Source organism: Oryza glaberrima, chromosome 1, assembly GCF_000147395.1.
Source record: "Oryza glaberrima chromosome 1, OglaRS2, whole genome shotgun sequence".
In the NCBI taxonomy this organism is placed as follows: Eukaryota; Viridiplantae; Streptophyta; class Magnoliopsida; order Poales; family Poaceae; genus Oryza; species Oryza glaberrima.
Genome location: NC_068326.1, coordinates 9,062,248 through 9,125,834, shown reverse-complemented (window position 1 = coordinate 9,125,834; position 63,587 = coordinate 9,062,248). Strand labels below are relative to the sequence as shown.

The following is a 63,587-nucleotide window of genomic DNA, read 5'->3' as shown; positions in this document are numbered from 1 at the left end:
TACTTCAATACACATCAACCAATACAATTTTGGCAAACTTTGCTACATGACATAAAAAAAAGTGTAATTAGCTAGGAGACACCGTAAGAACGCGTATTTGTTGTAGGGCATCGAAAAAAAGATAATTAGCTGCTGGCCCCGTGATATTACTTTATTATTTTCGAAGGAATAGGAGAGAGAAATAATCATTTAAAACCAGTTTTCCCTTGGCTTAAATTAGTCCAACGTGGGCCCCACACTGAGCAGGTCCTCATCTTGCTCTAGCAGTGGCACGCCATCGTGGTCGCGGATGCGCGGGCGAGCTTAGGAGGAGCGGTGGCAGCGGGCGAGCCTGGGAGGAGCGACAAGCGATGGGCGAACGAAGCGGCAGCTACACTGCCCTAGCAGCCGCCGCCACCTTCTCACCTGCGATGCAGCACTGCCTCGTTGAGCTCGTGCAGGGACTTTGTCCTAGTGGTCGGATCGCGCACCGAACGATGCGCGCACCACGGAGACGGAGCAGAAGGAGAGCATACCTTGCAGAGTCCTCCTGCTCTGGCGCTACCTCCGCCGCGTAGCACCGTACTGACCCGCACGCCGTTGCCGGCGCTCTCCCTCTCCCTCGGGCTTGGTTGAAGAAAGAGAAGAAAAGAAAGAGAGAAAGAATGAAAGAGGGAGAAAAGAATAAGGAAGAATAAAGAAAAAGGAAAAAAATAAAGGGTAGAACCATACTTACACATCTGTTTCTCTCTCCAATTCGTCCGGATTTAATAAAATAATCCCGCGGGTATTCAACAGCTAATTACTAGTTTTTTGCAATGCCCTACAGCAAATACGCGTTCTTACGGTGTCCCCTAACTAATTACACTTTTTTTCGATGTCCTGAAGTAAATTTTGCCTACAATTTTTGCATTAGTTAAGGGTAATTTGATCTTTTGTTTCTTTCCGCTTCTTGGATGCTAAGGTTTGATTTTATTAGGGACAGAGGGAGTATAGATCTAGATGCCCCGCTCATTCTGATCCCTTCTGCGACGTGACAACGTAACAGATATATGACGATTTCGACCAACGTCTTTTACCATATGATAGACAACTTCCGACTATCTACCGTCTGCACAGGGCTTACCATTTTTTTCAATTTCATATGAATTTCAAAAAAGATATGATCCAATCCCAAATTTCAATGCCCTTATGAGTTTTTTCTATAGCAATACGATCATTTAATTTTTTTCTATGTTTTTCTTGTGAATCAAATGGGCTAAAATATTGGGGTCGTAAGTTGCACACGTTTGCTTCTCTTCAAATACGTATTTTTCAAGTGCAACTGTACAAGTACGTTGTTGAGTTTTGGATTTTTGGTTGATTAATCTCTACTACTTAAAAAATTCGTAGTAGTGGTCTTAGATTCTTGACATAGCATACGCATCTTACAGACACGTAATCTCAACCATCCGATTGCCTTATCCAACGGCGTCAATCTCCTCCCCATGACGCGCTCGCTCATCTCTTGAATCGATCTCCTCCCCACGCCCACTCCTCCTCCCACGCCGCGTCCTTCGCCCTCCTCCCTGGGCGACGCTCGCCCCTCCGCCGCATCGCCTCCTCACAAGCCACGCCCGCCGGCCTCCTCCGCGATCGCCGCCGCCCTCTCCAACGCGCCTCCACCTCGCATCGGATCGATCATCCACCTTCGCCCTCCTCCCTGCGTCGCCTCCTCGCCTCCTCACCTCGCCGCCGCATCGCCTCCTCAACAGCCCCGTGCCCCGCGCCCCGCGTCCCGCGTCCCGCGCCGCCCTCGACCGCCGACGCTGCGACCCGCGCCGTCTCCTCGCTGCCGTCGCCGCGCCCCGAGTCCCGCGTCCCGCGCCGCCCTCGACCGCCGACGCGGGAGCAGGAGGTCACGCCGCGTCAACACCGCCGAGGAGCCGCTTCCTCGCCGCCGTCGCGACGACCCACGCTGCCCTCGACTGCCGCCACCTCCGCCGGTCACGATCGCCGTCATCTGAAGGTATGTCTCCCCTCCTGCCCCACCACTTCTGTCAACTGCCGCCGCCGCAATAGCCGCACGCCACACCATCCCCGACCTGCAAACCGGCCATTGCCGCCTGCACGCCACACCACGCTGCTGCGAATCCCCGGTTGCTAGGTCTAGGTTACCATCTCCGTCGCCGCTGCCCAATCCCCAACCAGCCATCGCAGCCTGCACAACTCACAACATCGCCGCCGAATCCCCGCTGCTAGGTCACCGTCACCGCTGCCCGATCCCCAACTGGCCATTGCTGCCTCATCCCTAGCCTAGGTCACCGGGACTACTGCTCCCCCGTCCCCAGTTCAAAGCCCCCAACTAGGTACTGTATATTGTTGATCACGAGATGTAAATGCCACTTTTCAATCCCAGGAAACCTAGATCCAGGAGGAATCAAGCGGGAGTTCAGGGACATGCACTTGGCATCTGCTGAATTTTTTTTGGCATTGATACGGTGAGTCCTCTTTCTCTAAACATTAGAAAAAATGGAGAAAGAAATGGTTTATGTATGCCTTTCATGCTTTTACCATGTTTCGATTTCAGTCTTGATGTTCTGCCCCTGTCCGTTTGTTTGCTCCTGACTCCTGCTCAGAGATTGATAAAGGGTTCTTCCATTTGCATATTTCAGAGTAATTTTGAAAACTGAATTGAAATGTTGTGATTTTGTGTGAGACAGCAAACAACTCTTCTGATTGGCACATTGTAATTTAAGTGCACAGTTGTTATAAGTAAGTCGATAGTGTATTTTCATTCAATGTTCTGCAGTTTACTAGCAAATCAAACTCAGATTTTTCTGCTGAGCTGATTGCTGGGGAGATATTTTCTGTCAAATGGCATCCCATTAGATGAATTTGTGTACTATGTTCAGCAGGATTTGGCAGGAGACTAATGTGCATGCATGTTTAAACCACTGGGAATTATCATGTGATGGCATAAAGTATTTTTCTTCTGCCTGTTTAAACCACTGGGAAAGAATTATAATGCTTTTCACAAGTATTACTATTTCTCGTAGTCATAACCTTGCTATTTTGTGCTGAGCTATTCATTTAGCATTTGCGCTAAGTGTCTAATTTTATGTGTGTCTAGGCCGCCGACACCTCCGCTGGTCACGACCGCCACGGAGGTCGATCCGTCGCCTCTGCCTCCACCTCCGTCCTCGACGCCACCGTCTCCCTCTATAGGTACAGCCGTACAGGTCCCTTCCTGCATCACCCCAACCTCCCCCTTCTCTCTCTACCCAACCCTAATTACTCAGCTGCTTCGTTGATCTGCTCTGCGCCGCCAGAACAACCACGACTGCGCCGTCGGGTGACCGATGCTCGCCGTTGGCTACTTCGCCGATCTCCTCCATTTCGCCAGGAGACCGATGCTTGCTGCTTTTGCCTCTTGGCTCACTCTCCTCAATCCGTGCCGCTAGATCACCATCGCCCAGAGTCGCCTGGGTCTGCGTCGCCCACCAAGCTGATCTCCTCAGCGCCGTCCCAATATCTTCCTCATCCGCCTCCTTCTCCGCCGCCACCAATCTCTGCCGCCGGAATAGCATCAGCACGAAACGCCTCGTCCCTTGCCTTGCTGATCTCCTTAGCGCTGCCAGAACAATGTCGCCCCGCCTCGATCTGATTCACCGAAAGGTACAAGATCATTCCCTTTTTTTTATCCACCATCAGTACTATGCTTCATCTCTCCCCTATCAGCCGCCGTTGATTTGATCAGACGAGATTCAACCAAAAGAAAATAACCAAAAACAACATTTTGGTAATGCATTCTGTGTTAGTGGTATGTTATGTGGTAGTATCACTGAAGAATTCATTTAGTTAGATAATAGGAGTAATAACTAAAGTATTCATGTCTATGAACAACGCATAACTGCCTGCACGTGTCTAAACATCTCCAAAGGACAATAGTATCTGGTTAATCAGGATTATTCTGGATGGTTTTTCTCTTACTGTAGAACCGACATGTATATTCTCATATAATTTTCTAACTGATGATAGAACTGACAGGCTAATAATTGTTTTTGTATGGTCACATTATGAACTAATAATTGTTCTGACTTCTGAACTGATAATTAATCAACTATACAGCTTCATAAACACCATTTGTGATGTCTCCTGCGATGTCTGTTTCGGCCTTTCAGGCTGATGTTTCTTGATCATTTGGCAGGATGTGAAGTTGTCTTCCACACGTCTAAAAGAATGAACCTTAGTGGTCATGTATAATCCTGGACACTGTCTTTAGTTAATCTAAACTCTTGATACATGTACAGGGTTCAGATGCTTTTCTAGCTTCTCAATGAAATTATAACACCAGGTATAATCATCTATTTCCCTTGGTTTTGAATTAAATGAAAACCAGATAGGTATCAACCTTTGCATAGTAAACTCTATTTTCTAATTGTCATATGCCATAATTCACACCTATATTATGCACACATCGAATATCGAATAGTACTGACTATATTTTTTGGAACATAGTAATCGTTTAGCAGTTAAGAAATAGTTATTGATAGTCCACATTCTATAGAACTGGACGGGGGATGGGGCTCCTTTTGGCATTATTAGTCAGAGGATGTTCTGCTCTGCATTTTCCTTTTCACTGTACTGAACTTATACCATCTGTTGCTATTCCTTCGCATAGTGACAATTTCAATGGCTTTTTTTTGCCATGAAATTTCAAAGGCCTTTACAAGGATAATATGACCTGACCTTCTATTAACATTGCATTTGGGACTGCTGCTTGTTGACCACTTTACTGTACTGGGCCATCTGATATCAATATGGAATTTAAATTTGATAAGGCAAAATTCATTCTCTTCGGAGATCAATATGGAGAGTCAAGAATCAAGATAGCTACATCATATTTTTGATAATTCATACTATTTCAATTGGATATGAAATTTACTTCTTGTGGATTTCTTTTATTCATAAAATATGCTAATTTTGTTTTTGCAGTTTGAGTAACCTTTATTTTGGTGACTACACGTCAAAAAAAAATCACTTACATGGGCTCATCAATATGTTAAATCTTTTCACGATCAACATTAGCTTTATCATCTTAGCTAGCCAAGCCCTGAAGGTACAGAGTAATCACTATCCCCTAACTCTGATGAAAATGCCATGTCTTCACTCTCCATCTTTATCCCCTGCAAATCAGCAATGGCTGGCCCTTCTATTCATTTTTGTATCTAAGTTTAGAAATTACTCCAGGGTAAATCCATATGTTGAATTTCTTTACTGGGAGAGCTAATTAGTTGATGCGGGAAATATTTTTCACTCCTGGACTCACTTTTGAACTCTCTGCAGGCAATGTACGTATTATTTAGGGATGATGGAACTCTAAAGTTACCATTCTTGTTCCTTGTGCTACTTGACAGTCAACTGACCATTTGGAATATGATACTGTAATTTATATATGTATATACATAAATATCATGTTTATTTTGTTTCCATACAAGATATTGGAAATTTCCCTACAAGACATTGGAAAAGATTGAGGGAGCTAAATTGCAAAGAGCTGATTTGTGCTAATCTGTAGTTATTTCAGTGCACTAGGTCTTGGCTTGCTTAGTACATGCCACATTTTATGAGGAACATGATCTTTTCAGGCTCTACCGGAGTTCAACCGATAACAACGCAAAAAGAAAGAAAACATAATAATCATATATTACTTGCTTTTGCTAAGGCGTTATAGAATCGAGTGTTTATCAACGATAAATCATAAAATTTCTTAAAAAGTTATTTTTCCCGTTGCAACGCACGGGCACGTGACTAGTTAGGGAAAATAAAACTAACTACGGTCCGTAGGTGGTGTTGGGGACGCGATGCACATAGCACGAGAGGTATGCAACACCGGCCGGTGAAGGGGGCTTTTTGTGTTGCACGGCGGCACGGCGCCGCGTTGTCTTGACTGATCTCAGAGCTATATATCACAAGCTAGCTTATTATACATTTTATATATCTCATGTTTGCGAGAAAATCAACGATTTGCCAATTGATTCACTGAAACCCTCTATATTGCAATTGATTACCATCTATTTGACTATTTCTTTGTCACCTCGATGATTCATCACCTTTATAGACTGTTTTGCAGTTGTTGAAACCCTCTATTATATTGCAATTGACCATTTTGCCTCTGTCCGCGGATCTCTCTCTCTCTCTCTCCCCTGTACGAGATCGTTGAGAGTGCGTGACACGCGCCACTAATGGTCAATTGGATTAAAACACTGCGATTACGTACGTCCGAATCCAATATAATGGCGTAGTTAGCACGATTAGGAAGGCATGAGCCATGAGGTTCACGATGTATCACCGGGCGCATTACATTCATCAAGATAAGATTTTCCCTCGTTTTCAATATCACGTTTTTTTAAACTACTAAACAATGTATTTTATACGAAAACTTTCTATACGGTAGTTGCTTTAAAACATCATATTAATCTATTTTTCAAATTTGTAATAATTAAAATTTAGGGTCTGTTTGGCACAGCTCCAGCTCCAGCTCCACCCCTCCTGGAGCTGGAGCTCAGCCAAACAGTTTTAGCTCCACAAAAAATGGGAGTGGAGCTGGATGGAGCTCTATCACAAAATGAACTAGAGTTGTGGAGCTGGGTTTAGGCAGCTCCACAACTCCACTCCAGACTCAACTCCTGGAGCTAAATTTAGGAGTTGGAGCTGTACCAAACAGGCCCTTAATTAATCAAGTATTAATGACTTTTTTGTTTGACATGTCTGCTTTTAATCTTCATCCTTAGCAGATTCGAATGGGGCTAGGCGTGGTCAGATATAATCACTCAGACTCAGTTGTTTAAAGGTAAGTTTTATAATAGAGATGGTGGTCACCTTCAATTTTATCCACATCATCCATCCATAAAATTAAAACTAACTTATATAAATGAATTGCATTTAATACACTAGTCCTAATGCACTTGCCACCAATCAACCCCTTTCATTTTCTCTTAGTTTTTAAAGTTTGTGTGGAGGTTACCCTTTGCATAAGAGGTGGATCTTCCTCTATCTTCTCTTCTCTCCTCCACATCATTATTTAAACATACACATAACATTTTGGAGTTTATACTTATAACCTTAGAGCAGGTACAATAGATGACTATAAATCAGCTATAAACACATGTTGAGAAGATAAAAGAAGAGAAAAAAAGAGCAGCTTCAGTATGGACTTCAAGACACAATGTGTGCATTGACAGACGGGACTAGATATTAATAGTATACTATATGTTTATAGGTAACTATTGTATGAATTAGTTATTAAATTGACTATAAATAATTTGAAGCTAATAATTAGCTATACAGTATATTAAACTTGGTCTTATAGTAAAAAGACAGTAATGATAGCTAGCCCTGGCATTGCAAAGCTCGGAGACTGTGTGAGTACGTTATACGTACTGTACATCTCACGGGATCATCGGAACGTGCAAACTAATCGAACGTGCCACACACCTAATAAGCACGCGGCCCCAGCAGGTCCATCCTCCCAGCACGTGCGACCTACCAATTTCCTCACGGACCTCACCGCTCCGTACGTTTGTGTTTGACGACGTCTAGGTCTGTAAAAGAAAAAAAAAAGCTGGGCACTCAGTAGCCACTCACAAGCTGCTCGATCTCCACGAGAGGTGCAGTAGTAAGTGGCTAATCCATAAACTCACTTATATATTAAAATAAAACAAGTTTACAAATAAGTTTTACTAGTTAATCAATTACACCTTTAACCGACTCATCGTAGGCTTAATAGTTCTAGCTTGGCTCGAGCTTCTGACAAGTCAAGTCCGAGCCTATACCAAAATCTCGTGAGCTTTATCGAGCTGAGCTTAAGCTATTATCGAGCCTAACAATATATGTATTTTATTGTTTACTTTACAAATTAGTAGATCAAAGTATATATTATATTATTTATATATAAGTATTCAACACAACGAAGTAGATTGTATCGGTGCCACATATTTATATTGTTTTGTTTTCTCCTTATTTATGTATATGATTAAATAGAAATTAGTTGCTTTTATTTATTGAGAGATTCGATCCTTAAAATATATGTATAGTGGTACTCCCTCCATTCCAGAATATAAAGATTTTTAGGGTTGAATGTGAGTACTAAGAAAATATTTAGAATTAAATGGAAGAAAATGATGATTGGTCGAGAAATAGAGTTAGGTGAGAAAATTGAATGGTGAAGTGTTGTGATTTTGGCTGAGAAAAGAATGTTGATGAAGAAGTTATCATATTTTGGATAAAATACAACAACATCTTACTCTCTCAGGGTTACTCCATCTGTCTCAAAATACAACAGAGGTGACTTCTTCATAAGTTATGAACCAGCTCGGCTGAAGCTTATATCGAGCTCGAACCTGCACAGGTGAGCTCGGCTCGTTGACAGCCATAGCGACAGTCCCCGTGAGCGCCATCGCCAATAAAACGCGCGCGCGCCATATATAGCCAAGCTCCTGTACTCCGTGTAGCTGCTCCTGTACAGTACACCTCTTTCCTCCTCTCTGCTCGCCGGAGACAGACTAGCTAAGCTAGCTAGTAGGAGATCGAGGAGGGATTGACCGATTGAGCTAGTAATAATGGCCGCCGGAGACAAGGCCGGCGGCGACGACGCTGCGGCGGCGGCGCCATTGCTGGTACCGGCGGCGGCGGGGAGGCGGCGGCGGTGCCCCGGGTGCCGGACGAAGGAGAGGTGCGAGGCCCACCCCGGCATCCCTTACCTCAACTTCTTCTACATCTGGATCGTCTGCTTATGCGCCTGTAAGAGCTACAGCTATAGCTAATTAATTAAGCTACCTCTTCTTTCCTTTTTGGTTTCCTTTTATTAATTTTGTTTTTCATCCATTTTGCCATGCGTACGATCAGATACGCTCTTAATTATTTACTCCTTAATCTTCTGTTGTTATATTTCAATAACCTTTTTAGTCTACTCTTGCGTTTTCTTATTTTTTTCTCTATTATTAGTTCTTAGAGAGCACGTACGTTCAAAGTGGTACCTTATAGGTGCACGCGCCTTCTCCCGAGGTTTCCCATAGCTAAGGGCATGTTTAGTTGGTGAAATGAAAATTTTTGGGTGTCATATCGGACGTTTGACCGAATGTCAGAAGGGGTTTTTGGACACGAATAAAAAAAATAATTTCACAACTCGCCTGGAAACCGCGAGACGAATCTTTTGAGCCTAATTAATTCGTCATTAGCACATATGGGTTACTGTAGCACTTAATTATGACTAATCATGGCCTAATTAGACTCAAAAGATTCGTCTCGCGATTTACATCCAAACTGTGCAATTAGTTTTTCTTTTTATCCATATTTAATGCTTCATATATATGTCCAAAGATTCGATGTGATGTTTTTGGGAAAAGTTTTTGGGAACTAAACATGGCCTAAGCTGATATTATCTCCATTTAAAAATAAGTAAAAAATAAATTAAAATACTTTAATTTTATCAAATATCGATATAATTATTTTTCTACTTTATCTACATTCAACACATTTATCTTTTACTTTCATAATCGATCTTCAATATAATTTTGTAAAAGTAAATTTATTTTGTGATAAACAACAGAAGACAATTAAATAAATTTATTCAGAGGCGGAGGGAGTAATACACCCCTTGCTATCTTCATTTGGGAAATATCAAGTACTAGTACTTTCCATTAGTATAACTTCCTGATGTTCCCCTCACATTGGGTTTTTAACTATTTGCCACTCTTACGGAGTGGCACTATTGAGATGTCACTTTTCTAAAATTTTTTACACAAACACCGTATGAGACTGAGAGAGATATTTTTTACTGAGAAATTTGAAATGACATTTTTACCCCTATTTTAAAAAATATGAGAGATTATATATAAACATATTTTTTGAAATGACATTTTTACGAATCCCCGCCACCGCCACTCACTGTTCACGCATCCGGGTGAGCGGGGCCCGCCGGGTCCCCTACGGGGGCGGGGCGGGTGACATTTTTCACCTGGTTGTGTCTGCGGGGCCGAGGGAGAGGCCGGGGGGAGAATGTAGTGAGCGGGGCCGGGGACATTTCTATCCAACCCGGCCCCGCCCCGCCCTGTTGCCATCCCTAATCAAAACTCTTATGAACGCAAACTCTTATGACCAGTTTGCAGTTGACCGCTACTACGTACCTCCTGCAGCCGCTGTGAACCGCGTCGAAGCCACGGAGGTCATGCCAACGAGCACATCCGTTAGTTGAAGTTTACTACTGTAGATGTTGGTATATTATTTTAATATAAACGCGACCAAAATGTGAGAAGTTTATATACAGAAGATTTTTCCCGGCGAGGACTCATGTAGATTGCAGACGGACCGTAAAGGCAGGCCTCTTAACATGTCCGCTTGTGAAAATAAGACTATTTTCACATGCGGGCCTCTTAAATGACCCGCATACGAAAATATTCATCTGTTCCCACTCTTTTTTTATTTCTCACCTCCTTTCTCCGTTCACTAAGGCCCGTTCGATCCCTACCAATGTTGTCAGGACACCCGAAAATCATATTGTCCAGTGTTTATTGTGATCACCACATAATTTCGGGAGAGTGGGATCCATACATGTATAATAGCCACTCAAGCCTCAATGTGCCCGATGATCACAATTAAACACCATTCAATATAATCTGCAGAGTGTCGAATATTGAACAAAAGAGAGACTGCTGGGACTTAGCGTGCCAGTCAACTTCAGCATGAGATATGTCCGTCAAACCACACGAAGGCGGCGGCCGGATGTTTACACATCCCAGAAGACTTGACAAATTGCTAAGCTCTACAGCATCTCGTTTGTTCAACACTCATACTCATGTCTAGCTAGTCCTCAACAAAAGACTAACTAAACACTTTCATTAAAGCATTGGCATAGAGTAATAAGGCACTCAAAAGATTAACTTTAGATTACAACTAAAATTGGATATACGTAGGCCAACCGGCTAAATAAATAGTGGTTTGCACGGAAGCTTATCTACCCAAAACCCTTAAACAATCCGACTAAGGGTAGACTCTTATTGAACCATCCTGAGAAGAACAACGGAACTCGTGGCACACAACTAATCCTGCAAAACAACACGCGAAACAAGAAAACTCATTAGTACATGATTAATTAAGGATTAACTAGTATAAAATTGAAAAATAGAATTATTTTATTCTTTAAACAACTTTTACATAAAAACTTTTTACCAAAAATATATCATTTAGCAGTTTAAAAAGCGTGCTAACGGAAAACGAGGAAGTTGAAGTTTGAAGTTGAGAAAAGGAACTAGGCCTAAGTCCTCATCTCCCCTCTCCTCCCTCGCTCTCCCGGTCCCCACTGCTCTCCCATCTCCTCTACTCCTCTGCCCTCTCCTCCGACGGCGGGTTTTGGCGACGGGGGTGGCGGCGAAGGGTGGAAGCGTTAGGCGAGGGCTCGGGCGACGGTGGTGGAGCGTGAGGTCAGCGGGCGTGGACTCTGGCAATGGCGGACGAGTGGGACGGCGACGACGGTGAGGGCCACGGCGGGGCGAGCGTGGGCGACAGCAGCGACGATGGCCCTCCCCCGCACGGGATCTGTCAGTCGCCGCCCTCCTTCATCCCCATCCGGCGGAAGCCGCCCTCCCCACCCCTATCCGGTGGCGGCAGCACCTCCCGCGTGGACCCATCGGCGGTGGCAATGGCGATGGTAGGACGACACTGACGGCGACGGCGGCGGCGGCTGGAGAACGAGGAGGATGGCAGCGGTGACTAGAGGACGAGGATGACAGTGGCGGCGGCGACAAGATGATTCTAGGGATAGGGTTTCAGTTATTCAATTTTTGAAATTTTTATTTTTTTCGTGATATTTTCTTCACATGCGGTTGCGCTAGCTAAATATAAAAATCTGATTTTCGTATACCTTTGGATGCATGTGAGCCACCCGTCCGTATGTAAAATTCGCTTTTAACCATATGGAAAAATTGAATCTGTATATATATGTGCTAGGTAGTACTCTCTACATTCCAAATTAATCTACATATAGTTTTTTTAATGTTATTTCTAATTGATCTACATATCTGTGTTCATCATTAAGTCTATTCATTATTTGTGCATTGGAGTAAATGGATATTGATGCATGCATCCATGCACACAAGTATTTATACCCATATGCAATATCTTGATTTGCTATTGCCTACTCACTCCGGTTTCATTTTAATTGACGCTTTGGACAATGACACGCTTTACTAGATATACCTTTGACCTTATTTCTCTATTATAATATATACAATAAATAAATGTATGTTTACTTTTATTATAGTGTTTTAAAAGACAAATCTATACATGTTTTTATAGTTTCTTTAAACTAAATACTTTTAAAGTTATCGTTGGTCAAAGTTATAAAAGTTTAACCTCAACCTTGTCCAAAACGTCAATTAATATAGGCCCAGAGGGAGTAGGAAATAGTAGGGATGGTGCATGTATCGAGTTTATTGCTAGAGTAAATATAGTACAAAAGAGTTATTAGTTTTTTTTAGTCTTGGTGTACATATGAAATATGTAAATTAATTTGGAAAGGAGGGAGTAGTACTGTACCCGTTCGTCTCGTAGAAATTCAATCCTAACCATGAAACTTCACGATACATCTACGGGATCATCGGAAGGCAGCCATGGGCATAGTGACACGTGGAGCACATCCAGTGGCATATATGGCACATCCAGTACGTACTTCGCGTCAGAAAACTAAGAGGATAATAGTATAGCTCACTTTCTACTATTAGCTTATTTTAAAGCCAATATATATAATAGATTAGCTATATGGTTGGCTATAATTTTCATCTCCTCTCTCTATCTCTCACTTATACATTTAATGAGAGCCAACACTCTTGATTTTTCACTACCTCTCTCCTCCACCTAAGCTTATAGTAGGCTTATAGCTCACTATTAGAGCAAGGATAATAGTAGAGTTCACTTCTTACTATTAGCCCATCTTAAAGCCAACATATATGATGGATTAGCTATAAGGTTGGCTATAATTTTCTCCTCCTCTCTCTATCTCTCACCTATACAATTAATGTATTTACCTAGGAGCTTGTGTTAAGCTAGCTCTTGCATGAGAACCAATATCCTTGATTTTTTTGTTATCTCTCTCCTCCATATAAGCTTATAGTAAGCTTATAGCTCACTATTATACTTGCTCTAATCGAACGTGGGGCCCACCACCATGCCACACACCTAACACACGGCCTAGTAGGCCCATACTCCCAGCACGTATAACCGGCCAATCTCCTCACGGACCTCACCGTTGCACTTTCTCCGGACAAAAAAAACCTAACAAGAGATATGATATCTCCAAATACAACAAATCCAAATAATTCTTTATTTTTTACGACCTTCCTAAGTTAAGTTTTTTTTAACGGAATGAGTATGTTTGTGTTGGACGATGTCTAGGGTTGTAAAGAAAAATATGAATAAATAAGCTCGAGACTCGCAATCTGCTCGAGCTCAACTCGTCGTAGGCTTAATTCGAACTCAGCTCGAGCCTATATCAAAACTCACGAGTTTTTATTAAGGTGAGCTCCTATCAAACCTAATAGTATATATTTTTTATTACTTATTTTATAAATTAGTAGATCAAATATACTATTTATATGTATCATGCAATAAAATAGCTCGCATTAGGGTCATATAATCTTACTAGAAAAAATACCCGTGCGTTGCAACAGGTGAAGGCTATTTTAGTCTTATTATTGTTATACGTACGGTTTAGCTAGGGTGAAATTTACTCTGGAAATTCTCTTTAATTTTTTTTAGAAAACCATGGGCTGTAATTAGGAGTCCGATTTTCGTCTCAAGTTAGCATGAGAGTTTTTTAAAAGATATTTCTTATATGACTCCTTTTCTATTTCCAAAAACAAACAGACAAACGAACAAACATAAAAACTGACTCAAACACGAATCTATATTTCCAAAAGTGAACGAAATTAAAATCTGACTCAAACAGGGATGACGTACTAAAGTACCGGCAAAAACATCTTCGATTTTTATAATAGTAGAGATATAGAAAAAATGCCTATGCGTTGCAACGGATGATTATTATTATTATTATTATTATTATTATTATTATTATTATTATTATTATTATTATTATTATTATTAGGTTTAGTTAAGGTGGAATTCATTGTGGGAATTCGCTTGGATTTTTTTTTTCATAAAATCATGAGTTGTATTTAGGAATCTGATCATTTCAAGTTAGCATGCAAGTTTTTTTAAAGAGATTTCTTATATAATTTCTTCTATATTTTTAAAAGCGAACGAACTTAAAACCCGACTCAAATACATATACATATTTCCAAAAGCGAACGAAACTTAAAAACCGACTCATATACGAATGACATACCAAAATACCAGAAAATTAAAACACCTTCAATTTTTATAGTAGTTGATATTTTATTTTCTCATTTATTAATATGATTAAATAGAAATTAGTTACTCCCTTCGTCCCAAAATATATGAATCTAGGATAGAATGGAATATTTTTTTTACGAATCTGGATAGTCAGCTCGTCCAGATTCGTGGTAGTAGAAAATGTTCCATCTGATTATAGATTATTATATTTTGGGACGGATGGAGTATTTTAATTGGGAGATTATATCCTTAAAATGTTAGTATACTATTTATGAGTCAGCTCGAGCACGTGTCAACCTCGTCGGCACACCCTAACAAACGTCCCTGGTGCATGCGCGCCATCGCTCTATATAGCCAAGCTCCTGTACTAGTTCATCAGTGTAGTTCAGTCAGTTCCACACCTCTCCTTCCTTTAATTTCTCTCTGCTCGCCGGAGACAGACTAGCTTAGCTAGTAGGAGAGGGAGGAACTAATGGCCGCCGGAGACAAGGCCGGCGGCGACGACGCTGTGGCGGCGGCGGCGGCGCCATTGCTGGTGTCGGCGGCGGGGAGGCGGCGGCGGTGCCCCGGGTGCCTGACGGAGGAGAGGTGCAAGGCCGACGCCGGCATCCCCTACCTCAACTTCTTCTACATCTGGGTCGTCTGCCTCTGCTCCTGTAAGAGCTCAAGCTTGAGCTAGCTACTATGCCTCTTCTTTCTTTCTTTATTTTTTTTGTCATGGTTTCATCCATTTTGCCATGCATACGATCAGACACAACTCTTAATTACTCCTTAATCCGCTGTTATTATCTTTTGAAAAAAACATTTTGATTAATTTACTTGCGTTTTGTTTTAGATCTATTAGTTGTTGGAGAGTACATACGTTCAAAGTGGCACCTTCTAGGCGCACGCTCACTTGGCTTTCGATAGGGTTCAATTTTTACCCACATCTCATATGTAATCAATACAAAATCAAAATCTAAAATACTTAGACTTTATCAATCCTAAATTTCCTTTTTTTACATTTTCAATATATTTATCTTATATTTTTATAAACTTCAATGTAATGGTTGTTTAAAGTAAATTTACTTTAAGGTAAATAGGATGAGTCAAAGTTAAACTTACTTGGAGACTCCACGTGCTATCTTCACTTGGACTAAAATATCAAGTATACTAGTACTTTCCACTAGTATAACTACCTGATCTTATTCCCTTCACTTTGCCTGGCTAAAGCATCTGTTTATTAATCTCTTGTTCTTCTTCTTTCATGCTGATGCACCATGCATCCAGAACGAGCAGTTGAAAAGTCATTTAACTGGAGGACTGATTTCTTAAGTTAATCGCCCAATTTACTGTGCAGTAAAAACGTGCCATTGCTTTAACCATGGGGGTTCAAAGAATTTAAAGCAGACGTAACTACCCAGACGCTCAGTGAATAAATTAAGTAATTAACCGTGGTTAATCAGGTCACAAGAAAACGTACTACTAGTAGTAGTGCCACTGGCCGGAAAGGAATCATTTTCACTTGTCACGGTTCCAGACAACGGGGCTCATTTTTTCGCTTATGTTACTACTTATTAGCCAAAATTTAAAATTTTAACCTTAAATTAGAATTGATTTTAGGGTTTTTTTAATCTAATTTTATTTTTCAACCTTTATTTTTAGATCGCTAAGAACACGTATATAAAGTTTTATTCACAAATTATTTTTTATTTGCAAATATACCGAAATGATGGGTCTATCTAATGGGGCCCCATGGTCAGTACAGTATACAGTACTCCCTCCGTAAAAAAAAAACCAATCTAAAGTTGTGATCTAAATCTAGATAAATGCTAGCTTATCTAGATTTATTATTCTAAAATATATCTTTAATTTTTTTTTCTGGATGAAGAGAATAGTCCTAAAGGACATGAGAAGAGTATTGCACGGAGATGTTTCAGCAGATGTAGAATGTCAGCATGTGAGGGCAGCAGGTGCGGTGTTGAGAGTCCATTCAAACTTAAGCCACCAAAGCGTATGCATCCAATTCCCGCTCCAAATTAAGGCAAAGTTCTTTCCAGACGATAAGAGAGAGAATATCGGCTTTTGTGAAAATATTTGAAGAGTACAGACGAATGATAAATTAGTTATTCTAAATTTAAAAGGTAATTTAAACTATTAAAAACGTTAATTGAATATATATGAAAAAAATATAGAAAATTGCATGGTTTAGAATCTTGTGAGATGCATATATACGTGATAATCTATAATCTGTAAGAGAAAAAATACAGAGATTTGGCTTGTTCGTTTCATAGGAAATATGGAAGAAAAACCATTCCTACAGGAAAAATCACTGTTTATCCATTTGTTTTGTAGGATTATAGCAAAGGAAAAGCATAGGAAGAATTCCTTTGTATGTGATTCCTATGGAATTTTGTAGGAAAATTAACATCCACTTGGACCTCTTTTTTCTATTCCTACGCATAGGATCGAAGCAAATCACTCGTTTCATTATGTATTTGAATCTAAGTTACACAAATTAGAGTATTCAAATCTTGGTTGTGGTAACTTAATACAAAGATTCCTGTATTTTTCTATCTAAGAGTCATTCCTATGATTTTCTTATCCTAAGTTTTACACATGCATTACTATGTTATTTCTACGTTTTTTCTTTTCCTGTGATTTGAAAATTCTATGAACCGAATAGGCCCTTAATAAGTCCACCATGGGAATGGAACAGTTCCACTTGGTCGCTCATTCTCCCACCCTTTTCCTTGGACCATGGTTGCGATGCTAGCATAAAGGTTGAAAGAAACACATTTATATCAATATCAGATTGACGTGACATTTTGATATGATCAGTTTGCTCTACTACTCTGTCGAAACTCTCTTATGACCGTAAATCCAGTGTTAAATTTTTAGTGATATTGCATCTACTTATTTTGCATCGGTCATATAATAAACACTACGGAGTATATGCTAGATACAAACACATCTTTTCCATTTGTAAAAATGGAAAAAAAAATTGAGTGCCAAAACTCAGGCATTGTACGGAAATTTGCTAGAGCAATAGAGCATCACTAAAAAAAACAGAAATATGCTGCTCTTGGGAAGGGGGAAAAACAGAATTTTACACAGTGCTGTATATGTGCTGCACAACACAAATACGCAAATTCTATGCAAGTTGAGATAAGGTGATTCCAGTCGAGGGAAATGCAAAGCATTGCACCTCATCCACACGTGAATACGTACGTTTTCTGGGAGCTATATCTGGCACACAGCAGGGCTAAGCTTTCCCTACCGTGCGAAGCTTCCTGGAAGTTTACCTGCCTGTGGCCCTGGCAGTCCCTCGTCGCTACCGCCCTGCAAAAAAGATCTGCGATTTTTCAGTGAAAGCGATGGCTCATGGCCATCGACGGTAGTACTATTTGGTTGCATACTCAACCCCCCTCTCTCTCTCTCTCTCAAAAAAAAACTAACCTATAACCTATAACCTAAAACCAGATATGACACATTCTAGTACTACGAATCTAGACATATCTCTATCCAGATTCATCATCCTAGAATATGTCATATTCGGTTCTAGATTTATTTTTTCGGGATGGAGGGAGTTTGCATGACATTCTCGTACCAGATAACTTGACTACTTGAGGTCTATTCCCTCCCTTAAAAAAAACATATTCTGATATTTCTAACAATACATCTGAAAGCATAATACACCTGTCACATCGAACGTTTGAATAATTACATGAAGTATTAAATATAGTTTTAAAAAATAACTATTTGCACATATTGCAACTAAGTTACGAGACGAATCTTTTGAACCTAATTGCTCCATGATTTAAAAATGTGGTGCTACAATAAACATGTGCTAATGATGAATTAATTAGGCTTCGTCACGCGGTTTACTGACGGATTCTGTAATTAGTTTTCTTATTATTGCTCGAACACTCTATGCGATACCTTATATAATATTCGATGTGATACGCCAAAACTTTACACCCCTGAATCTAAACACCCCCTAATTTAGAATGGAATATGATGTTTTCTAATATAATAAATTGTTAGAAAACGTCACGTCTCATTTTATGGGATGGATGGAGTGTGTTCAGATTAATCGCCAGGATTGTATTTTTTTTATGACAGAATGTGTAGATATCTACTTTCAAAACACGGTATTTTCATTTTATTTGCATGGGGAATTAATTAAACCATTGGATACCGTTTGTAAAAGCCTTGTGAAATTTCCCTGTTTTTTTAACTGAGTTTTCTGTGATGAACCATATAATTTCTCACGTTTTAGGATAAATTTTAAATACAATATATAGGTTGTTCCATCCTCCAGATTGATAACACTTGTTTTTTTAGAAGGATACGATCTCTAAAAATAATTTTGATCACTATTTTTTTATTATAATACGTATACAAATATCAATAAATATATGATTTTATTGAAGTACTTTTAGACTAATCTATATATACACATGGCCTCCATATTTCTAAGACAAATATTTTAAACATTATTCTTAATCAAATATTTCAAAACTTAACATTAGCGTTGCACAAAATCACAAGTAATATTAAACTGGATGAAGTATATTTAGTACGGAGCGTGCCTCGGATTTAACCTAGACCCACGTAGTTGCTAACTCCGTCGGTAAAGGTCCATTACCAGTCTATTAGGCAAGAGAAGGCAAGGGAATTGAGAGTTTGGACAAGGGAATTGATGGAAGAATTGGTCACCCAAGTTTTTTTTTTTTTTACTCTGTCTCTTGTTTGATAGTAAAGATGATAGTTATGTGAGTATGGATGGGAATTGAATTTTAACTAATAATGTACAGCTTAGATTTATCTGTCGTGCCTAGAAGAAAATTCCCCTTCCGATTATCACTTATCCTTATTCAGATACTAGTAATCGTGCACGTGCTATGCATGTTTCCAACATATAAAAACACTCAAAATTTATTGCATTTTCCTGCAATATATGTCACCCAAAACACACAAACATACTAAAAGTTTAAAAACTATTTCTACTATAATGTAATTTGACATACTACGTTAAACATCCATTTAAACACAAAAAATGCAAAGCAGCTAACAATACAAAATATATAATTTGTCATACCTTAATAAACACTTGAAAATACCAAAGCAAGATATTTATCTTTATGGCATTGAAATGAACTCCACCATCTACAATATGGCTATATGGGATATTGTCTGACCATTTTTTTTTTTACACTTTGCCTCTTGTTTGGTAGTAAAGATGACAGTTATGTGAGTATTGATGGGAATTGAATTTTAAGCAATAATGTACATCTTAGATTTATCTGTCATACCTAGAAGAAAATTGCCCTTTCCGATTATCACTTATCCTTATTTAGATATTGAAAATGTAAAAGTTTGCTCCTAAACTCCTCTTTCCGAATTCTGATCCTTTCTAAAACTTTCACGTCTACCAACTAAACAATATATTTTAACAGCCCTATCTCTCTTTAACAATTTCCCCAATTAAACGTGCCTTTGATTCAAAATACGTTTTACATAAACGGACACGTATTCAGCAAGTACGGTTTTTAATTAGCGAGATCACGGGACCAGAAGTACGGTTTTTAATTAGCAAGATCACGGGATCGGGTGCTTGCAGAAAGTCCCACAAGTAGACGTGGCTGTCAGTGTGTCACCCATGCGGAGGTCCATGGGGTCCCTACTCCCCAAGGATGGCCCACTGGGCTTTAATTAAGAGTGCTCCTAGTCCTATAGCACATTCGACACATTATATGGAAAAAGAAATTCACTCTAACTACAATGCTTGTAATGTAAATACAATTACAGTATAAGTATGGTGTAAATTTGTTTTGATATCAAAACTTGTGCTACCTCAGTGGTCCAAAAATTGATTTTTTTTTTCTTCCAAAGGCTATATTGTAAGTTTTCTAGCAATTCCATTAATTAATAGTAGAATGAAATAATATAGCTATTAGAAAATGTATTATGTCCCAAAAACCATTATAAGTTTTCTAGCAATTCCATTAATCAACGGTACTATATACTATATAATTAGAAAATATATTGTGGATGACATATGGTATGTTGAGGGGTGCGTCTCACAATATGATGGAGACTTGACTTCAGAGTTTACAATACGTACCGTTCTGTTGTTGTGGTAACCACCTGAGGTAATCTTCTTAGTTTTTTAAAACATCAGTTTTTAAACTGTTGTAACCATAATATTAGGGCCTATTTGATTTGGATGAAAAATATAGAAATTTTAGAGGATTTTAATCCTACAGGAAAAATTCCTATGAATGCCTTTAAATCAAAGGATTGAATCCTATCCAATCCTTTTAAAACTTCTATCGAATGGACAATCCTATAGAGATTTTAGAGGAAACTTAGTAAAAGCTCAAAGCTCTTGGAAAATTTCCTTTGAGTCTATCTCTCTCATCTTTTTTTCTACGGTCCAATCAAATGGTCATTCATGTGTTTTTGCAGTCCTCTATTTTACACTTCCATCCCTTATTAGAATCTGGTGTTTTTCATATTTCTTTATTTTTTCTTCATTCATGCGATTCAAAAGAGCCTTATTGGGTAACGATAACCTCACCGAAACGGTAAGAAAAACCACGCATGCTATGAGCGGAGGAAGTAATTGTCTACAGACATCTATGGCTCTAGGCCCACATGCACATTACTGTCTGTGCAGTACAGCTGCAGGTGACAGTCCCGTCCATCAACAGGTCCTGAACTTCTAAGGTGTCTGCATCCAGCATCCTGTGTGATCTTATTTCTTTCTCATTATGCTCTCATGAAATGACATTCATTACGAAGCGTGATATTTGACCTTAGTGCCCCTTTAAATCACAAGACTAAGAAAACATAGAAATAGAAAAAAAAGCGTAAAATTTTGATATAAATGTAAGTGTAAAACAGAGGATTGCAAAACACAGGAAAAATACAGGAATAACCGTCTGATTAGACCGCAGGAAAAATACAGGCATTAAAGGAGAGATAAAGACTTAGCAGAAAGTTTCCATGAGGTAGATCATCATGGTTAACCTCCAAACCTTGCATGGCATTAGACATTTCATAGTAATTTCATAGGATTCCATAGAATTCATTCATTTGATTCAAAGGGCTATATTGGAAAAATTTGTATATGAATGAAATCCTCTAAAATTCCTATGAATCAAAGGGGCCCTAAAAATCTTAAAGTATTGACACATACACCCTCCGTGTCAAGCGATGTGATATTTTCTAATACTACGAATTTACTAGATTCATAATACTAAAAAAATATCACATATCATAGTAGATTAATTTATTTTGAGACGAAGGGAGTAAAACAAAAATTGATTGGGGAAAATGACATGTGAAAAGAAGGGATACTCCCTCCGTTCCAAAATACAGGAACCTAGGATCGGATGAGACGTTTTCTAATACTACGAATTTGGACATGCTGCCTGTCTAGATTCGTAGTACTGGGAAACGTCTCATCCAGTTCTAGATTCTTATATATTGAGATGGAGGGAGTAATAAATTAGGCCGAAAAAAATACCGCAATGACCGGCTATTTTCTTTCTTTTTTTAGTCCAAAGTCGAAAACAAATCATAGTTGAATTGGCAGTCGTTTAAATAGCCTAACGGTTCGTACATAATTTCACAAACTACAACTATATTGATCAAACTACCTTAAAACTACATATTTAAGGTGATGTATCACAAAACTACAAATTTAACACTAAATTTTTTTAGTGTTCCTCAGCCAATTGTTGGTGTTTTTTATTTTTAATATCATTATTACCATGTATGCCACAAGCTAGAATAATCAAGAATAATATTTTTCTCTCTTTACGTTCTTAATATAACTATAATTGTGTGTGAGAGAGAGAGAGAGAGAGGAGCAGTATGCACACTTGTACTTGGCAGAGAAGCCGTTTCAAAGGAGAGATTTAAGCCGACCCTCTAATGCCACTGCCTAAACTTAGCCGGACAAAATTAATTAAGACACCCAAAAAAAGTGATCTCAACGCTTTAGCAGATCAATGCTTGCAATTAAACCCCCATTGCTTACTTCTTGGCGAAAGAGAGGAGAATGCCCGGACATTCTCACAAACCAAGCATCATCTTGATGTGGATTCAGACAACTAAACCTGCAAGGAGAAGAGGAGCAAACGTCCTTGCCCGCCATTGCGGCGATGACCGTAGGCGGCGATGCCGATCGCAATGCGCCGTTGCTCGCCGGCGGCAGGAAGGTGTACCATGAAGGCTGCCCCGGGTGCAGGCAGCAGAGGAAGGTGCAGGCCAATGACAGGCTTCCCTACCTGGGTTTCCTCTACACTTGGATCGCTTGCTTGTGTGCCGGTATGGTATGCACCATCTTTGAGAGGATAGATGTTTGGTTAGGATGCAGGTGTTGATCTGATTTTCATCTTGTGGATCAGCTATTTGGTTGTCACTTGTCACAAGTTGTGGAATGTAGAAATGGCCTTTGCAATTGTTAAGATTGTGATAGTGGTGTTTTGATGATTTATATAATATTTAGGAGTAGACGATGAATCGATGATCTTCATGATATTGTGTGTTTCGACAAACTGGTAGATCTTATCAGATTCAGTAGTCTCATTCTTTTGTCAAAAATAGACATACTTTTATTTGTTTCGGTTCAGTTGTATCAAATATTATTTTATCTCTATTCCTGAAAAAAGAAATCCCATTTTAGCTATAGTTGACTAATACCATGGTCTTTTGCCTTTCCAGCGTTGCCAATTCAGTCGTTGTTTCCGTATCTGTACTTCATGGTAAGAAGATATGCTTTGAAGTTGAACTATTATCATGATAAACATATAGAGAGATCAAATATGTGAATTTCCATGTAGTACATGGTGATTGACATGTATTCAATTTTGTTATGATGCCACAGATCAGGGACTTGAAAGTCGCAAAGGAAGAGCAAGATATTGGGTTCTATGCCGGTTTTGTCGGTGAGCACTGTCTCCTCTCATGGTTTTGACAACACCACTGAGAACATTATATGGGCAAGAGTTGAACCAGATGTCTTGTGTTGATTAATCTACCATTATCATAGAATACTTAATAGTTTTGGTGTTCATTTTTAGTCCACTATGATTATTGTGGATTACTTGTTACCGACTAACCAGTAATTTCTCTGTTTAAGGGGCTACTTATTTCCTTGGAAGAACTATCAGTGCAGTGCCATGGGGCATTTTTGCTGACAAATATGGGAGGAAGCCCTGCATTGTGATCAGTATCCTCTCAGTGTATGAAACACTCAGTTAGACTATTTAAATCATACTTGATCCCATTCAACTGGACTGAAGTAAATCTTGTTTTACCATTTCCAGGATTGTGTTTAACACACTCTTTGGCCTCAGCACGACTTACTGGATGGCAATTGTTACCAGGGGATTACTTGGATTACTCTGTGGTATACTAGGACCAATCAAGGTAAATTTACAGTTTGATGGCTGATGCTAAGAACATGACACTGGATTGTTGCGTACTCATGTTCAGCATCATGTATTGTCCAGGCCTATGCTTCAGAGGTCTGCAGGAAGGAGCACCAAGCTCTTGGAATTTCCCTTGTAAGAAGAGTTATACTCTTGTTTTGCATTTCAAGCTTCTTGTTTATCTCTATAGGATGAGGATTTAAAATTTTTACTGATTATATTTTAGTACTGGCTACTTATTGGTCGTATTATATGTTATAGGTCACATCCTCGCGAGCAATAGCTCTGGTTGTTGGACCAGCTATTGGAGGATTTCTTTCGCAGGTGAGCTTAAGTACACTTTGATGATGAAACCAAGTTAAACTTTGTATAGTTACTAAAATGCCGTTCGCCATGCCTTACTTCATTAGAGCTGACTTCTTGTGCGAGTGGAAGAGAAAAAGAAACATAAATCTGACAATTTTTTTCCTAAAAACTATTTAGTTTCATCCTTTTAATGAAAACAGTGCTAATGGAATCAAGTTTAACTAAATTCACAACCTATGAAGATTGCTCTGAATCTGTTGGCTAATATTGTGCATTTTCTATCTTGTATCAGCCTGCAAAGAAATACCCAAATCTTTTCTCTGAAGAATCGGTATTTGGGAGGTAAATTATTAATCATCATTCATTCTGTTCCTCAGAAATAAATCTTTGTTTATATACTTGAAGAACAGAAGATAAGCCTATCCAATGTACTTCTAATTTCAGGTTTCCCTACTTTCTCCCTTGCTTCGTCATATCGGTACTAGCAGCAGGAGCATGTGTTGCGTGTATTTGGCTTCCGGTACGCCACTCTCTCCCCCTACCATTCTTTCTTTGAAATGCTGAAATGCATGTAAAAAAATATACTACCTCCTTTCTCAAAAGGACGACATCCTAGAAAGTGTGCAATAAAATCTCAAACTCTTAAATCACTAATATATTAAAAAAATATTAAGATTTGATCCGTGAAAATGGCATTAAGATTTGGCATTAAAAATATGGTTATATTTTTTAATAATTTTTATAAGTTTATAATTAGAAAAAACAATAATGAGGCATGTGTATTGGAGATTATGTTGATGACCAAAACGACAAGTAAAAACAATAGAGGTAGTATTAATAAAGTATCTACTGTAATATGTGGAGAAAAGTTACTTAACATTAGCCCCTTGTTCTTAGGAAACCCTGCACATGCACCATGATGACAAAGAAGTCATTGATGCACTAGAGGCACAAGATGCGACTTCAGACTTAGGAGAAACAACTAAAGACTCAGGATCAGGGAGAATGGGCCATACAAAGAGTTTGCTGAAGAACTGGCAGCTGATGTCAGCAATTACCCTCTACTGTGTCTTCTCTCTCCATGATACAGCTTATCTTGAGGTAATCCCTATATTCTGAATTATAGATTATCGCAGTAATAAGAAGGGCGAAGGTAGGAAGTAAAATGAGTGGAGGTCAGGGTGCTAGGCAAGGCCCCAACTCAATAATACTCTAGATTCACCCCTGGCTTAATACATTGAGAAACAGTCTAGTTTGTTAAGATGTTGATATGCCATTGTATTCCTCCTATAGAGAAGTTACATTAGCACAAACAGCGAACTTAGGATGTTAATGTACTATGTAACTTATATTTTCAGATATTTTCACTCTGGGCTGTGAGCAGCAGAAAATACCGGGGCCTGAGTTTTACATCCCAGGATGTTGGTATCGTGCTAGCTATTTCCGGTATGTGATGTTTTTTCAAGTTTTTATGCATGATCAATACATACAAGAAACCATATCTCAAAAACATTTTTTTTAAAGTAATCTTCAAAATAAATTAAATCAGCAGCATACTTAGTATACCTGTTTACCACTAATGTGTAGCTATCATTGCCTTCAAAATTCCTTTAGCTAATGACAATTTCGTCTGAATTTGCAGGTTTTGGTGTTTTGGTGTACCAACTTGCGATTTATCCACTTCTTGCTAAATATGTTGGGCCAATCAAGCCATTCCGTTATGCAGCGGTAGGGAGATGCATGTTTTGTCTTAAGATGATTCTTCTGAAAATTGAATCTTTTTTTTAGTACCAATGCATGTTTGATTTGCAGGTCTTGTCTATACTTCTCCTTTCAACATATCCATTCATGGCTAACCTGTATGGTCTGGAGCTCAAAGTACTCATCAACATTGCTTCGCTTTTGAAAAATATGTTCGCTGTAAGCAATTCCTCTTTGCGATATATATCCTGCCCTATAATAGGGAAAATTGCATTTTTATTTGTACCAACATAAAAATCCATGTTTTTGATTCAAGCTTCCCAAATTCAGTGATGTTGGGCTTGTTTAGTTTGCAACTATACCAAAATATTGGTAACGCCAAATCATGGGCGAGTTTTTGCTAATGCCAACATTTTAACATTGCCAAAATTACTATTCAAAATGTCAATATTTTGGTATGGCAAGTTTTGGCTTCAAACCAAACCAGCATGTTGTTCCTTTTTTTTTTTTGCCTCCTACAGAGAAAAGGATTACAAATTAAAAAGTTAATTGTATTCTTAGATAAAACGATCTTAATCGTTTTACAGGAATTTATCGTTTAAAGATTTGTAATGCTTGTTTTGAATGGTACAGGCTACAATTACTATTGCATGCAACATCCTGCAAAACACTGCAGTGGTATGTATCAGAATCAATAGGACATTTCTTTTTTACTTCAATGCATTTCCTCGTTGTCATAATCATGTTGTTATGCTCTTTTTTCTTAACTGTTGGAACATGCAAAGACGCAAGAACAAAGAGGGGTTGCAAATGGAATCTCTGTCACTCTGATGTCAATCTTCAAAGCCGTAGCTCCAGCAGCAGCTGGAATTTTGTAAGTTCCTTTTGTGGTTAGAAGTTCATGTTTCTTCTCTCTTTTTTTTCCCTCTTCCAAGAATAAAAAGGAGATGACCAATCAATCAATCTCTTTGCTTGATGCAGGTTTTCATGGGCGCAAAAGCACATTACTGGGTTGTTCTTACCAGGTAAAACAACAAGGCTCTTCCAAGCCATGATAATTTGCATTACTGTTGATATAGTGTCATCATATCACTCTCTCTGTTCTAGAAAAAACCAACTTCTAGATATGAATCTGAACATAGATAGAAAAATCAACTTTTTACTAGACGTTGGTTTTTTCTGGGATGGAATACATATTATCAGGTGTGATTAGTTACCTGACTCATAATGGTCATGATACATCCAGGTGAGCAGATCCTGTTCCTGATGCTGAACATGGTGTCAGTGATTGGGTTCATCCTGACATTCAAGCCATTTTTCGCCTTGCCGGATATGCGATGATGTGTAGTTAGGTAACAAAAAGGCCAGAATTTATCAGATTTCAGCCTGGATTCTAACCTGCAAGAGGAATTCATGTACTGTACCGCGTGTAATGTTCAGTTGTGTAATCAGTTTGGTGGTATCTTTTGATTTCTGTCTGAACTCCGAACCATTGGATGGTCGAGGCATATGATAAACAGCTAACGGGATCTTGTTTCATCTAATTACCTAGCTAGCAGAATCGTTGTTACATTAATCGACTAAAGCAATATGACTGCCAAATTAAACATGCTCAAATTCCTTCCAAGACTTACGGAATCAAGAACATTGTATTTCATATATAGTGACAGTAAAATATGTAAGAACATATTTAAAGATCATGACCAAAACTCGGGGATACTGATGAGCTCACAGTAAGACGAGAGAATCAAGTGTTCATCACATTGTCAATATGAGAATATGATAGTATATCACCCAAATTAATATTGGTAGAATGAATATAGCACAAGCATGGATGGTTTTGATTGACAACAGAATGGCTACACCCTTGAAAAGTTGAAACAAACATAGAGTAATTGAATAAACAAAATCACAAAGATCAGAGCCATTTTTCTCAAACAGAAAAATCACAAACAAACACAAAGCATTGTCTACAGCATAGGATGTCTCTGAATATCAAGAATTTCGGTTTGGAACATATCTATCCCCACAAAATTACATCTGAACATAAAATTAATAAAGATAATTTTAGCCTCTGACAGTATGGCTACTGGAACTCCCCCTGTGTTGATCCAAATGATGCTTCAACTTACTTGGCCATCATGACTTTAACGAATTCATCGTAGTTGATCTGCCCATCACCATCGACATCAGCCTCACGGATCATCTCGTCAACCTCCTCATCTGTCAGCTTCTCACCAAGGTTAGTCATGACGTGACGCAATTCAGCAGCAGAGATAAAACCGTTTTGGTCCTTGTCGAACACACGGAACGCCTCCTTGAGCTCTTCCTCAGAATCAGTATCTTTCATCTTGCGGGCCATCAGGTTGAGAAATTCAGGGAAATCGATTGTTCCATTGCCGTCAGCATCCACCTCATTGATCATGTCTTGTAGTTCTGCCTCAGTTGGGTTCTGCCCCAGCGAACGCATGACAGTTCCCAACTCCTTAGTAGTAATACAACCTGGAAGAAAATAACTTTATCTATGTCACTCAAAGTCTAAAAATCGTTCAACTCGAGGTGTCAGTGTATCACTACATAGTATTCACAGTACTGCTTTAGATCATCAAGGCTTGTCGCTGTTTACAAACTGATAAAAGAAAGAGAAACAAGACCAAAAGCTGAGCACTACTTGAAATGAACAGAATCGAAGTGTTATCTAAAATTGCTTAATTATTACTCCCTGATCATATATGTAAAGATTATCGAAAACAGTAGTAGCTCATGTTAGTGCTAATTGTAAACTTCTTATCCTCTACCACCACAGATCTTCTGTAGAAAATCCAAGAAAACCACCAGGACAGTGTCGTCGTATTATCATACGAGATGACTAACCCAAATTACTACACTATTGCAATGGGAATGAAAACGAGGACTCGTGAGAATTATCCCATCTAAACCTAATCAAGCACGAATCATTACGAACAGGCACTAGCCAGTGCCCCAAATCTCAAAAAGGCAAGAAAATTACGCTGGATCACGCGATTGACCGACCAGCATCTACTCCCAAACCGACGAGCAACGCCTATATTATCAAAAGATCCGGAGATTTCAGAGCAGCTAAACGCATCCCAACCGGATCCCTACAGCAAACCAAGAATCGGGACACGGAGACGACGGATCAGGGCGTTCGATTTAATTAACCCCCAAGAAAAAGATCGCCGATCTCGCTTCGGACAGCCTATCGATCTGGTTCCCGCAACAAAATTACGAGAGGGAGGGAGGGAGGTGAGGCAGGGGTTACCGTCGCCGTCCTTGTCGAAGAGGCTGAAGGCCTCCTTGAACTCGGCGATCTGGTCGTCGGTGAGCTGGTCCGCCATTGGCGACGCAGGCGCGCGCGAGCGAGAGAGAGAGAGGAAGGAGAGGGGAGTCGTGGGGGAGGAGGGCTTGACCGAGTTGGAGACTTGCAGTGTGGGTAGGCTTACCTCCTTTTTTATTGCAGAGACAACTCACGATTTCTACTGTTTTTTCTAAGACTAGTGCTAGGTTAGGCTTACAACTTGGCACGTTCTTCCAATGGTTTAGGTTGAGGGAATTGCCTGTAGAAGGAACGGTTCGGTACTACCTTCCATTCTATAGTTGTCGATCCAAGTTATGTAAAAAAAATAATGCTTAAAAAAATTACTGTAATACCTGTATTTAAGGGGTAGGATAGAGAAAATTTTGAATTGATGTGATAAAAGGTACTTCTAAACTCCATTTTTTTTTGAAAACTTTTTAATCCAAAAGCGGCATCTATTTTGGAATGGGAATGGACAGAGTACATGCACTAGCTAGGTCTCAAATACTATGTATTATGTGTATGTGGTCTCAAGTAGGATCCCTAAACAATCATAGTAAATCCAAAACGAAAATGATCTGGTGTCCCAAACATAATAGTATATCACAATAAAACTATCTAGTACTTGACATATCAAGCAATTTATATTTAATAGTGATTTGTAGGGTTTGTTATTGTAGAGCTAAATGTTGCCTTAGCAAAAGTTTGGTAGTACATGTTTATCAAGCTTCAAGCATTCATCCTCCAAACTCTACCGCTTGTTTATCAATTGCTTTCAAATGAATTGTCAAATTAGAAACCCTATGTTTTGGGGGAAAACTGATTAAATGAAATCCCTAATTAAGAAACTGAGATAAAGATAGCTATTATAAATAAATTGAAACTACATTCAATTTGAATGCTTGAAACTTGTTTCTCTGCATAAGAAATAGCTAGATGTTGTCGTCGACATAAAATATAGTGTAAACTGGGTGGCCAAGGTGGGAGGAGGGCGCTAGGGGTCTATAGGATCCTTCGTTGAGATTGATCACGTTATCACTTATAGTGGTGTGTTCTCTTTTCAAATTGAGAGCTTGTTGGTCAGTGGCGTAGGAAAGAAAAGGAGACTCCTTGCCTTCATCTTCTTGCCTAGACGAAGAAGAAGAGAACTCGATCGAGCAGGCATCTTTTGTTTTTTAGTGCGTGTCTGGCCATTCTAGGCTACTGGATGGGCTTTTTCATTCTGAAGTCTGATAGCACACGATTTGCTCTAACTACTGGGCTAGGGGGTGACCTCATTTCTCCTATATGGGCTTTAGTAATTAAAAACAAAAATTAGCATGTGTCATGTGCATCAGACGAGGTCAACAAGTCCATGTACACATTGTCTAGAGCAACTTAGGGCAAGAACAATGCAAGATATGCTTTAGCTAGACCTCAACAAGATGTATACTCCATAATGTATGTGGTCTCAAGTAGGGTCCATGCACAAGCTACATAGCAACTTAAAACGAGCAGTGCAAGACATGCTCTAGCCAAACCTCAAGTGTCATGCAGGAGAAAGGCATTAAATAGACACATACTCCACAGTCCACACTATATGTGGTCTTAGATAGGGTCCATACAGAATCCCACCTAATGATCTGCCCCGGGTGAGCCATGAAACGTGTAGGCTCCATAGAGATACACGGCTCCTCACTGAGTGCGAACATAGGGGTGGAAGTCCACCCTAGCACCGCGGGGATGTTAGAAAAAAAGCCCACTGTGTATGGCCTTAAGAAGAAATTCTACTTTTCATTCTAAACATTGTCATCGGCAAACATAGATTTTATAGGACAGATATCATGACCCGAGAAGGGAAGATATTGTTTAGATCTAAAATCATGATTTTTTTTTTCTTAGACAAAGTTTTGAAGTTTCACCAAGTTTGTAGAAAAATATACTAATATTTTCAATACAAAATAAACATACTATCAAAATATATTTAATGTTAAATTTGATGAAACTAATTTAGTGTTCAAAATGTTACTAATTTTCTCTATAAACTTGATCACACCTAAAAAGTTGACTAAGAAAAAAAATCAAACAACTTAAATATGAAATGAAGGGAGTAATTCAGAAGCTTTCCCCCGATTCATCTGAAAATTCATGTCCGATTAATCGGACAACGAGGGAGCAGCATAGACAAGCAGCAGTAGTTTAGTTTGATTTGAAAGTGATTGGTTCGCAACACTATCAGAACTCGGCAACGGCACAATATTAGCAGTATGTCTTGTACCTGGTGCATATTTTACACGGAACCAAACATTCTCTCTACCATACCAAAATTTGCTAGTGCGGCAATGCCAACAAAACCAAAAGTTTCGAGCCATTGACGCTAGTATAGTTTCAGAGGGGTTGGAATTTGCAGATAGATTCAGTTCAGGACAAAATCCCAGCATCTTCACATGGCGCGCAAAGGAGTACCATGTTTAATACACGAGACTTTTTTTCTTTACCTATCCAAGAGCCTATCTCAAATGTAATGTACGCACCAAACACTCGCTGCATTTACCCACCACAACAAAACGTGCAAGCAGGTGCCAAGCGCAGTGCAGCCCAGGCATCCTGCTATCTCTCTCACCCAACTCTGTTGGACACCGTTTGGTAGATGTTCTTCAGCTGAGTATTCCACTTGTCTATGGCTTGGTATTTCCTCATTCCCTTCGACCTGCGAAATGCGAATCGGATCACCTTCAGAAAAGCGATCGCATAGATAGAACAATGTGATGGAAAAAGCAGGGGAATACGCACCTGTCACCACGTTCTAGTAACTTGTTCACCTGATCTATGTGGCCCTGGATTCGGTTATCCAGAATGAGTGAGACCAAGAGCTGCTCGACATCCTTTTCTGGGAAATTTAGCTCCTACATGCAAAACATTGACAGAACAATCGATGACAAGGCATCTTGTACACTGTACGAAAGCAAATTTCACAAAAAACTAGACCTCCGTGAGGAACAGCATAGGGTCTGCACGATTAAGCGCATATGATTTCAATTGAACTGGAATCACCTAGTTTGGGCACACGACAGAAAAAGATCAAGCTTCAAACTATATTTCTTGCAACTTCCTAAAATAGCACGAGTATATACCAAAGTCCCATGTTGCTAATAATTTTCATGCACCATTTGTTATCACAAGATATTGTCATATTCTTCTGGTATTGAGCAAATGCACATTATCTGGTGTTGGACAAGGAACAGATTATCTAGACAAAATACAAATCTTTAGCTCACATCAATTTCTGTCAGCAAAGATTATCATGAACATTTAAGAGAGCGAGTATTCACCTGTGAAATGAATGGAATCCTGATTCTAGTATATGGCTTAATAAGCTTGAGCAGAACTTGAGTTCTGATGTTCTTCAATAGGTCCTCAATATAATTACGGATGAAAGGATCGTCCATTATTGTTCTTCTGTTGCTCTGAATTTTGTTTGTAACAATCACATCAGAAATCCAGAATCAATTAACAGAATAACTAGCTTAGAATTGCTGCAGAAAATAGCAAGATGGATAATGTTCAATAACACTGACCTTTAGAATCTTTTCAAATTCCATGATGTCATTCTTCTGATATGCTGCAATCAAGTTTGTCATGGCGAGGATCTCAGGATCATTTTTGTACCTGAAAGCATCAAGGAGTTACAGGGTGGCATGAAATTAAGATACAAGATTTATGAGGGAATCATCAAATGTCTTACGGCTTAGCCTCTTGCCCATCGAAGGGATTCACTTCAGATTCCATCAACATATTTGCAAGAACAAGATATCTAATATGCAGTACAATAAAAAAGGATGAGGAAGTTCTAAATTTATCAATATACGAAATTAACATGGAAAAGAAATGCAGATGATTTGATTACTTCAGGCATTGAATTCTCCGCGGATTGCCAGCTTCATCATAGTTTTTGAATGCTTCAAAGAAATCAGTTGCAGCATCTGCCCATTGCCTCTCAGCCATGTGCATCTTTCCACCACATTCACGAATTATACCCATGATTCTTGGATGAGGTATCGCTGATTTGATGGAAAGAGCTTTTGTATATAGTTCCTGCAGCAGAGGTTCACTTCAGAAAGTGCATTTCATGCTAACTGCCTAAGGCAGGAGAAAGGTTTGAACCCAATATGGGTCAACATAGTACTATAAATGAAATAGGCTAAATATAGTCAATGCTCTTATAAACATATTGTCCAAAATAGGTACAAAAGACAGGCATCAGCTTTGTAGGTTTTATTTTATAAAGCTGTAGAAAATCAATAATTTAGCAAGGAAGTTGTGTGCTCACTATACCACCTGATTTCAGGCAAGCATATTATGCAAATGTATAATTGTATACTCAGTGGCAAATATCCTGGTATCAGTAACATATCAACCTATACAAATTATTGTCAAAGGAATAAACCGGCAAAACAGCAGAAGGATGAAAAGTTATCTTTATATCTGCGTTCTGGCTGCAGTCAACTGTGTTTTTTAACAAATATACAGCTAGAGTACTGCAATATTGAACAAGAAAATGACACAAAATCTTGAACAGTAGTAACCTGTAATCCAAAATAATCACGTGTAAAAAGACTGACAAATATGTCTTACCTTCAATTTTTTGTTGTTCTTTGTTTCAGTGTACATTTGGATCTCAATAGCATAGACTTCCAAAAGTTGTGTGCCTTTCTTCTGATCATCAGAACCATCTTCTCTTTGACAAGATTTATGCAGCTCCTTCAGTATCTACAGGAAGAAGTTACGAGCAAAATAATTAGAGTAATGACTGCAGAATATGTAAAGAAAACCAATTGACTAGAGAAACTTGTATAAGCACCTTGCTCATCCGGCCATACTCCCCCATGTCAAACCAAATTTTGCAAAGCTTCAGGTTTGTCTTAAACCATAATCTCTGCGCAGCAAAGAATAGCAAGGTATAAAGAACAATCTTTTGGTACATAAAATTCTAATTTGGTTAAGGCAAGAAACTGAACCTCATTCTTTGCCTCTTCAAGTGCTTTCAGTGTTGTCTGGTAGAACTCTTGCAGAAGAGAGAAGTTTTGACTAGCTGATCCGGAGACAAAATCCATAATGTTGTTTATACATTTCTCACTGTAGTTACGTGTCACAGCAGATTTGATGTATGTCAACATCTCCCTATAGGCATCCATCATTTCTTTGTACTTCCCAAGCTTATAATACAGCTTCACTGTTTGTTTCAGAGCTTTGAAACCCCTATAAAGAAAAGAGTTACAGAACTGACGTCAGATCTCTAAAATATGAGTGGCTGTTGGATACAGATACACTTGATTTCACTGACAACTTATAACACATTACCATTGAAAAAAAAGGATGTCCATCAAAATATGCAGCCCTCCAAAAAGGCCACTAATACTTCAGTTAGAATTCTATTTGTGGCTCAAGCATATCCTATATTGGGAATCTGGGGGGATTCCTGGTCAACATAATATGACCTGAGGTTTTAAGATCTTAGGTCTGAACTTTGAGAAGGCTCGAGCTGATGGTTTGTGATAAACAATTTTCATACATCTTTACTGCACAAAGAGTAGGTGGTAGTGATGTCATGTTATATCTTAAATTGTTAATCTTCTGTGGATGGATCTACGTAAACAAGAATTTGTTGTTTGTAATTTTTTTCTAATACTGCACCATGCACACATTCATTCAAATATATAAAAGACCGGTTCATGCAACCTTATTTATTTTTAAATTTTTAGGGCAATTATCTTGGCATTTTGTAGGATCAGAATACAGACTATATCTAATTGAAAGTCTTAACAGCATACAGGCACTGTGCTACCATAAAAAACATACAAGTACATGAAGGTATGGAGTCCCTGAAGCTTAACGATAACAAGTAGCTCATATGGGCATGTTGACAGTCGAATGCCAATAGAATTTAGAGTTCATATGTCCAGGAACTTTATATTGTAGATGGACCTATACAGCAACTAAAATCGACATCATTATAGATACAATTGATCCCCAGTAAATGTAGTTCTTACTAAATCTATCTTACATGGTGAAAGCCATATCACCCCTCTTATTCTCTACCTTTGAATGAGTACTCAGTGGCACAGATGGATAGGTAGGCGAACCACTTAAGCTTTGCCTTAGACTGACGGAACAAAGCTAAGAAGTAGGCAGAATGGAAAAAGGACAGGGACAAGGGCGGTCGTCGCTTGGCGCGAAGGCTGCTGGTTTGGTACGGTACTAAAGGTCCTCGGGTGTTTGATTCATTCTGCTGAGCCCAACACTTTAGGCAAGCCCACAAGACAATAAAATCCAACATCTTTTGTGAACCGCACAGAAGGCAAGGTTTTAATGTCTAACCAATAGGATGCATACAGACGTTCAAGAATAAAATATTAAATGTGAAAGTTAAAAATACAGCATCACCAGAAGAATGTTTTCAATTATATATTTTATTTCATTTTGCAACCATAGAATTTGTTCAAAATGACACCTTCCTTACCACATGCGTAATAAGATATTTCAGCAGGGTATCAACTAGTAAAATGTTATATAAGGCTTACCATTCAGCCTTTTCAGGCTCCATACGTACTACTTGATCGAAGCCAGCAAGTGCACCCTCAGGGTCTGTCTCAACCATACCTGTAATAAGATATTTGAGCAATGTCATATCATAAAGCAGCATATACATGAAGTAGCATTTGTAATTGTGTGGTAACAAAAGATAAACACAATTTATGCAAGAATCCCCATGCTCCCACCTCACAGACCATATGAACTAGCTTTCCATTTCAGAAACAAGAAATAGGAGTAGCCATAATTCATCTACCTCTGTTGGCTTTTTAGGGCATATTTTATTTTGAAAAAAAAACTTCAAGATTAAACTTTGACTATTCATTTCACATAATAAAATATAATCATAATAGCCATAAAACTAACTTTTTAAAAATATTTTGACTAATTGTTGACCAAAATCTACGAAATTTTACTTCTCGAAAGCGGGCATATGCCTAATAAAAATCAATAGAGGGAGTATTTTTTTTTCTGCCAGATAACACTATTTGTGATCAATTTGATTCCAAGGTCGTCATGGGACAAACCGACAGCCACAGCACTTGAGGATGCAATGGCGTCCAAGCGGCCACCTTGGCATCCCCAATGCAAGGTAAGGTGAGCTTTAGTAGAGGAGAATACATGAGCAAAGCTGAGCAGAAAGAAGAAAATCAAGCTTAGCAGGTTAGCAGAGCAAATGAGAAGCAGCAATGGATAATTGGAGACAGTGACAGCATTGCTGCGCCAACAACACCAGTACACCACACCTTCCCTTCTTCGGTTATTCCTTCTCTTAACCTTCTTTTCTCTATACCTACTCCACCATAGGCCATGCACACTCGTTAACGCCCCCTCCCTCACACAGTCACGTGACACTGCCAGCTGACCCCACCCAGATGCTCGCCATGGACAGCTAGCATATCCTGGATGACCACATATATGGCCAAGGCAAGGTAAGCCTCTGCCAGCATCCTCCTCAGGCCTCCTACTCTCCTAGATGCCACTGCTATGACTTTTGATAAGTGAGACCTGTCTTTCTAAAAAAGAAGGGGCACTCATGGAGTAAGGTAAGTGAATCATCGGTTTTGGGCATAGGCAGCCCTTTATTATAGATCCCAATTGCCATCTCAGATACACTACTTTACAAGAATGAATCATCACTATTGCACTTAATACATATCCATGGAAAAGAAGGATATCATAGAAATTTTTGTTTTCCTTTTTTGGATCCCCATGCATTCCATTATTCACGTAACTATGGATTAATTGTCCCTGCCTATCCAAATGGTAGTTGTCTAAGAGCGCAATTACTAGAGAAACTCTATTTTCCGTATTGGTAAATTGGAACATAGTGTGACTCTTCAATGTTGCGAGAACTAGTCCTTGGGCCTCCTCTTCAGTTTTTCCCTTTCCTGATCCAAAAGATGGGTGCACCACCTAACTGGCACTGTATAGGCATCGGTAAGATGTGCAGGCCAGACTCTGGACCTAGGTTCTTAACTACCGGAGTGAAGAAAAGGCCAGATCAAGAAAAGGGCATTGTCTAGGCGATGCCACAACAACCATGATTGGGTTTGTACAAACATATCGGCTTTTTTCCTTCTTATTTTTTTTGAGGAAAGACACTGCATAATTAGTAGTCCGCCTGTTAAGATTATGTGCACAAATTTGTAAAGCCCTTATGTTTATAACAACTGGTGGCATTAATTTAACCTCCTTTATAAGGCTAGAAAATTCTACGTTGATCTTTAGAAGCAAATGAAGAATTCCAAGAAATTATCGATCCTCAAATTCATTTAGTCATGTAAAATTATAGCAGTGAAGATTATCTTTCATAAAAGTAGAAAGTGAATCATTAAAAAAAAATCTTTCCAAATGTTCCATACACAGAAAGGTAAAGGCAGTTCAATCAGATGTATTCAAAGAAAACAATGCACATGCCCAACTAAGTCTTTGTATTTTAATAGTGGCATGATTTATAAGCTCATGAAGCAACAACTATCAGGTATTCAGTTTTCATACAAACTAAATGTCCCTTTTTAGTTGGGAAGTGTTTTTTTTTTCGCAGAACCAAAATGTTAGTTCTTAATTACAAGGGACACAATAGGACTAACCACACAGTCGGTGGAAATAAGCAAGTAGTACTTTCACTTTATTAAGATTCTGATGGTGTAGGATATTCATGGTCAGGTTTAAAAAAAAAACGTCCTAAGAAATTCAAGAAAAATATACATACATGCCCATCAACAAAGTCACAGTTAAACCGGCAATTACACGCAAAAGCAAAGCAACATACATACATGCATCATAGAAGGGAACCCTAAGAGAACAGCTAAAAATCAGGGATTTGGCTGGTACACAATCATGGTGGCCTCTCCTCGAATACTACACTACCACACTACATACACAGGGTCCGAGAAAACGCACCGCCGAGGAAACACAAGAATGAAAGAGATTGGAAGCGAACCTTTGGAGTTGTAGTACTGGTTCTCGATGTCAACATCCTGCTCCTCCGGCTCGTCGTCGGAGTACTCGAACCCGTAATCCTCCATGTCCGCATCTGGAAAAGGAACCGATCACGGGGATGAGAGAAGGGGGTGCGGAAACGACAATCGAGCGAGGGCACGAATCGGGATATCGGGGATTACCGGAGCCCATGTCAGCGGCGGCGGTGGCGGCGGAGAGGAGGAGGCGACCCGCGCGGCGACGGGCGGAGAGGGAGGGGAGGGGGCGAGAGCTAGGGTTTCCGAGACCGCAGGGGTTTGCAGTTGCGGAGGCGGATGCGGAGAGAGAAGAGAGGAGAGGACGAAGGGAGGGGGCGACTTTTGCGTATAAGCCCCTGGGAAGTTGGGGATTTTAAGACGAAGACGGAATACACCTGAATAATAGGATGCTCTCTCTCTCCCTTTTTTTTCACGAAAAAACAGGCAAATGTTTGGATTTCTCTCAGGGGATTTTTCATGTTGTGTTTTTTTAGGTTGATTGATTTTTCATGTTGGGTTAATAAAGCAGAAATTGATGATTTTGATTTAAAAGCGAGTGGCGATTGTAGTAGAGAAGAGTGGTTGTGTTGGGGTTATGTTAAAAATAGGGCATGCACACTCTCCCGGTATTTATCACTCTAATTTATTGCTTTCACCATATGCATGTCCATGCCTCTTCACCGATGCAGGCAATGATTAAGGTTATTATTTGTTCTAATTGCGTAGTATACTCCAGCATTTCATTCCTTTTCACAGCTCCCAAGTGGCTAACTGTTAACAATAAAATTCGGTACAGTTCTTTAGTGGACGCGTTTACTTTGTGGACACTCTTTCTCGTCTCTCCGTTTTCCACCTCGCACGCCACCGTCGTCATCGTTGACGTGTTGCTTGCCATCACTGGCCACCATGTTAGCTCGGTCACCGACCACCTCCGGCGTGCCCACGTGTCCCTACCGCCTAGCATCATGGCACTCCTAGCACCTTCCCCCAACCCTCCGCCCGCCGTGTGGATCTTCGTGGACAGCGTCATTTCCTTGGCTCATCTCCGCCACCATAGACCTCCATTGTATCCTCCGCCAGCTACACCGCCAAGCCTAGTTCCAATGGCCCCACCATCGGCCAATATTCTATTCAAGTTGATGCAAGCATTGCATCGTTGCTTAGAGTCGTGTCGGCTTAGTTAGGACTTTCTCGGTTAGATTTGATATTCTAACTAAGTGGTATATTTCTAATCATAATGTTGTTTTAGATTGATCGATATATCCATTACGTTTGTGTAGATCTATCGGCTAAATAGGTTTTTCTTATTGTCTTCAATTTTATATTGTCTCGTTAGGTCCGATCTATTAGATTGTTGCTATAATAAGTTAAATTCTAGTAAGCTGATATGTTTCATGCAAAATTTCATTGGAGTTCTAACCAATGAGTTATTATTATTATGAGCTCCAATGAAACATTGCATGAAAACATACCTGACGATGTATGCTTTAACCATCGGACCTGCATCTCCCACACTATATCAGTATTGGTTGATTGGTTCATTTCTTTCTATCATCCTTGTTAGTTGCAGGATCAAAACTAACTAACACGCTCTGAGCCCTAAATTTAGGACCTGCACTGGAGTAAAACACATTTCCCAGGCCTTCATGCGTCACGACGTATTTTGCATCAACACTAAAATACGCTGTGGTGCTGCCGTTCTTGCTACAAACTTTTCAACATCCGCAAAGATTTGTTTGAATTGCTCAGAGTATCTTTTCAACTTGTTGAGGCTTCATAGCAAAAACCCATGAAAGCTACTAATATTACATCGAAACTCCCTGCAATTGCTTGAAAAAATAGTTTGTCTATCACTTGAACGTGCTATCACGTCAGGAATGTTCCCGGCACCATATCGCACTGTAACGGCATTCTTCTCCGGTCGTGATAGTAAAGATTAATACTCTTTTCCTTTCCGACAAAAATAGAGATTGCGGCTCACGAACTATGGCAACAATAGGTGGGTGCGTGTCATGTTAGATCCAACATTTACAACATCTTCCAACACTTGCATTGTCCAGGTTTTCAGTAGTTGGCGTCACTATTCACCTTCACCAAGACCAAACATTATGCCATAATGCAGAGCACAGCTAAGAGATACTTAGGATGCTAAGGAACTTAAGTATGAAGTATCAACAACCCCAAAACATCATATAATTACCCTTCTGTTGGAAAACTGTAACCCCCACTGTGATGCAGTTCACTGCCACTTACATGGAGATCATAACAAAAGCTTTGCCAAATGGTACATTGTTGAAGTCTCAATACTTTACAAAGGAACACACGAGGTGCAGATTCTGCTAACCACCCATCATCTCACCGTTCGAAGCCCCTCAGGCAGAAAATATCAGCATTCCTTTTTGAAGGAAAAAAAAAGCTGGAGATGGTCTTCCTACAGAATCAGTAGACAAGCTGGGGCTCGAATTCAGCGAAATCAACAGAGCCAGACTCGATTGGGGGCATGAGGTACGCAGCAATGATCTCAGACACCAGAGCGGCAACGTGAGGAATCCTCTTCAGGTTCTTCACCAGGGGGATATCGTCAGACTCGCCTATGGCAATGATCTTTTTGTTGATCTCCACCATCCTGTCTAACTTCCTCTTGAATTCAGGGTTCTCGACGTCAAGAACAGCGGGGAAAATCCTTGCTGTTGTGCGGTTGGTCTGCCAAAAAAATGCACAGATTGTATCATCAGTGTGGTCATTTCAGTATACAAAAATTAAAAACATTCTCCTAAGCATATAAGTAAAGCATAAAATGGTCTGCACCCATTGCATAATGAAATTGTTTTAATATTCAGCAATTCTTCTGAAACTGTCTGGACTACAGTAAAGTAGGGCACATAATTAATTTTGTAAACAAGAAAAGGAAGTTGATTTTCTTACCTCAATTATCACATGCATGTCGAATTCTTTGGTGTCCAGACCAATCCCTTCATAGAATGTAGTACGTTGGCAATCATTTAGGTACATGGTCACATACACCTGCAAAAGATCACACACAAAAACTGTTAGAAGAGGAGCACAGTAACAATCTTCAGTGTGAACTGTTGGTCCATGCAAACAACGGAATAGCTCGGAGATTACCGAGAGGCAGAAGAACCGTGACCAGAGCTTGGCCTTCCAGTCGTTGAGGAACTGCGGCTGCGCCTTGAGCAGCGCGGAGAAGAAATCACCGTGACGGTTCTCATCCTGGCACCAGTTCTCAAAGTACTTGAAGATGGGGTACACCTGGTACTCCGGGTTCGCCTTGAGGTGCCTGAAGATGGTGATGTACCTCCAGTACCCAATCTTCTCCGACAGGTAGGTCGCGTAGAAGATGAACTTGGGCTTGAAGAAGGTGTACTTCCTAGCCTTGGTCAAGAACCCGAGGTCCAGTGCCAAGTTGAAATCAGACAGCCCCTTGTTCAAGAACCTGAACAGCATAAATCATGCAGACAATTCAGTTGAATTGCTTACTCAATTGAGTTGAAATGGACGCCCTAAAACTGAAGCTTAAATATTTTCTCTAGTCATGGTACAGTTCAATTTGAGTTGTAATGGCTGCTTGCAATCACATTGTGTCATTGTGCAAGGAAATAATTTAGAGTGTGTTACTACTACTTACCCAGCGTGCCGGGCCTCATCCCTGGACATGAGCGAGAAGATCTCAGCCACCACTGGGTTTGTTTTCTGCAAAAAAAAAAAGAAAAAAAAAGGAGCATTAGCAAGCGCCCACCAGGTGCTCGGTGAAATGCAAAGCAAGAAGCTAGACTGCAACTACGGACCTTGAGCCTGCGGCCTAGCTCCTTGTAGAGGAGGAACCCGGAGAACTCCGCGGTGCAGGAGCGCTCGAGGAACTCGACGAAGATCTGCCGGAGAGGCCCCTCCATCTTGTCGGCGGCGGCCTTGAACTCCGGGTTGCGGACGAAGTGGGTCTGGTTATAGTCCGTCTTGAACTCCTGCAGCAGCGCGTCGAACTCCTCCTGGTTGAGCTGCTTGTTGATCTCGGCGTTGAACAGCCGCTCCATCTCGTCGAAGTCCGTGGTGTAGAACCGCGGCGTCAGCAGCGTCTCCTGGATCTCCGTCTTCCCGCGCTTCTTGGGCGTCCCGGGCTTCGCCGCGGGCGGCGCCGCGGCTGACGACGCCACGCGGAACCGCACGATGCGCCTGGAAGACACGACGCGGGGCTTGGCGGCGGAGAGGCCGCGCATTGCCGCCGGGTTGAGGAGGGAGAGCTCCATGGCGGAGGAGGCCATTTCGTCGAACACCTGGCCGGGGCGGGAGGGGGAAGAAGAGTTTTGGGGGAGGGGAGGTGGTGGGCGGGTATATACATGGTGGGACGGATGGATGAGATAAGGTGGCGAGAGATGAGGTGTAATCTACCGCTATCTAATGGGGGCTCGCCATGTGTAACAGAGTGCAATCTAACCGCTAGCTCATCTCCTTCCCTTTTCATTATTATTATTGCCTCCATTTAAAATATTATTTCTTTTGGTTTCTTTTACAAGTTGGAATAGTGTTTATTGTTTTTCTGGGCAAAACAAGTTGTTGTGTTTGCTGGTTTTTTGAGAATGCTCTTTTTGCCCTTTTTTTTTCTTTGTTTAGGAGAAAATCTTACTGTTTTCTTTTTGAGCATATAGCAATTGGATAGCAATTCTTCAAAGCTCATCTATGGAGAGACTATGGGCCTGATCGAGAGTGAGGGTGGGGGAATAATCCCTCTGGCACGGAAAACAGAACAGGCCATTAGCACGTGATTAATTAATGGATCAATATGAATTTTTCAAGCAACTTTTATATATAAACTTTTTAAAAAACACACCGTTTAACAGCTTGAGAAGCGTGCGCGTGAAAAACGAGGTGGTGGGGGCGTTTGCCCGTGGGAACGAGCGCACCCTATATCAAAATCTTGAGAAGTTGGCAAGTTACGCAAACAGCATATACTAGGACTGTTCGCTGCGCTGCATCCATGTAACTTGTTCAAGTGTGGGTGTCTTCAAGGAATTTGGCTAACTGTGGCACACTTGTAGTTAGCATCGCTGCTACAATCAGCACCGTTGAACAATCTTATTAGAGTAGGTATACAATAGCAAGCTATAAGTCAGCAGCTATAAATATATTTTAAGAAGATAAGAGCAGGTACAATAGTGCTATTAGGAAGGCTCTAAAACTTATCAATCATCCTAAAATGAGATTAAGGAAAGAAAATCACATATTGAGAAAGAAGCCGGTGCTTGCACAGCGCCTCACGCTGTATCGGCCAGGAGATACAATAAAAAAAATTCGTTTGTGGGTCCTACCGCTTGTTAATTCATTTGAACCAACGTAGCTTATAACTAACTTGTAGTTAGCTTATTGTATAAATTGCTCTTTAAGTTAGCTCTACCTGAGACATGACAAAATTTTGAAGCCTACTGCTAGCTACACTATTGACCTTGCTCTAAGAGCAAGTTAATAGTATAGCCAACTACTAGCTCCATATCACATACAGTCAACTTAATAGCCAATTCATACAATAGTTACATACTACACTATTAATACCTGGTCCCACCTGTCATACACACACTGCGTCTTGGAGTCCGTGCTACAGCTGGCTACAAATCTGTAGCACGTTGCTCTTCTCTCTCCTGTTTTATCTCCTTAAATTATGTTTATAGCTGGCTTATAGCCTGCTATTGTACCTGCTCTAAAGGAGGAGAGAGGAGAGCTGCGGGCTACAGATTTGTAGCCAGCTACAACACAGACTCCAAGATGCAATGTGTGTATGATAAATGGGACCAGATATTAAAACTGTAGTATATGTTTATAGATAACTATTGTATAAATTGGCTATTAAATTGACTATAGATGATTCGGAGCTAGTAGTTGGCCATACTATTAAACTTGCTCTTACATGGAAACCTAATTGCATGTGATATTCGTGAACCTATGATTTAAATCCTAGGTTGTGTTCTTTCCCCCACCTTTCCTAACTCACCTCTATTGTTTTCCACACACACGCTTCCCAAACTACTCCACGATGCATATTTTGTAAAAAAAAAATCTATAGTAAAGTTGCTTTTAAAATCATATTAATCTATTTTTTAAACTTATTTTAGCTAATACTTAATAAATCATACACTAACTATTACTCCGTTTTATGTGTTGGGAGCGAGAGGGTCCCCAATTAATTCTCACTCCCGAACTCAACACTAATAGATGAAGTTATGCACCCATGCCACATAGGATTTAAGTAACACGAACCGGTAAAACCCTTTCTAGAATTCCTTTAAACTCACAATGTGATACACCCTGTGAGCAATAAAACTAACCAAACTGCCTGGTTTGTAGTTTAGTGAAAAGGACTAAGAGGTGATGTCGAAAATGAGAGAAACAAGAGGCGCACAAGCTTCCTATGTGCTAATGTTCACAAGCGGCGCTTTCTATGTGCACGAACAACGAATCTCTTTTGTTTTTCCTCGCAAAAATAATTGAAAAAACGGAGCAAGATTTTGGCAGATATGTCCAACGGGTTTCTTCAAGGTTCAAGTACTGGCTAGGACGGAGCCACGTGTCTGGCCAGGAATATAACATGTCGTGGCAAGAGAAAATGGGGAGAAAACCTATATATCTAGTGGATGACATATCACAGGCATAGTCTAAAATGAAATATGTGCATGCATGATGGACCACATTTTTGTAACTTGTAAAATATCACTGGAGTCAGCCAAAAAATCTCTTCGGACTTGGCAAACGAGGTGCTATAATCCATTGGCAAAATTGGTTATGAGAAGATCAAAAGTTCGGTTTTATAACATCATACAAAGTTACAGGCTAGCTTTGTCGGAAAAAAAAAACTTAATATATATAACGATTGTTTATGTTTTTGCTGCAAATCATTTCCATCACCTTAATGGCCATGTTCGGTGCAGCTTGCTGCTGCAGCCGTTGCAACTACACCAACAGTATCAGTGAGTAGAAAGAATATAGTTATTGTAGCGGCTGCAGCTGCGCGGCTGCACAGCCATGCAAAAAAGTTGCAGTGAATAGGACCAATATTAAGGATGGATTCGGTCAAAATAGGTCAAAAACAGAAAAAATATGTTAGCCGCCACGACGAAAACACAAAATAGAAAACTATAGGTAGAATTTTAGGTGCTAACAAATTTAATCCATATCTTTCAGGTAAATATACCATGTACACTTAAGTTTCACATGCACACTCCGTACACACGAACTAACAAATATCATCGGAAAATCTAAAAAAAAATTGTGCATATAGTTTCAATAGTTTTATACCTACATATAAAATTTTAACCTCAAATTTATTATATTTTAGCTATAAAAATGTGACTATTTAATACTACAAGTCTGTTAGAATTTTATCTTTTTTGTTGTTCTCCGTGTACGATGAATTTAAAAATGGGACTTTACTTGTAGAAGCAACACTATTGAAAGCACATGGATAATTTTTTTATAATCGCTAGCTCATATGTACCGTGTGTACATGTGAGAACTTGTGTAATACGTTCTCATCTTTTAGAGCTATAAATCGAAAATCATAGACTTGGCTTGCTTGATTCAGTCATATTTTGCTTATTTACCAACAATTACTTAACATGTAGGCGCTCAAAATCTTTGCACACTTTAGTAAGTCTACGTGAATTTTACCATACTTTTTGAGCCATTGACGTGTGGAATCTAATTTATTGAAAGAAAATCTTACCATAACCGCGACGGCAACAAAACAACCTTAATGTTAACAAATCAACCATTTTCCCCGCGATGTTCACGCATTGGTATTCTTCCGTGCAAACAAATGAACAATCTCAGGTATTCAAGATAACCATCAGAAATGTGTACCCAATTTACACCTACAATTTTTCTGATTTCTCCAACTTGCTTTAGAGCCAAAACGCCCAAAAAGAATAATTTAAATTTGCAACAACTAGAGGCATCTGGGGACGTCATAATCGTTCTGAATTTACATGGTGGCTCACCGCCGTCGGAGTACTCTCACAGTCCTCGTTGTGCCACCGGCCGGCCATGAATGGGTCCGGCGCTGCCGGTGCCGCTCCCCGATCCTTGATATGCACGCTGACATCGTTCTTCTCCATCTCGTCGTAGTCCAGCCCCCGCAAGATCGCCGGGATGATGCCGCCGTTGCGGCCCATCTCCAGGTCCACCTTCTCCTTCACGCCGCCGGTGAGATCGGCCCCGTTCCTCGGCGGAAGCTGCCCGCCGACGTCGTCCGGCTCCTCCAGCGGCGGCGGCGCCACCCATGACCGGAAGTTGTTCATCGACGGCGGGATCCCAGCGCAGAACACCTCTGCTATGTTCGATAGAGCACCCCTGTTATACGGGTTCTCCTTCTTGTCGTACCTATATCTGAAGTTCTCGTACGTTGTCTGCAGTAGAGAAGCATCACATCAGTGATCACAAATATTTTTTTCAGAACAAATCTTGTATCGATTTCAAGTAAATCAATCCTAGATCAGGATTTACTTGAAATCAAAATGTGCAATTTATGTTCATTAAAATCGCGATCCTAGATCGGAATCGGAAGTTTCTTTTAAAAAATATATTAAAAATGGTTTATATCTCTAGTCCCTGTCGTGAGATATACAAATCGAAAGTTCTAGGTAAGGTTTCAATCATAAAATCGTAAATAATCATAGATTCAGGCCTTCGATCGTAAAGTCATAAATGGTACGATAGAATCGAGAATTTGACAACCTGGTCACTAAGTAGTGATGAGCATGATAATTTTGTCGCGAAATTGGACGTCTTTGTGACAATTCTTGCGTGCATTTTCTTCAGGAAAGAACTCAACAAACAATTTAACAACATGGCTTGATGCGGCCTACCTGGTTTGTGCTCATGAGGTAGAGGTGGAACACGGTGAGGCCGCCGACAAACCACACCGAGACGAAGGTGTACACGATCAGCACGACGGACAACGGCTCACCGGCCATGGATTTCAGCAGCGAGCCGCCGTTGCCGTCCTTATGCGCCACGATGTTCAGCCAGGACACCACGAAGACGTAGACGCAGAGGAGGGTCGACGTCGAGATGAACAGGAAGAAGAACCGGTAATTCCGCTGCACAAAATGCGAAAACAATTCTCCGTCTCATCAAATATATCATCATTGGTATTTTATCGAGTGGATTATCTACTTGGTTGTAGGGATTAATCAAATATTTAGAAAAATAAATTTAACAAATAGTTTAAAACAACGCAGTAGAAGAAGTTTTTTTAAGAAAACTTATTTTTTTCGCGAACATGAAAAAAAATTGCACATCAATATATCAAAAGAAAAAAGAGTTTAGTTACACAACACAAAATGGCTATATTACCATTATTGTAGGATAAAGAAAGAAAAAACCGAAAAAGGAGAAGATTGATACTAAGGAAAAAGGCTACTTAAAAGGAAAAAAAATAGCGAGGAAGGGTAGAGGCAGAGGAGCCCACTGTACTTTCAGCAAACCCCCAAACTTATTTTTTAATGCTTGAAGTAAATAATTCGTTTAAGTAATCCGGTGAAATAGCTGGAAACTTGTTTTTCGAAGCATGAAGTAAATAATTTGTTTCAGTAATTCAATATATCAGCTTAATAATGTACAGTACTACATCAGTAACAGTATGGTGCTCACCAGACCGATGCACTGGCCGACCCAGGGGCAGTGGTGGTCGAACTTGCGGACGCAGTTGTTGCAGATGGAGCAGTGGGAGGCACGTGGCGGCCTGTACAGCAGGCACGTGTCGCAGTACTTCACCTTCACGACGCACCCGTTCACGACCACGTCCTTGCTGCGCGGCAGCCGGAGGTGAGGGCTCGCCGCCGTCACCCACTCCGCCGACGGCGTCGTCACGTCTCCGGCGACCCCCTCCTCGTCGCCGCCGCCGCACGACTCCGGTGGCCGCGCGTTCCTCGGCACGATCCCCGGGTCCCTGCTCGATGTCATCAGCAGGAATGCCAAATCCTGAACTCGAAATTGATCCATGAAAGGGGAAGAAAAAAACATGAGCTGTTGTGTTACAATTATTCAGACAAAAAAAAAAAGCATGAGCAGTTGTGACAGATTATTCAGACAAGAAAAAACACGAGCAGTTGTGACAGATTATTCAGACAAATAAACAGCTGTAGTTAGTGGTGATGATTGCTGAATTTCAGAATTTGTGACTTACTGCTAGGCCAAGAACGATGGTGGCAATGAGGACAGGGAGGCCAAGAACTTGTTTCTCTGAACTGATCGAGTTCATCTTTGTGATGCATTGGCAGCATAGGCCTACCAGAGGAGCCACTATGAGCACGGTGGACAGGAACAGAGAACCCGCATCCGGACCGAAAATCAGGCGTCCGCCGCAGAGAAATTTCTGAAAAAGAAAAAAAATGGAGAAAGCAAAGCTGTCTGTCATCTCAAAGTGTAAACAAAAAAAATATTGATCTGAATTTCACAAGGATTATCACAACAAAAATTGCAGGTTGCAAGAAGATTTTCAAAGAGAAGTAATGGAAGGAAGAGAGAGGCGAGATGATCGTATCGTGTCGTACGTTGCTTCCCTGCCAGACTTGGTACAACCTCCTCTGGTTTGGCTCCCCCATGAACAATCTATCTTTCTCTCCCTTGAATCCTGATCAACACCAGCAGTCGATCGCCGCCGCCGCCGCAGCGCGCGTAGCTTCGTCCCGTCCTCCGGCCGCCGGCGCCGTCACAACGCGGCCATGACCGACGAAGAGGCAGGTCAGCTTCCTATCTCTTTCTCATCGCCTTCCTGCCATGGCAATGGCTTCTCCAGCTCTCTCGTGCTCTGTTTTTTCTTTTTTTTTTCTTTCCGCGGGAAAGTGTTGGAAACGAGACGAAGCTAGGCTTAACGACCGGGCTGGCTACCTGCCGGCTACACACCCAACGTGCCCGCCTGCACTGGCGCTGCGACAGGGTGGATCCATTTGGCCGGCGCGGGTAGATTGTGGCCCACCTGTCGGTCGGTGCACTAGCCCGCCTTCACGTTCTAATATTCTCTCCCACCTAGCCAATCACTCATCAGAGCTTATTATTTCGCCAAAAAAAAAATGTGATTAGAGAAAATTAACGAGTTTATTAATTTTGTTTCACAGAGAAAAACTGCAATCTCCTTTCTGTTTTCAGGAAATGTGATATCGTTTACTATGATAATACTATCTTTTTTTCTTTGCTCTGATCCAAATCAGACAATTTTAGAGAGGGCTCGGAAAAATTAAATTCGTCAAATATTGCAAATGTTGGGAGAGCAGGTCATGGTCTGCACGTACGTGACTTAGTCTACAAAAATAATCGAAACAAAATTGAAGCAGAGCCCACGGTAGTACGTGCCAACAACTAACGTTTAATCTTTTCCATTTTTTGGAGATCATGATCTTGATTTTGATATTGGATTGATGCTTTGGGCAGTACTATCTTTGCCCAATTAATCCTACAATTTGCGGGACTTGCAGGACCAGATCTAATTTAAATATTTAAACCCTTCACAAAATTAGTAGTCGCTCATATGTAAATGTTTGGTTTCCATGCTTTTAGCCCATGTGATTTGAGCTTAATTTGGACACGGGTGGTGGGCAATTAGGCTGAAGACAAACGGCCCTAGTTTTGATCGAAGAGATCAACTGCAACTAATTAATCCTCTGTGGGCAAAACTTTTTGGGATAAATTCAATCAGTAGCCTCCACTTGTAATCTTGTATAGCTCCTGTTGATTACCCAATCACCTGGCAAGTGGCAACAACTGGATGATTCTGTCGACATGATTCGATATAATGGGTTTCAAGTTTGTTGATTTTTATCTGGTAGGTTTAGAGGGTTGTGCACTTGTGCTCTAAGATTAGTGGAGGTTATTATATTAGCCTTAGGTTGTCCAAACTTAGGTTTCTTCTTCCTTCAACGGTTGCTTCTGGAAGTGGATTCTAATGTCTCGAGGGATGCCTTGTTGTATACCTTTATCACTTAAATCCAATGCAAATGGTTATAATTTATTTTTAAGGAATTTGATAATAGCGTAGAGTATAGCGATATCTACCACTCCACTAAAAATCAAATTCAACATTCTTATTACGGAGATGATTAGTAAACAACGTTTTTATAGGTTTCGGCGTATCTTGGGCATGAAACTGGTAAGAGAGGTTGCTCGAACACTTATATTTGGTAGTTTTATTAGGGTGAAGTGCAAAGGGGACAATATAGGTATTTGCTATGGAATCAGGGCTTGTTTAGTTTATTGTCAAAACTAGGTGTTACCGATTTTGTTAGTAATAGATATGTTTGGTTTAGAGCTCATCAAATGTTAGTAGTGTTTTTATGAGAGAATTCCCCCGAAATATCAACTTTTGGTATAATGGCATTGCCAAGGATATGTTTACTCTGTTATGCTACAACATTCAACACCACTAAATTTTGGTAGGATTAAAAGTGATAACAAACTGAACGTGCCCCTAAACTTTTAATCTCTCCCTCCGATTTATCATAGGCAAAATAAGAGATCCCTCGTTTTCGCTACTAATTGTCACAGGAAAAAGACTATTTGGTCTGAAATTTTGTTCATACTTAGATTAAATTGAGATGCAGAGTTAATATATTTGTTTTTAAAATTTTATTGCCTAAATCGTTTGAATTGTATGCTTGCAATACAAGCGTTACCGTCCTGTATATATTCCCAGTTTTTTTTTGACTGAAATTTTTTTTTGACTGATTGAGTGTCATATGATATGATAGCAGCTACTAGCAATTGTGAATGGTTAATTAAAAATCTGTAAATACACTCAAAATCTGAATTATTCCTTGCTTTTCCAAAAAAAGGAAGGACACTCAACACCATACTTCGAGATCCAAGACTGACCCTAAAACCATACACTCACAAAAGGCAAGAAAAAAAATGGAATTCAGCAAGCAAAAATAAAATGAAAATGAAAAAAAAAGAGAGATAGAGAGAGAGAGAGAGAGAGAGAGAGAGAGAGAGAGAGAGAGAGACACCAATCAGATGACATTAACCGCGAACGGCGTCCGGACGGAGTGCGCGCCGTCGGACCAGGTGACGGCGCCGTGCACGTACCCCTTGCTCGCCCCGGCGCCGGCGCCGGCGCCGCCGCTGGCGATCTCGAAGCTCACCTGGTACGCCGCCGTCGTCCACCTGCTCGAGAACACCAGCCGCTCCGGCGACACCTTCACGGCGAGGCCGGGGGGCGCCTCGACGGCCGCGGCGTACGTCGCGTTCGGTGGCCCCACGTTCATGGCGACGCGCGACACGGTGGCCGTCCTCCCGGCGAGGAGCCGCGGCACGGAGATGGACGGGTAGTTGACGCCCGACGCGATGAGGTCCGGCGACGGCGCGCCGCGCGGGCACGCGAAGGCGGCGCCCGCGGCGCCAGCGCCGGCGAGCTTGCGGACGAGCTGCTCCTTGTAGCCGTAGTAGCAGAGGAAGTTGAGGTAGTCGCGCGTGGTGGTGTCGAACACCAGCCCGGGGCTGAGCGCCCGCAGCGGGCTGATCTCCCCGGCGCCCATGTCGTGCCCCGTCGCCGCCGCGCCCGTGCTGCTCGCCACCGCCTGCCCGAGGTTGTTCCTCGTCGTCGCTGCCAAAATCAAAACCGATCGATCGATCAATCAATCGGACACGCCTCTGCTCTCGTCGCGTTCTTGATTCGATCGGCTACGTACCAGTGGTCATGAGAGCTGATCTGATCATGGACGGCGACCAGCCCGGGTGCGCCGACTTGACGAAGGCGGCGGCGCCGGCGACGTGCGGGCAGGCCATCGACGTGCCGGACTTGATGGCGAACGGCGACGGGTTCTTGCCGGCGGGCACGTCCTCCTTGTCGGCGGTGGGTATCGTCGCGGCGAGGATGCTCACCCCCGGCGCCATCAGATCAGGCTAACCAAAAACCAACACGCAGTCAAAATGGAAGTTACCGCCATTTATCCTTCTAGAATTTTACCAGGTGATCATTCATCCTAATTCAAAAAGTACTATCGACGAACTCAACTCCCTTAAAAATACCATCGTACAAGTGTCTTTATCCAAAAATACTATCGTCGTTAGATTTTCGTTAGCAAACTCCGTTTAAATGCTACTATAAGAAAACCATTTTACCTCTTACGCATTATCGTACGCTGACGGAAAGAGCGAGAATTTCAATCAGCTTTCAACGAATTGTAGGGGGTAAAATGTTTTTTTTTTTACCCCAACGATACCTTGAGGATGGCTTCGGTGAGGCCGCCGGGGCCGCGCGCCGAGAAGCTGGCCACCACCGGCGCCGGCTTGTCGTCCTTGGCGTCCTCGGTTGGGAGGATCACAGCCGTCGGATTCCTGCACCGGGGGCAACATCAGCCGTCGGATCACGTAACAAAACATGGTTAGTTGATGACGGCGACTCACTTGGTGGAGTTGATGTACTCGAGGATCTGCGCGCCGGCGTCGGTGGCGACCTGGGAGAAGGGGAAGCCGCCGGCGACGAAGGGGACGGCCTTCTCGGCATCGTCGATGAGCACCAGCCCGCTAGCGCCGGCGCCCTCGGCGACCAGCTTCTTCACCCGCCGCGACACCATCGGGTCCGTGCCCACGCACACCACGATCTTCCCCGCCGCCTTCTGCGCGTCCAGCGACCCGGGGTAGCAGTTGCTGCACAGTGCATGGTGTGATGAGCGACGCAGCTCAACTGCTCGGCGATTTGCCTCCATGGGAAAGAAGGTTGCTAGTATAGTCTACTACTACTAACCTTGCCTCCGACACCGGCGTGTACCGGCCGGCCACCTGTGGCCCGAACACCAGCGGGTACTGGCCTCCGGTGATGCTCTGGTTGGAGAAGTTGATGGCAATTCCCTGCCATTGACGAGGAGAAGGGATCGAGGTCTCATTCATGGCCAAGAAGTGAGGCATGGCGATGGTTTGATTACCTTGACGAGGGCGCCGTTGCCGAGGACGATGGTGGAGTGGAAGGAGCGGTCGATGCTGGAGGCGGCGACGGTGAGGATCCAGGGGGCGGAGTTGACGACGGTGTAGGGGTTGGGGCCGTCGTTGCCGCCGGAGCAGACGACGAGGACGCCCCTCTGGTGGGCGTGGAAGGCGCCGAGCGCGATGGGGTCGGCGAGGAAGTCGGACTGGAAGGCGGAGCTCATGCCGATGGAGATGGACACCACGTCCACGCCGTCGCCCACCGCGTCGTCGATGGCCTTGAGCACGGCCGAGCTCGCGCACCCGCCCAGCGAGCACGCCTTGTACACGGCCACGCGGCTCGCCGGCGCGCCGCCCTTCGCCGCGCCGCGGGCCAGGCCGTAGTACCCCGCGCCGGGCACCACCGCGCCCGCCGCCGTCGACGCCGTGTGCGTGCCGTGCCCCACGGCGTCCCGCGGCGAGCCGCCTGTCGCCGTCACCGCCCCCGCCGCCGACGACGACGACGCCGAGCCGGGCTGGCTGCCGTAGTACCGCGCGCCGATGAGCTTCTTGTTGCAGCTGCTCTTCTTGAAGTCAGGGCCTTCCATGCACACGCCGCGCCACCGCGCCGGCACCGGCCCCATCCCGGCGTCGCTGAAGCTCGCCGACTCCGGCCACACACCTGTCGCCGTCCACAGTAACAGTAGTGACATCACACCACAACGTCAGAGCTCTGGACACACACGACGCAGGCCAATGTCACGTGCCACGTGTCGCTCACCGGTGTCGACGATGCCGATGATGACGTCGCCGGAGGCGCGGCGGCCGAGGCGGTCGGAGCGGAGGCCGGACTGCACGTCGAGGAAGTCCCACGACCGCGTCGTGTGCAGCTCCAGCGCGCGATCCCTGAACACGGACACAACCCTCTCGTGCCCTGCAAAACAACAACAAAAAAAGATTCACCACCGTGGCGGCGGCGCGATCACGGCGATCGCCGGGAAAGGAATCGATCAAGAACAATGGATCGGATGGTGGTTGGCGGTGGCCGGACCGGACAGCGCGGCGGCCTCCGCCTCGGTGAGCTCGGCGGCGAAGCCCTGGAACGCGTGGTGGTAGCTCTGCGTCAGCGCCGCCGCCGCCCTCCCCTGATCGTCGCCGGCCGGCGCGACGGACGTCAGCATCTCCATGTGCATCGCCCGCGCCGCCTCCTCCTCCACGCCGGCGCCGCCGCCGCCGCCGCCGCCGCCCATGTAGACGACATACGACTGCAACAAATTCCATCCAACATTGATTGGTCACAATAACCACTATGATAAGTTGATAACTCATGCAAATTATGCAATTAACAATCTGCTCCAACTCTTGCAGGTGCAATCTAATGGTGATCAACTGATCATGGTCAAAATCTACCTCTCTGGTCTGGTCTGGCTCGGCTGAGAGAGGTACCAGGAGGCGGTAAACGAGGACGAGGATGACGAAATGTGCGCGGTTCACCATGGATGGAACTTCTCAAAGATCACTGAGCTTCAGTGAAGCAGGTTGCAGTAAGGACACACACACCACACTAGCTAGCTTCCCTTCCTACTAATATATATATATATATATATATATATATATATATATATATATATATATATATATATATATATATATATATATATATATATATATATATATATATATATATATATATGGCTAAATATTTTGCTCGTGCAGAATTCCTCTTAAGTGCAAGTTCTAAGTAGGAGATGATATGATATGAAACTCTTCAGAATGGGGCCCAATTTGTAGCTGGAATTCTGCCTTGCTTTTCTGATGGCTGCAGAATCAGATTCATCTGAACTCTGACTGGCCTCTTTATGTACCCTTCTATCTCTTTTGATGATTCTTTAGTAGCTCCTCTCTTTCCATGGGAGCATGGCAGATAGAAACTTCTCATGGTGATCCGCTTGTCGCCGTTGTTGTCGTCGTCGCCGTCACCCGACCAGCCACATGGCTGGTTGAGATCAAAATTAATTCTGCCCAAATGATTGTTTTCTGACGAGATTGCTTGGCTGCGAGGAATGGAATATGTGCGGTCTGACACTGTCTCTACTTGGTGGAGATGAAGCCTTGCTTTGCTTTGCTTGCCTTTGCCTTTTTTTTTTCCTCTTGCACTTAAATTAGGCTATTTCATTGATCTCATTCTGAAGCTTTAGTTAGTGAGCAATTAGCAGTCTGCATTTGGTGTCCTACAATTGCATTGTTTCTTGGTTAATGATCTGAATATCTCCAGGTGGTTGCTGATCTGAAAGGCAACTAGATGTTAGTACTGAATAAATTACTACAAGGAAAGTGATGGATGATCACAAAGTTAGTTAAGAGTGTGTGCTGTGTTGTTACCTGTTTTAACCACACAAAATTCTTGTCAATAGATTGGGAATCAGAGCTAATCATGTCGGTGCGTTATGACAATTGTTGACAAAGCTGAGGCAGGCTGTTTTTGGTCACCTGGCTGTCTTCTTTTGAGTGAAGAATTCCATGGAGCACATATATCAGCTTGCCTTTAGTTAGTGTCAGTCGTTTTCTGGTAGTTGAGCTCTCATCTCAACTCTCAGGCATCACCAGAACACATTTTTTTGCAACAGATTTGCTTCTTTCTTCTTCTGATCAGTGCCCCTTTTCTCTCTATCTTTCTTTCGTTCTTTCATATTGAATGCGATTGTAATATCCAAATAACCCAATAGTGGGATCGATCATCGACAACCGATGATTGCTTTTTAATGGGGCTGAAGATCCAAGGTGATGATCAGATCATACTGATCGTGATCAAAGATGCTAGGAGTAAAGTGAGAAAGTAAACAAGAGATGTGAGTTATACTGACCATCAGTACCGGCACATGAGAAAAAAGTGTCTTCACAGCACACACCGACTGCTTTTGCTCCTTCAGAAGGCAGCGTGCCAACGGAGTGTTCTTGCTTGATATCTATATTTGCTACCGATCAGGCCATGATCCCGGTGATCTTGCAAAGAAGAAAGCCCGAATTGTTTGTCGGTGCAAACGGTTGCAGTTCATTCATCCAGACAGAAAATCTGGCTCTCTTCCATCCAAAATTCAGACCAGCTGTTACCTGAACAAATTTGAACCATGAGTCATTCAAGTCCATTTTGTACTACCATCTTCTTTATAGTTCTTTCAGCAGAAAACATCAAAATATTTATAACAAAAACTAAAAATGGTTAGTTACTCTTACACACACACCAAAAAAAAAAAACTAATAACTGAAAAGGAGTTTTGTGAGGTTATGTGGTGATTGTTCCTTCCTTGGGCATCGAAGCATCAAGGGCCCTAAAGAGAGAAGCGTGGGGGCAGTAGAACACATGCAGGCAACAACACCATGTAGCCAAGCAAGGCAAGCAAACAAAGATTCTTTCCAGCAACTTAGGAAACTAGGAATCCATCTTATGAGACTGTCAGACTGATGCTGAAAAAGGTCAAAAACATGGTCAGCTACGGCCATGTTCAGTTCCTACGATAGAGAGATTACAAATTTTGTTTCCACAAAAAACATCGTGGTTAACATTTCAAGAACTTGTGACGGTACACCATCAAGTCACAAAGATGGTTCAAGAAGGCTAAATTTCAGATAAATTTTACAACCACATCAACAGGAAGGGCATCAGAAAAAAAATCGAAAATGGCACTCTTCAGATTGTTCACATCGTGCCTGACAAAGTGGCAAACAACAAACAGACCCGAATTTGCTCCAGTTATTTCCTTGTCCAGGTTGATCCTTTGTGCTTTAATCAACATCAGGTCAGACGAAAGAGTTGTGAGAGGCCCTAACAAAACACATCATGGAAGTGTATATACAGGCAAATACCTCACAAATATAGAGTGCAGCACAGCAAGGCTTCTTGAAATTTGCTATGATTTTGAGTTTTTGACAAACACAGAAGGCATCAAGGTGCATATGATATTTCCACTATGGGAACACACATTAGATTTAGTGGTACTTCTGTAGGACAGCTAAAGCCTAAAGGAGAAAAAGGAGGGACATGTTAGAAGAAAATTTGTTCAGTACTGGGCCTTGTGTGTTTTTAACGGTGACTGGTTTATCCATTATCTAAAAAATACAAGATGAAATTTCATCGGGAAAGAAATAATCACATTTTGCAAACATTGTGTTTCATATTTTGAACAGCAAAATTCGCTGGGCATCAGCTTAGGAAATACAGAGACGGATGAACAGAACATAGAGGTGTACAGAAGAACGGCGACCGACATCACTGCTGGTTAGACGTTCTTGAGCTTCTTCATCTTGGATGGTGGCCATCTACCTTTCTTCCTCAGCCGCCTCTTCTGGACAAGCCTCCTGCGCCGCTGCCTCAGCTTCTTGGCCAGCTTCATCTTCGCCCTCTGCTCCATGATCATCTTCTGCTTAGTTTCGAGCGGCATTGTCTCAATCGAAACCGTGGGTTTTGGCTCCTCTGGTTGATCTGTGCCAGCTTCTTCTGCACCAGCCTCTGCCGAGGCATGGACAGAAACTAGCCTCTTCTTGGTGAAAGAAGCATTCAGAGGGCTCTGCGAGGACAGATTCTTGCACTGGAGCCTTGGGGCTGTAGCATCAGAAAGGACAAATGGCAAGCCTCAATGTGCATCATTTTAGATATAGAAGTCAGAGTACATGCATGCTACTTTCAAAATTTTGATAGAATCTCCGTCATATAAGAAACTTGAAAGCTAATAAGTCTAGCTCATGTGTGCCACTTCATGGATAGTATCTAGTACAATAACTAGTAACAATCCTAGTGTTCTCAATTACATATTATGATGAATCTTAGCAGAGCACAGATATGTAAAATCTACTCATCTATTAACAATCAGGCCCCAAATGTAGGGTGTACTACGAATGTCACCCTTTGCCAGTGACCGGTGCTTACAAAGCATCTGATATTATCATTTAAGCACGAAAGAACCAAAGCTTCGAGAATCTGCAGAGTTCACTGAGCTGAATTATACCTAGCTTTGTACAGAGATGATAAATGCACGGAATCTCCCACGAATTACTGCATCTGCACACGACGTGTTTGAAGAAATTCCCTAACGAGCCAACCGCATCCCAGAGAATCAGAAACGCCACGAATCACCAACGTCAAATATCTAGACCAATCCTCCCACCGAATTACAAATCACACCTCACAACAATGGATAGCCTCGTACCCACTCAGCATAATCCAATCCAAGAACCAACACCCCACAACCCGAGTAACTTATGCGCAAAAGTCCCGGTACGGAGAAGGCGTTCACGGAGGTTACCGGGGATGGTGGAGGCGACATTGGCGGAGGCGGGGAGAGCTCTGGCGCGAGGCGGGGAGGCGGAGGAGGAGGCGAGGAAGGAGACGGTCGGGGAGAGGAGCAGCGCCATGGACACGGGCAGTGGGGGATTCGGCTTCTTGGCCCGTCGTCAGCCTATCCACCCATCAGCCCGGAGGGAGGAGATAAGCCTGTGCTGCTGTGAGCGCTCCGCCGTCCGATGGAGAATCAACGGCCAGATTTAATCTCCGTCAAGTAAGGCTGCTTGGCCCACATGTCATAGGTGGAGAGAAATTTTGATTTTGATTTTCTTTTTCTCCTCTCGCCGCCTCCGCCGCCGCCGCGGGTGGCGGCGACAATCCGCATCGGCGGCGTCCCCTCCGCCCGGCCGCGCTCGCCGTCGCGTCCTACGCCGCCGCCGGCCGCCACATCCTGCGTTCGACGTGGATAGCAAGAGGTGGGGGAGCTCGCCGACGACAAGAACCTCCCGTTCGACGGCCAAGCGGGTGGCCATCGGTGATGAGAAGAGCAGCTAGCGACAACCTCTTCGTCTCCCACTCCAAGCCGAAGCACGCGCCGGCGCCGCCGTGTACCGCATCAAGAATGTCTCCTCCTCGTCGTCGCCGTCGCCGTCGCCGTCGCCGGCGTAGAGCAGTTTCAGCATCGAGGACGAGGAGGTGTCTGTACAGGAGCTGCTGCCAATGGTTGATCCGGGTCGTCAGCTCTCGTGCGCCATTGGGGATGGAAGCTTCTGCTCCTTCAGCTCGCGGACACCCATCAAGATTATGGAGCGTGCAGAGATCCTCCAGCCGAGCGTAGCTTCGACATGGACATCAATGCTGCCGGAGAGGAGGATGAGGATGATGCACGAGCCATCGTTGTATCAGTGTCAGAGAAGATTTACAGAATCTACGACAAGTCTCGCAGGCTGGCTCGCAGGGTTCAAATTTCCGGTTCGACCAAAGTTTTTTTTTATTCTTTTGTGTGAATTTAGTAATATTTGTTCAAATTTGACCAAATTTTGTTCGAAAATTCAAATAATTCTGGACCAAATTTCAGTATATCAGCACCCCAATACAAATACTGAAAACGAAAAATTGAACCATGGGCTCACCAAGCGCCACTGATTGCTACATTGTTTATCTAAGAAAGCTTTGGGTGGGGTCGGAGACGCCTTGCAACAACATTGGCAAACTCCTCTTTGTGGGAACGACGACGATAGTTGGAGATGGTACAAAAGCGAAATTCTGGGACTCCGCTTGGTTGCAAGGGAGAAGGCTTAAGGATGTGGGCCCCTCTGGTCTAAGTGACTTTCTGGAAGAAAAACAGAACTCTACAGTAGGCCACCAAATTTGGCCAATGGCTACTTGACATCAACCTATCGGCGATTGCAACTAGGATGACCAAACTAATCAGTCAGCTCGTCACTGTCTGGAATGCAGTCCAAGAAGTGCATCTCGTAGAGGGCGAGGAAGACACGACCACTTGGAAGCTAACCAACCATGGTGAGTATACGGTGGCATTAGCCTACAAAGCGCAACTCCTAGGCACAACAAAGTCAGAATTTGATACCCTCATTTGTAAGCCATGGGCCCCATGAAAGAGCAAGATTTTGCATGGTTGGTGATCTATAATAGAGTTTGGCGTCGAATAGATTGGTAACACGTGTTGGTAAAACATCTACATATGCCCCCTATGTCATTGGACACAGGAGACGACCCTCCACCACTTGACAGAACGTAGATATACAAAGAGAATTTGGAGAACCATGTTAGGGTGGACGTCCTGCGACAAGCTAATACTCGTCTTGTGGGAACCAACCACGACGATGCAGGAATGGTGGAAGGCAATCGCTAACACAAGGGGAGTGCCAAGGCAGGCGAGCACCTTGGTGTTGCTAGTCTCCTGGGAGATATAGAAATAAAGGAACCAAAGGATATTTCAACACAAAGAACTATCTGCACCGGATATTTCAACACAAAGAACTATTTGCACCAAGCCTAGTCAGCAAGATTAAGGAGGAGGCCACAACATGGGCCGAGAAGGGGCTAGGAATTAAGCTTGTTGTGTGGCTGCCTTAGCCATAGCAGACCTTAAGGGCCAAACATGTACTTTTACACATTTTTCTTGTTGTATAGTTTTTTTTTCTGCTCAATTCAATCAAATTTAGGGATGAAAATGAAGCGGATACGAACAGATAATGCTCATACCATATTTGTTTTCATATTTTTTACCGGACACGAAAACGAATACGGATAGCTCGAATACAGAAACAAATACGGATTATCTCGAATACGAATAAGAATCGAATATGATCGGACATGAATACATAAAATTTTTTTTCTCGAAACACGAAAACCAACTCAACTTCTAACAGAAACAAATATCAACATATATAATTAGCTCATTTTATATAAAATAAAGTATAATTTATAAATATTTTTTAAAAAATAAATAATATTAATAATATGGACTAGTGTTAAGAGATAAACTACAATTAAAATCTATTTGAAGGTTATAGAGTTAGAAAGAAATGGGGTATGTCTCATGGCTTCTGTGGATATCCGAATAGTACTGTTCACCGGATATCCGAATTATTATCAGTATCCGACTGAAACCCTGATACCATAGCGTTATTCGTATCCGTATCCGAACTATCCGATCCGAAAGGTATCCGTATCCGTTTTTGTCCATAGCGGACGGAAATTATCCGCTCCGTTTTCATCCCTAATCAAATTGTCGCTCTTCAATTCATTAAAAAAAAAGGAACTACAGTATGCAATTTATGAATATATAAATTGATTGTTTGTTGCCTTATTTGGTACTAACATTATACGCCTCTATGCAATTGCTTCTCATTCTTCAAGTACCAATCAAATAGTTATAGAAAAATCAACAAAAAAAAATGATGACGTTTATATAATATATAGACTAACTTGAAAAATTTCAAGTACAAATTCATGCAGTGAGGCAAAATAATTAAATTCAATTATGGATAGTACTAACACGGCTCATAGCCAAATTTCTTTATGTTTCTTTCTTCTTGTTTTTTTTTGCAAGATGTGTATATTTGAATTTAGTGTTTCATGTTGGTGAAGTGACATAGGCCATTGTTGCAATCCATGCATATTAATGTTCTTTTTAAAAAAATATATTCCAACATGAATGAGTTTATTTGGTTTCTCTTTGATTGGATTTATATTTAGCATTAATGTAGATACACCTATTATGTAAATTCTTTTAACTATCTGATTAATGTTTAAGTAGTGAAAAGTTGAGTCGCTAAATTGAGCTCCTGATTTCTTTTACCTCGAAAGGATATCTTCTTGTTTCTTATGTGCCACTCAAATAGTTCATAGATTGAGGACTGCGTTATGCGCAGGTGGTAGGAGCCTGTGGCTTGCTCCTTGCCGGCCAGCGTTCGAGTCCCAGACTCGATGCTCGTCCCTCATTTTTAGGACTCACTTCGGTTGGTCCCAAGTAGATAATAGGGTACACACATGCGTCGTGTTCAGTGGGTCTGTGCGGGAAACACACATGTGAGGATTTGTGCGGGAAACGCACATGTGAGGATTTAGTTCCTCAAAGTCTACATTTGCGTGTGTTGAACGCGCACGTGTGTGTGTGTGCATGTAGTGTTGCATTGTGTGAGTGTGGAGTGAGTTCGTGTGTGCATCCTCGTTGTACCCTCTAAAAAAAAATAGTTCGTAGATTCGTAGACGCGCTTAGGGCTGTAAGTGGATCAGCCGCGAACCCACTTATAGGTCAAAATAAGCGGGTTCGCGGTTTATTTTAGCCTATAAGTGGGTTTCGCGGGTTAGCCACTTACACCCCTAGACACGCTCTCCACTCGTCTTGTTACCCGACCGCCTCGCAATGCTAGCTTAATGATTTTGCCCCGCTTTGGCAAGATATTATGACCACATGTTCTTCTTTGTTATTCGTGAGTGAGTTGCTGCAATCTATTGTGATATGTTTTTTCCTTTTAGCTAGGAAAGCAACGCTTTCCCATTTCTATATATCAGAAATGACAACTGTAGCAGATCCTGACAAAAAAACAAACTACTACTGAAAGGCTACTTCCTTTACACCGAGCTTCACACACAAAGTTTTAGGAAGAGCTAGGTAAAACGCTAGTCAAGGTGACCCATTTCACCTTTTTCAGAAAACATTAATTGCACCAACTGATCGGGCAACTCAGATATATTTTAGCTAACAGAAGAACAAAGACCTGAAACTGAAACTTCTCTAAACTAGCTAAGAAAGAACAGCCATGGCCAGCTAAGGCAGGATTCTAGGTACCGATTAAGTTATTTTTGTCATATGACAGGGAGCCTATATCGTGTCTGGCTGGTTTTCCTATTTGTACCCCTATCCTTTGATATATATAGAGGTGGTAGGAAGTCCTCCAAGGACATACCACAACACGATAGTCAAATCATAATAATACACTCGACAAATACAATTCTCAAAATAGAAGTAGGGTATTACTTCTCATCGAGAAGGTTTGAACCTGTCTAAACTCTAAAATCTTGTTCCCATCAATCCATCTACTCTACGTGCTCATGTGTTGCTCCTTTATTATTGCTGATATAAAACATCGACATCTACAATCTCCAACTTGTCCTTGATACTAGAGCTATCGTCGCAGTATATCCAATAGGTGACAGCTCTACGTTGAGAATGGCCGGCCGTGCAGCCGCGCCGGAGCATCTCGATCCATGTCTGTCTTGCGATGATGCCACTGTGATTTGCGTTGCCGGTGTAGTCACGCTCATGCAGCTGTGTGTTGCTCCCCACCGTCATCTGCCTCACTCCACCGTAGAAGCCTCTAAGCACACACCACTGGCCATTAGACCAGGTACAATAGTAGACTATAAACCAGCTATTAACACATTTTTAAGAAGATAAAATAGAAGAGAGAAGAGTAGTGGGCTACGGATTTGTAGCCAGCTATAGCACCGATTATAAGATGCATGTGTGTATGACAGGTGGGACCAACTATGAATTATATAGTATACGTTCATAGATAACTATTGTATGAACCGGCTATTAAATTGACTATAGATGATTTGGAGCCGATAGTTGGCTATACTATTAAACTTGCTCTTAGTGCCAGCCGCCACTCCAACTCAATCGTCTCGTTCGTCGGAAGTCGATTTGTCTATTCCCTTATAGTTAACGATGTTAAGTGTACTACTGAAAGATGAATTCTCTCGATATTGCGGTTGGACAGGTG

At 41.7% G+C, this 63,587-nt stretch overlaps 7 protein-coding genes across 8 annotated transcripts; 1 reads left to right on the top strand and 6 right to left on the bottom strand.

The window, feature by feature from the left end:
• The first annotated feature begins 14,761 nt into the window (after window positions 1-14,761).
• LOC127762013 (protein ZINC INDUCED FACILITATOR-LIKE 1-like) lies at window positions 14,762-27,341 on the top strand. Of its 2 annotated transcripts, none has more exons than XM_052286354.1 (17): window positions 14,762-15,023; window positions 23,086-23,126; window positions 23,249-23,309; window positions 23,504-23,606; window positions 23,691-23,793; window positions 23,877-23,930; window positions 24,057-24,119; window positions 24,394-24,443; window positions 24,546-24,621; window positions 24,999-25,202; window positions 25,460-25,547; window positions 25,744-25,829; window positions 25,914-26,021; window positions 26,436-26,480; window positions 26,588-26,676; window positions 26,784-26,827; window positions 27,049-27,341. In XM_052286354.1, the coding sequence occupies exons 1-17, from the start codon at window positions 14,840-14,842 to the stop codon at window positions 27,141-27,143; spliced, it is 1,494 nt and encodes a 497-aa protein (XP_052142314.1). In that variant the 5' UTR covers window positions 14,762-14,839; the 3' UTR covers window positions 27,144-27,341. The 2 variants fall into 2 exon arrangements, with proteins under 2 accessions (XP_052142314.1, XP_052142324.1); XM_052286364.1 differs by lacking the exon at window positions 14,762-15,023 and adding an exon at window positions 22,361-22,689.
• A 356-nt stretch (window positions 27,342-27,697) lies between these two features.
• Window positions 27,698-29,259, bottom strand: LOC127762048 (calmodulin-3). Its single transcript, XM_052286401.1, has 2 exons — window positions 29,086-29,259; window positions 27,698-28,304 (listed from the first exon to the last, which is right to left on the bottom strand). Exons 1-2 carry the CDS (start codon window positions 29,159-29,161, stop codon window positions 27,931-27,933), a joined length of 450 nt encoding a protein of 149 aa, XP_052142361.1. The 5' UTR covers window positions 29,162-29,259; the 3' UTR covers window positions 27,698-27,930.
• A 2,078-nt stretch (window positions 29,260-31,337) lies between these two features.
• On the bottom strand, window positions 31,338-38,493 carry LOC127762024 (COP9 signalosome complex subunit 2). The gene is made up of 12 exons (XM_052286371.1): window positions 38,319-38,493; window positions 38,138-38,230; window positions 35,682-35,760; window positions 34,119-34,359; window positions 33,962-34,036; window positions 33,736-33,870; window positions 33,008-33,195; window positions 32,846-32,914; window positions 32,679-32,769; window positions 32,433-32,567; window positions 31,894-32,006; window positions 31,338-31,810 (listed from the first exon to the last, which is right to left on the bottom strand). The coding sequence occupies exons 1-12, from the start codon at window positions 38,326-38,328 to the stop codon at window positions 31,720-31,722; spliced, it is 1,320 nt and encodes a 439-aa protein (XP_052142331.1). The 5' UTR covers window positions 38,329-38,493; the 3' UTR covers window positions 31,338-31,719.
• A 1,824-nt stretch (window positions 38,494-40,317) lies between these two features.
• Window positions 40,318-42,485, bottom strand: LOC127762039 (magnesium-protoporphyrin IX monomethyl ester [oxidative] cyclase, chloroplastic). The gene is made up of 5 exons (XM_052286391.1): window positions 41,960-42,485; window positions 41,800-41,864; window positions 41,280-41,607; window positions 41,079-41,177; window positions 40,318-40,856 (listed from the first exon to the last, which is right to left on the bottom strand). Exons 1-5 carry the CDS (start codon window positions 42,428-42,430, stop codon window positions 40,593-40,595), a joined length of 1,227 nt encoding a protein of 408 aa, XP_052142351.1. The 5' UTR covers window positions 42,431-42,485; the 3' UTR covers window positions 40,318-40,592.
• A 3,454-nt stretch (window positions 42,486-45,939) lies between these two features.
• LOC127762033 (probable protein S-acyltransferase 4) lies at window positions 45,940-49,027 on the bottom strand. Its single transcript, XM_052286384.1, has 5 exons — window positions 48,710-49,027; window positions 48,343-48,531; window positions 47,808-48,137; window positions 47,021-47,254; window positions 45,940-46,561 (listed from the first exon to the last, which is right to left on the bottom strand). Exons 1-5 carry the CDS (start codon window positions 48,758-48,760, stop codon window positions 46,121-46,123), a joined length of 1,245 nt encoding a protein of 414 aa, XP_052142344.1. The 5' UTR covers window positions 48,761-49,027; the 3' UTR covers window positions 45,940-46,120.
• A 1,822-nt stretch (window positions 49,028-50,849) lies between these two features.
• On the bottom strand, window positions 50,850-54,625 carry LOC127762005 (CO(2)-response secreted protease-like). Its single transcript, XM_052286346.1, has 9 exons — window positions 54,462-54,625; window positions 54,103-54,316; window positions 53,833-53,985; window positions 53,075-53,733; window positions 52,897-53,000; window positions 52,557-52,799; window positions 52,373-52,487; window positions 51,839-52,052; window positions 50,850-51,753 (listed from the first exon to the last, which is right to left on the bottom strand). Exons 1-9 carry the CDS (start codon window positions 54,546-54,548, stop codon window positions 51,161-51,163), a joined length of 2,382 nt encoding a protein of 793 aa, XP_052142306.1. The 5' UTR covers window positions 54,549-54,625; the 3' UTR covers window positions 50,850-51,160.
• Window positions 54,626-57,178: 2,553 nt separating this feature from the next.
• On the bottom strand, window positions 57,179-58,524 carry LOC127762058 (50S ribosomal protein 5, chloroplastic). Its single transcript, XM_052286412.1, has 2 exons — window positions 58,352-58,524; window positions 57,179-57,651 (listed from the first exon to the last, which is right to left on the bottom strand). The coding sequence occupies exons 1-2, from the start codon at window positions 58,458-58,460 to the stop codon at window positions 57,329-57,331; spliced, it is 432 nt and encodes a 143-aa protein (XP_052142372.1). The 5' UTR covers window positions 58,461-58,524; the 3' UTR covers window positions 57,179-57,328.
• Window positions 58,525-63,587: the final 5,063 nt, after the last annotated feature.

Coding starts and splice junctions, on each gene's coding strand:
- LOC127762013 (XM_052286354.1), top strand. CDS start 14,840: ATGGCCGCCGGAGACAAGGCCGGCGGCGACGACGCTGTGGCGGCGGCG. Junction 25,830..25,913: donor AGCCATTCCGTTATGCAGCG/GTAGGGAGATGC, acceptor TTTGATTTGCAG/GTCTTGTCTATACTTCTCCT. Junction 26,677..26,783: donor CCAGCAGCAGCTGGAATTTT/GTAAGTTCCTTT, acceptor TGCTTGATGCAG/GTTTTCATGGGCGCAAAAGC.
- LOC127762048 (XM_052286401.1), bottom strand. CDS start 29,161: ATGGCGGACCAGCTCACCGACGACCAGATCGCCGAGTTCAAGGAGGCC. Junction 28,305..29,085: donor CTTCGACAAGGACGGCGACG/GTAACCCCTGCC, acceptor ATTTTCTTCCAG/GTTGTATTACTACTAAGGAG.
- LOC127762024 (XM_052286371.1), bottom strand. Junction 34,037..34,118: donor TTGAAGAGGCAAAGAATGAG/GTTCAGTTTCTT, acceptor TTTGCTGCGCAG/AGATTATGGTTTAAGACAAA. Junction 33,196..33,735: donor AGAACAACAAAAAATTGAAG/GTAAGACATATT, acceptor CCTCTGCTGCAG/GAACTATATACAAAAGCTCT.
- LOC127762039 (XM_052286391.1), bottom strand. CDS start 42,430: ATGGCCTCCTCCGCCATGGAGCTCTCCCTCCTCAACCCGGCGGCAATG. Junction 41,178..41,279: donor CACGGTTCTTCTGCCTCTCG/GTAATCTCCGAG, acceptor GATCTTTTGCAG/GTGTATGTGACCATGTACCT. Junction 40,857..41,078: donor ACATGCATGTGATAATTGAG/GTAAGAAAATCA, acceptor TTTTTTTGGCAG/ACCAACCGCACAACAGCAAG.
- LOC127762033 (XM_052286384.1), bottom strand. CDS start 48,760: ATGGGGGAGCCAAACCAGAGGAGGTTGTACCAAGTCTGGCAGGGAAGC. Junction 48,532..48,709: donor AAGTCTGGCAGGGAAGCAAC/GTACGACACGAT, acceptor TTTCTTTTTCAG/AAATTTCTCTGCGGCGGACG. Junction 47,255..47,807: donor TCGGCCAGTGCATCGGTCTG/GTGAGCACCATA, acceptor CATTTTGTGCAG/CGGAATTACCGGTTCTTCTT.
- LOC127762005 (XM_052286346.1), bottom strand. CDS start 54,548: ATGGTGAACCGCGCACATTTCGTCATCCTCGTCCTCGTTTACCGCCTC. Junction 53,001..53,074: donor GCAACGGCGCCCTCGTCAAG/GTAATCAAACCA, acceptor CGTCAATGGCAG/GGAATTGCCATCAACTTCTC. Junction 52,488..52,556: donor GAGTACATCAACTCCACCAA/GTGAGTCGCCGT, acceptor CCCCCGGTGCAG/GAATCCGACGGCTGTGATCC.
- LOC127762058 (XM_052286412.1), bottom strand. CDS start 58,460: ATGGCGCTGCTCCTCTCCCCGACCGTCTCCTTCCTCGCCTCCTCCTCC. Junction 57,652..58,351: donor TGTCGCCTCCACCATCCCCG/GTAACCTCCGTG, acceptor CTGATGCTACAG/CCCCAAGGCTCCAGTGCAAG.